Below are 60,948 nucleotides of genomic sequence, written 5' to 3' on the forward strand. Positions count from 1 at the left end.
TGAGGTTTTCTCTCAAATCTGAATTTGGATTTTCTCTCCTTGAGCAAACTAAAGTTTATTTTTTCTTTTGGTATGGAGTAAGGTTGCCAAGGCTAGGGTTTGCTAAACTGAGTCAACACATTGAATCTTAAGCAAGCTGAGATCTTTTCCTTCTTTCCAAAAATTCAAACTAAAAAATCAGGGATCAAGATCATAGTTATGCAACAAAGAAGAAAGATGAGCAGCAGCAACTTCATTGATTTGAGTTTCTCAATGAGTTTGCCAAATCCAAACCCTTAATCTTGTGCTTTAGCTCCAAGTTTCAATATCAACCATTGATTTAAAGCACAAGTAATATATACTTTCTTCTTATTGTCTGAAATGCATGTATTGAGGGAAGGTGAAATCAACAAGTAATTGACTTGCACGTTAATGGAAACTTTTTACCTTTTTCTTTTGATTATGCTTGACTTAAGCATATTAATTTTGACTCCTTTTTTATTTGACATAGCCTCTGAGATTTCGCTTTCCCCTTTTCTTCTTTGATGATCGATAAAAAAAGTGAAGCCCTCTTTTCTTCTCTATGTTTTACCCAAAACCACAAAGCTCCATTTGCATCACATTGGTTTTCTTTTTCTCTTCATGAAGCAAGTGAATTAGGTTGTAGACTTGGTCCCAATCAGTAGTCTTGGATGCACATAGTTCTTTTTATTGGGCTATTAGTTCTCTTTCTTTGGGCTGCACAAAAAAATTTAGGCCTGGAATACTAAATAATTCATTAAAACACTTTTGGACTATCAACCCAATTAAAATCATGTTTGTTATCACCAATAATATTATTATTATTATTTAATAAACTTAGCAATTTTTCCTCTGATGACAAATATCATTCAAAATAGAAATGAAAGGAATGAAATACAAGATTCAGATTAGAGACTTTTCTTTGATGATACCATTTTAAATGTTGATCTGCTCTCCCTTTCTCTCATAAGAGATACTCCCCCTTAATGCAAGCTGCTAACAATACACATGTCATACGGGTATGCAGAATTTTTTATCAATACATATAAGAGAACATCAGTAATCATAAGAAATTAATTGAAAAATCATATTTTGATAATGTATCAAATTTATCCTATTCATGACTATACTACTCCCTCTTTTATCATCAAGGGAGAAAAAGAGTAATTAGTTTAAACCTGCAAGAGATAGATTAAATGCCAAAGATAACCAGATAAGTAGCATAGGTTTAGTTAAGAGTTATAGTTATCCAAAAAAAAATAAAATAGTAGCTAAAACCAAATTGTCTTATAGCTCTAAGTTTAATAGAATTTATAGTTTTCAGCATGAGACATTTCTAGGCATCTGAACCTTCATCCTCAGTATCCAGTGGCTCCTCTTGATCAGTTGTCATGGTGACATCTTCATGAATGTTGTCCACATAGTTTAGAAGTACTACAACTATATTCCTTGACTTGCGCAAAGCATTTTTATTTCGAACAGCAAGTTTTCTTTTTTGTTGGCTTGAAGAGATAAGATGATTGGACAAGTTGACAAAGTTCTGTAGAACATCCTTTACAATCCCGTATAGTAGAGATTTGTATCCAGTGGAGGCTGATGTTCTAGTGGTGGATTAGGGAGGAATGTCATCAAGCTTTTCATCTTCTTCATCAATGACCATTTTTTCAGATCTGATAGGTCCTTTCTTTTGTTGTTTCACTATACCACCCCTTTTTAGGTAAGAGTTTCTATTTTTAAGTGAATCATTGGTCGGTCAACACCAAAAAATTCAAAGAAATAAGTTAAAAACATGCCACAAGGAAGTGACATATTCTTATCACTCTTTATGTAGTCATACATACGCCTCATTATCAAATAAGCAAATGAAATTTCAATTTTCATAAGAATAACATACAACACCAGTGTGTCACGAAATGAAACCCTTTGATAGGAACCACTTTGAGGGAGGATTATGTGATTTACGATGCGATGGAGTTGTGCACGAATAGGACCTAGAGCTTTATGGGTTGGAGCGAGACCATCAATGAGAGAGATGTTTTCACAAACAAAGGCTAGCGCTTCTTGGTATGAAAGACTTAAGTCTTGATCCTGTTTTCCTGAAGTATATGCGTCAACAGCAATATCGGAATAACCTAGAGCTTCACTGATAGGATCACTGAGCGAGAACTTTCAAGGATTCTGGAAAGTTTATGAGAGAACGTGCCTCTTCAGATAGTGGTTTTCTTCATTATCTTAATGACACAGGGGTGTTGCAGTTTTTTCAAAAAATTGAAATAATAAAAATGTGAAATGTAAAGATACATGCAAGATATATGAAGAAGTTTGCAACTGTAGCAAGTTAAAGAGTGACCTTGGAAAAAGAAAAGTTCAAAACCCAATAAAGAGTTGATTTAAAAAGGATTTGACCCAAAGTTAAAAAAGTTATATTTTAAAATAATAATTTAAAGTACAGAAAAGACAATAAATTAAAAAAGATTTTAATGTATGACAAAATCAATGAGACCCACTTATATACAAACAAGCTCATATTGGGCCCAAGAATGGTTGTGTTTAAGGAAACACATAGGACCACTTGAGAGCAGAAAAAAATATTTGGCCCACTTGAAATTATTTCAAAATTAAAATCCAGAATAATCGTTCGATATTGAGAGCTCTTCATTTGCCCAGAAATGTCTCTTTTTGATCTGTAAGACAAAAACTTCACACACTTCATCAGCAAGATTAAAAAACAAAGATTCATAATAGAGTATGCCTAAATTCGTTCTTAATTTGCAGAACCCGTCATCAACCAAAGGTTTTGTGAATATATCAGCCAATCATTCCCCCGATTTAACAAATTGAATATCAATATTCCCTCTTTGAATATGTTCCCTTATTGAGTAAAATCTCACTTTAATATGTTTTGTTCTTGAGTGCAAAATAAAATTTTTGAAAATATTAATGATACTCATGTTATCACACAGAAATATTTTCTACTTTCAATTTGTAATCGACTAACTGAGTTTTCAACCATAATAATTGGGGACAATAAGATGAGGCAACAATGCATTTGGCTTCGGCAGTGGACAAGGCTACGATGGATTATGATGCGTTAGCATCTTTTCCTTATTTTCTTATTATTTTAGATATGAAATTGTTGATTTTTATTGAGATTTTAGCGTTTGAAGCCTATTTAGGCGCTACTTTGAGTCGCTCTATTGTTTTGATTATTTCAGGTGAAGTTTGGATCAGTTTGACATAGTCTGTGCAGAAGAAAAGAGAAGAATTTTAATTTTGTTGAGTTGGCGCTAAACGCCGCATCTGATTGGTCCACACACAACATATCCTTCAGAGTCTGAATCGTTCTCTCTGATTGGCTATCGGTTTGAGGATGGTATGCCGTACTCAAGCACAATTGAGTTCTGAACGCTTTTTGGAAAGCTTTCCAAAATCTTGAAATGAATTGAGGATCTCTATCGAATATTATGATCATAGGCACACCATGCAATCTTACAATCTCCTTAATGTACAACATCGCTAATTCCTCCAAAGAATAAGTCATGCGAATAGGCAAGAAATGAGTGGACTTCGCCAATCGATCAACAATCACACCCACATTGCATCAAATTCTGCCATAGTCCTCGACAAACTTGACATAAAGTCTATGGCGATACCTTTCCACTTTCATTGTGGAATCTCAAGAGGTTGCAACGTCTCGAATGGCCTTTGGTGCTCAGTCTTCACCTTCTGACACGTCAAACACTTAGATACGTGCTTTGCCATGTCATTCTTCATTCCGAGCCACCAGAACATCGCCTTCAAATCGTGTTACATTTTTGTAGTTCTAAGATGAATCGAGAATTTTTTCATCTGTATTTTTGTTAGAATATTGCCTATGAACATATTTTTTTTGTGACATATTTGTATATTCTATTCAAATTCTATTCAAATTTTTTGGAATAAAGGATAAATTATTTTTTTGTGACATATTTAATAATTATTAAATAAAATGGATTGATTTATCACAATTATTATTAACTTTTAATTTAATTTAAGTTATGATAATTTAACTAGTCAATTAACTATGGTATAATTTTTTTCAATTTGTAGAAATTATTTAAAAAATTATATTTTTTAATTTTAACCACACAATAAAAAATTTTAAAAATAAAAAAAAAACAAATAATTTTTTTGTACCTAAAAGTCAAGTGAAAGTTATGGCTGTATCATTCTATTTTAAGACCAAAAAAATATATTACTGCACTTTCTGCAAAAAGTAATTTACTGCTTAATATTATTAACTAACTTTTCATATAGTCATATTTATCAATCAGCTTTTATACGCATTTTTTCATCAAATACCTACTATATATATATACAAAGAAAAAAAAGTTGATCACCATAGTCTCCATTTTCTTTTTTCTAACCCGTTTGATTTTCATATAGTATTAGATATCAAGAGAGAGTTTAAAAAAAATTCAATGTCTAGTGATTTTTATAATTTATAAAAAAGATTATATCATGATTAATTTATTAAGTAATCAAAATTTAGATTAAATTAAAAGTTAAAGTTAAACATGATAAACTAATTAATTTTATTCAATAATCATTAAATATGTTATAATAAGAGCTAATTTATTTTTTATTTTAAAAAAGATTAGATAGAATATATATATATAAGTCATTTTAAAGATATTCCTTTATGCTTAATAATGAAAACTAGAAAGGTTAAAAATAAACAGACCTTACTATAGAGATACATGAAACTTCGAAAGAGATTATTGTAGGTAGTAAATTTAGCTATAAAGAGTACAGACACAATTTATGAGCAAATCATAAGTTGTATATTTGTAGGTGTAAATTTATAGTTTGGATTTTATTATTTTCCTAGTAAAAAAAGTATGAAATATAAATAAACTTATGCAGTATTCCCGTTTTAAATCCATCAAACAATAACTCAAATCACCAATAAGTTACGGTGCAAATGGTATAATTTTTTTATATTTTTTATTTTTAGTAAAAAAGAACTCAAACCAATATGTAATGTTAATTAACTTAAACACAGTAAAAAATTTAAAAGAAAAAGAGAAACGACCGTCTTCATCCCTAGTTGGGTGTGGGAAAACTTCGAATGCGTGTCATGGCTTTTCTTAGCTTGCAACACGTAATAAATATAATATATAGATTCATTGGTTGATATATTATTCTATATCAAAAATACTATTTACAAATCAAAATTAAATATTATATATTTGTGTATATATATATAATTTTAATTTATTTTTAATATGTATTTTATATTTTTATATGTATTTTATGTATTAATAAATAGTTTTAATGACTGATGTTAATAATTTTAATAGCATTTATTTTAAAGTATTGAGACAGAAATTGAAAAATTAAAATTTAGTATCATATTTGTTAGTTTAAAAATTGATATTAAAATTTCAGTCTCTATCATCAAAATTTTAGTATTTTAATACTTTTAAAAAGTAAGAATACAGAAGATTAAATTTTTTAGAGACGAAGACTGAAATTTAATAATATTTTATACTTAAAATACTTTAATTTCAATTAATTAATTTCAACTTTATTTTTTGTGCAAATTAAATTAGAGTTTCATTCTTATTTTAGTTTCTGTTTTTCGGTCTCTATTTTTTAGTCTTATTTATAATAGTTAAAATCTCGATTTAAATCTTAAAATTTTTAGATATTACGATTTTAAATGAGTCTATCAATTATATAAAATTTGTACTAAATCTGACAATTTCACAATTTAAATCTTATTAAAATTTTACGTTTTACGTTCTTGATTTACTTTTTCAATTTCACATAAAAATCTTGATTTTTTCAACCTTAATCTTATCTCTTAATCTCAATCGCTTCGTTTCTCTGTCTTCCAAACACTAAGGTAGCGTTTGGTGGAGAGACAGAGATGGAAAGACTGATACTGAGAGACAGAGACTAAGAGACAGGGATTGAAATAAATCTCAGTATTTTGTTTGGTGTAAAATAAGAGACAGAAATTGAAACAAGAATGAAACTCTAATTTAATTTGCACAAAGGGTAAAATTAGAATTAATTAATTAAAATGAAAATATTTTAGGTATAAAATGTTATTAAAGTTTCAGTTTCCATCTCTAAAAATTTCAGTCCCCTGTGTCCCTACTTTTTGGAGGTACTGAAATACTGGAATTTTAGAGATAGAGACAGAAATTTTAGTACCAGTCTCTGAATTAACAAACACAATACTGAATCTCAGTCTCTCAGTCTCTGTCTCAGTACCTCAAAACAAACGCTACCTAAGCATAATTAATTCTACCTCCAATGGTATGAGAAAATGAAAATAAAAGCTTTAACTTCTAAACATTAAAGAACAAAATTGTTAACAAAAAAATGTAGATCTAACATAAAAGTTATATTCAATTACTTCCAGAAAAAGCTTAAACTTGATTGGATCTATGTAATAATAATAATATGCATCAATCACCTCATCAACACAAACTAGTAGTTCATAACATATACTTTCTTTCTCTCTCTTTCTTTAGACATACATATAACATACGCCACATAAACCCTAGATACATATATAGCTAGATTTATCATGAACTAACTTAATTAATGAAATATAGCCCATATATAAATAAAACTAAAGGTTTGCAAAAGGAAATAATAAAGTAGAGATCCAACGTAATTAACTAATTATTAACTTGCTTGATGTAGCATTAATTAATAATAATGGATCGGACCAAGACGCTTGATTCCCCAAAAAAGAAAAGGAAGAGAAATTGATAGTGAAACTAACACATACATAGTAGCATATCCTTCTTCAACCAGAAGCTAAGTTACACTTGTAGCAGATTTGAAAAAGATGAAAGGTTATTCTTCATTTTTTCATCAACCAACATTGACATCTGAAATTGATGAGAAAATAGTAAGGATCTTTTTTTTTTCTTTTTGGTGATGAATTTGAGAGGAGAAAAAGTTATGAGGGTAATGATAGCAGCGTTAGGGTTGTGGTGGGGGCAAAGAGAAGAGGATGATGATGATGAAGTGGGCACAATGATGGCGATAGAGAACATACATAAGCAGCAGCAGAGGCACATCATCATGATGGCGTTGAAAAAGAGGCTTTACATTACAATATACTTATGAGAGAAAGAAAGTGAGAGTGAGAGTGAGAGTGAGAGAGAGATTCAAAGGATTTTGTGCAAACCTATCATCTTTTTTTCTTTGTTTGTTTTCTCTCTCTTTTATGCTTTCTGACACGGTGGTGGTGGAGATGATGAGTGATGATCCATTTTGTGAAACCTAAGGTCTATCTAGTACACTCTAGGGTAATCACGGTACTACTAGTAGTAAATAATAAAGGCATGAATATTATATAAGTTTCTTTGGTTTCTAGTTTTTTTTCTGCCAACATGTTAAAGACTATATCAAAATTAACTAGGTAAAAAATAGTATTTTTATTTTTTTTAATATATATTTTGGAGAATAAGATTGATTTTAAAGGATCATATATTTTCAAAAATAAAATTATTATCTACACACTAAAAATCAACTATTAAATCATTTACTATATATATAAATACAAATAATATTTAACTTATTTTTAATGTATATTTTATATTTTAATATATAATTTATATAAATAGCTAAGTTTTTATATACACCTAACATAATTGTTTCAAAAATATTACATACTAGGTAAATCATTTTAATTTTTAACTTAAAAATTAAAATATTTCTAATGTTTTTTTATTGCTTAAAATTGTGTTTAACATTTTCAAATTAATTCCTAAATTTTTTATTTTGATTTTTATACAAGAATAAACCATCAATTCTGTACTCGAATTATCAAAGTGTTAACAAAAATGACCCGTATTTTTATTAATGAAAAATATTCTCAAAATATTTTAAAACACGACAAGATTACTCAACGTTAAATATATATATTCTTAAAAACATACTTTAGAAATTGAATTTTGATATAATTTTTTTGCAAGCATCATTAGAAAAATAAAAAAATTTTATCTTTAAAATTTAGTGATTTATTGCTAAATACATTTTTTTATTAATACCAAGAATACTTTAAAAAAATAAAAAAATTATAGAGATCAAATTTTTATCTAATTTTTTTGTATATATTTTTTAGTTATCTAAATATTCTTATAAAATTTTAAATCAAATATTTAAGCAATTTATCAAATAAAAAGATTATTTTCTATTTTTTTAAAAAATATTATTTTTTATTACTTTTATTATATTTTATAATATTTTAAACGTATTTCTATCATTATAAAAAATGATATTTATTTTGATCTCAAAAAATCGAGTACAATTTTAATAGTTTATCTCAAAAATGGCAGGTCAGTGACACGTGGCACGTCACGTGACAAGTCAGTAACATGTCACTTGACATATAAAAAAGTTTTCTATTAGTCAAAATAGTCCTTAAAAGTCTAGACGTAAGTCATTTTCACCCCTCAAATTTTAAAAATTAGTCAAACTAGTCCTTATATAATTTTTTTTATTTTTTCTTCATAAAATTATCTCTCTCCTTTAATTCTTTTCTATTCTAAAACCTTTTTTGTTACATTACTACATTTTGCTGAAATATGTATATACTCAAAATTGAAATGTATGTATTTATTAACCTAAACAAAGTTATATGCTCAAAATAAAAATTTATGTATGTTAGCCTAAACAAAGTTATACCACTAATTTTTTTCTACTACATCTTTTTTTTTTCATTACGGTATTACTTATATATAGGAGGTAATGGTAGTGATACTTAGAGTCAAAATTCAAGAAAATCCACAAATTTTGTTTCAATTCCAAACTTTACAAAATATTAAAAATTTGTTGGTTAATTATTATTATTATTATTATTATTATTATTATTATTATTATTATTATTATTATTATTATAAATGAATTACTTCTTAAGCGTAATACGTGCAAACATCATAATAAATTTTTGTGTGTTTCATATGTTTGAGATAGATTATATAATTTTTCTTTTAATTTCACAAATCAATGAGATAAAATAAAATAGGAAACATTATACCTATGCATAACACAGGCTACTCCGCACTAGTACATTATATAAATAGATATGCTTCGTATTAAAATAAAGTTCCTTTTGTTTTAAATGAAATATTGAAAAAATTATATTAGAATATTAAGATTCAAAAAGTGATTTCATAAACTAGTTTTTCAATTATTGAGTTTTATTATATAAATTAAATAATAATAAAAATTATAATTTTAAAAAAATTTAAAAGATTTAAAATTTAAAATAATTACTATATTATTTAGTAAAATTTAAAATATTAAATTTTTAAATATATAATCAATAATAATTTGATAAACTCATTTAAATAAAAAAATTCACATAAAAAATTACAATTTGAAAATGTAAAATTTTAAAATACAAATGACAAAATAACTTTATAAAAATTTAATTATTTTTATTATTTTATGTAAAAAAATTTTGTTTATTAAAGTTTAAAAAATAATATTAAAATTAGTAGCATAAAAAAATATTATAAATTTAATATTATAAAAAAATTATATAAAGATTAGTTTGACTAATTTTTAAAATTTGAAAGATGAAAATGACTTACGTCTGAATTATCAAGGACTATTTTGACTAATAGAAAACTTTTTTATATGTCAAGTGACACGTGGCACTGACCTGTCACGTGACGTGCCACGTATTACTGATCTGCCACGTGGCGTGTCACGTCATCATGCCACGTGGCACTTAACATGACACATCATTATCCGATTGACGGAATGACTAATTTGACTAACAGTTTATCTTTCAATGACTAATTTGATTAAAAAAAATCATTCGAAAACAAAAATAAAAATCGCGTAATCTTTTATGAATAAATTTAAACATTAACCCAATAATTTTTACTTCATCTTCTTTCATCCTTCCCTCTCCTTCTTTAATCTTAACCCAAACCACCGGACAACCCCACTATTGGCATCCTAATAATTCACCACCCTCTCATCTCTCACACTTTCTTATCCCTATCCTTTATTTATCACAGCCACCATTCTTCATCCGACAAAGCCCAACGAATTTGTCCCCAACTGCCACCCATCCACTGCACCACTACAACACCACCTCCCACTCAACTCCTTTCACCACCAACCTTATTTTCTTGTCTTCCTTTTCCCTCATTGTCACTACTACGGTACTACCTCTTGTTCTGTCTCATCCTTTTCTCTACCATCTCTAATATTGTTATCCAATTGATAAATTATAATTTTATAATTTATTTTATATTAAATTTGATAAATTTTATCAATTTTTTTACATATATTCATTAAAAAACATGATTTTATAAATTTTTCTTAAATTATATTTAAGAGTGCAAACATAATTTTTAGCTTCTTAATTTGCTAATTTTAATTCATTTTAATTCTATTTGATATCTTGATGTGTTTGATGAGGTGATTTCAGATTTACAAGACAAATATGAATTAAAGGAATGAAAAAAAAGCATGTAAAAGTGAAGAATTCATGAATAAATTGAGTTTGGAACATTTGACAACCATGCGTATACACAAGCTGTCATGCGTATGCACGGATGCAAGCATGTGACTTCATTTAATGCAACGCGTGGGTCGCGATTTCTGACATTCCAAAGTCAAATAGTCCATCTTATTTCTGAAGCTATTTCAAGCCAAATTCAAGAATGATAAAAGGGGAGAGCAATTAGGTTTAGTTTTAGTATCATATTTTAGGTTATATTTTAGAGAGATAAGCTCTCTCTTCTCTCTAGAATTAGGATAGAATTAGGTTAATTTTCTCTTAGATTTAGGTTTTGATATTGTTTTAATTTAGTTTTCTTTGCAATTTCTTGTTATTATTACTTCTTTGCTCTCTTAATTTTATATGTTATTTCTTTTATTTAGTCACTTTTATGTTCATGAATTATTGTTGGATTTGAATTTTCTTTGATGCAACTTTGATATTTTTATGTTATTGATGTTTATTTGAGTTACTATTATTGTTATCTTACATTTGGTAACTTTAGATTCTATTATTATTGCAATTTTATCATGCTATTCTTTTATGCCTTCCAAGTATTTGATAAAATGCTTGGTTGAACTTTAGAGTAGATTTTAGCACTCTTAGCTTTGGGGTTGAGTAATTGGAGACTCTTGAATTGTCAAAGTCTAATGTTGATTGATAAATGAAAGTTGTTTGTTGGCTTGAATTCCACTAAAACTAGTCATTCCCTAGAATTTGATTAAGACTTGTGGACTATAGCCAATTATCCTCACTTGACTTTTCTTCAATCTAGAGTTTAGCTAAGTGAGAGTAATAGACAATTACCATCACAATGGGTAATGATAATGAGGATGGGATTTCTAATTCTCACTCCTAACCAAAGCTTTCTATTTTGATTGATTGTCATTTTTCTTGTTTGATTTACTTTCTTGTCCATCATACCAAAATCTCAAAAGTATCTGATAACCAATAATATGTACATTTTTCTGCAATTCTTTGAGAAACGACGCGAGATTTAAATACTCTCGATTTTTTATTGGTTTACACTTGTGACAAACAAATTAAACTTTAATTGAGGGTTAATTGTTGGTTTAGATCTATATTTTGACGAGATTATTTTGTAAAAATTCTAAGCCGACGATTTTTCTCCGCCACCGATCACCTTTCTTCCTCTCTCCTTCTTTACCATCTTCTTCTTGATTTTGTTTTAAATATTGTAGATTTGAGTTGATGTGTTTTTTTTTTTTTTTTGGTTATATATGTTGGTGGTGATTTTGGACTCTGGATGGTGGTTTTGATAGGTGAAACTAATAATAAAATTTAGGAGAAAAGGATAATTTTAAATGAAAGATGATATTTAAAGCTAAGGTTTTAAAAACATTAGAAATAATTTTAAAAAATAAAAAAATTTAAAGATTGTTTTGATTTTTAGTTCAAATATTAGAAATTAAAATAATATTTTATCTTTAGATTGAGGTAATTGGTTGGTACATAATTATTGAAAATGCTAATTTTGAAAATCAACATTTTTTTATTTGATTGATCGATATATTTTCTATAATACTATGTTAATTTTCTCAAACGTATTCAGTAATTTTAGCGAAAAAAATCCTAAATAAAAAAATTAACATAAAAAAATTAACAATTCTAGTTCAACAGTTTATTAAAAATCAACATTTTAAATAAAAGAATAAACCCAAACTTAGTTGTAAGCATTTGTTCTTTTTCTTCTCATGAAAATCATTTGTCACACACGGTGCATGAGAAATAAAAAATGAGATGCTTGTTATATGGCCAAGCTTTAACACAAAATCCTACAATTGAAGCATAAACAAGTTTAACTATCACTATAAGATAGTACGGTAAATTGCGACAGCGCAAAATAAAAAATCGGCAGTTGAGTGGATCGCTCTGGTTATTGGCGTGGGGAGTTGATTTCGAGGCGGTTTTCAGTAATCGCTGGTATAACCGCCGCTGAATCAGTATTTTGCAGCATTGAATTTAGCAGCGATTCAAAAACGCGGCAGGATGCACGTGTTAGGATTTTACGTATGTTTACCGGCAGTTATAAACCGCCGCAATTTAGGGCCCTTTCTCAAATTTTGGATGATTTTTGGCAGTTTTAAAACTGCCGCAATATGCAAGTGTCAGGGTTTTCGACTCGTTTACCGGCAGGTTACAAATGCCGCAATTTAGGTATATTTTTTCTAATTTAGGACTGTTTTCCGCGGTTTAAAAGTCACCGCTAAATTCAATACAAAGTTAAAAAAATTGGATTTTCATTTAAAAATCGTAGATTTTTTAAAAATATTATAGATATATTTTTTAGCACTTTTTAGATTTTTTTAATATTTTAAATCTTAATATTTTCTGTCTATTGAATATAAACTTGTGGCAAAAAAAATTAACTGCGAAACAAAATAATATATTTATAAAAATATCGATAAAGTAAATCTCTTGCTAAAAAGTTGCATAGTCAAATTCAAAAAAATGTTTGCTTCAAACCAAAATTCCAATCCTAATATTCCAATTTTCACTCTATCCTTCCACAGAATTGATCTCCGCAGCGATGTCTAGAGGCAGTTCCTCACCCTGCCGTTGAAATAGATATCTCAGAGCACTCTCTATTGCCTGCCTCTTTTTCTTCTCTGTTGTTGTTTCATCCTCCATCGCATTCCTTTTCAATTTCTCGGCTTCCAACTCTGCCTATAGTTCAAGCAGCTTCCTTTGAGTCTCCTCTACTTGGACTCCGTTGCTCGGCGGATGCGAATTCGGACCGAAGAGTTGAATAAGAATTGGTCCAAAATCCACGCTACGTACTCTACCCGGTTTCTCTTTTTTGAAAGCTTGAGCAAGCGAATCATTTTGAGACAACACTCTAGAAGACTCATCATGTTGCTCAATCTCGTCAATCATTTCCTACAGACATAAATCAGCAAATAGAATTAATAATTGTTGATTGGTCTATCTCATGTCAAGAACATGCCAACACAGGATGATTAACTGCATGAATTTCAGCTCAGTAAAATAACATTCAAGCAATAAAACTCTATAAGTATATTATTAAGTCAACAACTTATATTCTCATACTAATAAAGGTACCTATTTCAAAAAATAAAAGGGTAAAACAAAATAAATTCAACAATTAACCTATCTGAGATCATAATTTTTATCTCTCAATACTATAATAAGTGTAACACCCTATTACCATAAACCTTACCTCTAGCTGTAAAGCAAAGGAGAATAACGCGTCACAACAATCCTAAAACTCAATACAATAGTATATAATCAAGAAATATTATAGTTTTAATATATATATATATATATATATATATATATATGTATATATATTATCAAGGCAAACTTTTTTACTTGGAGAAAAAGATAAAAAGAGAACAATTATAATAAGTGACTGCAAAACTGCATGTATATTTTCGAATAAAGTAGATTTATCTATCATCTATAAATTTAGAAATCTCTTTCTTCTTATGTGTGCTAAAATAATTTATTACTTTCAAGAAACATAAATCAGCAACCATATGAACAGACGAGCTAGAGCATACCAATACAATAATACACTTTCAACCTAAATTTATATTTGAAACTAATGGGATACAACACAGTATTTCAAAAAGTAGTACCTACACCAATTGCTCTTACTTTATCATTGATATAGGAGCCATTTTTTTTGTGCACTTTTGTCCATAACTCTACTCTATCGACTATCCTCCTTTGTTATTCTGACTATAACAACATAGTTTATGGTATTACCGTATTTCACACATTTAAGGAAAATGTAGATGTAGAGATAGTTCAAAGAGTGAATTCAAATGTAACTTACCTCTTCTTCCTCTTCTTTCCATAGCCCTGCCAAACTTTTCGAACCGCCAATGTGGGTATATTTTTGTTTCAATCAATTCATCGCATTTTCCTGCACTTTTTCTATTGGTCCATCAGAGATAAAAGACAATTAGAAACTGATTTAAAAAGACTCAATGCAAGATAAATAGAATTTTTTTTGTTACAAATGAGATACTACATTCTTAGGTTTACTGCGATATCCAAGGAACCATCTCCAATGCTCTCTATCAATTACTGGTGGGCGGTTCTCAATATTTTGTTCAGCCATTAATGTTGAGTCATAATAAGCATCATACAACCTCAGTGTTGTATCCTTCCAGGACTTCCCCATACTTTTCAAAATATTTTTTTTGATAGTTCCTTCACTATCCTCGTCAAAGTAAAAAATTTGCTGCAAAGATAAATTCAATTCGTTAATAATTCTCAAACGAAACAGATTTAATTCAACAACGCTATAAAATTTTACCTTTACACATTTATTATAAACCTTGTCTTTAGTGGTAATCTTGTGCCAACTTTTCTCACAGATAGAAAATTTTTCATAGTCAACTCCTACCAGACCAAGAATGCCACTCAACAGTCCAGCTTTGTCTCCAATTGGTTGTAGTTTGCTGTTGAACTTGAGTATGATCCTTCTACCATTAGGCCGTTCCATAGCTTCCCTTACACTTAATTTTGCCTGCTTGATTATGCCATCGCCCATCGGAATCTATAAAGAATAAAATAATCTTGTATATGCATCCGTTGTGGACAACATGCAAGAAATTTAGTATATAACATAGAGTCTTAATCATGTTGAACAAGAAATTTCAATGTATATGTTACCAATATCTTAACATTTCAAAATTTTGTAGTCTTACGTCCTTTGCGACTTTGAGCTCCAGAAATAACAAAGAGGTCGTCAACGTGTTGATCAAGAGAACCTACCTCTTTTGTATTAGTGTCCAAGTTTTTGTGGCCTACCTCCAAGTTCTGGGTACTATTTGTGCTCGTCTGTGGATCAGGCTTTGGTTTACTGCAGGGTGGACAGAACGGGCATGAAGTTGTGAGAACACCATCACCACTGACCCGAAAAATTTGAAAGTCATTGTGGTGGGAAGACAAAGCTGCAGGCGCTCCCATTTGAGGTTGCTAATACGCTGGTCCTAAATTTGATTTTTTTTTTTTTGTGTAAAGACCTTTTCTAACCATCTTAAATTCCTGATACCAACATGTAAACAAAAAAACATCACATTCTCTCTAACAATGTAGGTAAGTTATTTTTATACAAATTAACCAAAAACATACAATTATACAATGTAACAAGTTAACTAGAATAATACATAGAAATAGTTAGAAACAATTACTTTTTATTAGAACGTAAAGGTAACTTTGATTTGAACTAAGAAGATCGTCTAAAAATAGAGAATCTAGAGGTCAAATAAAGAACTTTCGGATCACATTTCACACATATAAATATTATACATAATTTACATACCACACAACATGAAAGTAAAGATAGAAGTAACAGAGTGTATACAATACGATTATACAAATTATATAATATAGTAAACAATGCATCATAGGGACGAATGTTTATCGGAAAAGAAAAGACGGACCAGCAGTAGCTCCAAACCGACAACAACGATGACAGATCCGGATTTTATGAGATCAGAGATGGTGAGGTGACAAGCAGCTCCTAAAGGACCGAGATGGTGACGCAAGGAAATGGCCCTTCGACGGCGAGAGCTACGAGAGATCAGACCTTCCTCAAGTAAGGGATTCAACGGTTGGAAGGCTATGGGAGTCACAACTGGGAGCTAGGATCAATGGGAGTTGGAGTGTACCACGTGGGAGAAAGGGGATTTAGGCGCCGCTTATATGTTTTCACTTTTCAAAATAGCAATGTGTTAGTGTTTATCATTGGTGTTAGTGTTTTAATAATAATAATAATAATAATAATAATAATAATAATAATGGCATCAGAATAATAATGGACACCGGCACAGGGCATCAATAATCAGTATGGGTTAGTAATAATATATATGCTAATAATAAGATAATAATAATAAGAATTTGAAGTATAAAAATATGACAAAAAATATGACAAGAGCTAAGATTATAAATAAATATTTTATTTTGACAAAAATAATTGTGATATCTTTGTTATTAAAATTATGATAAGGGATATTTTGTGTGGTAGAATTTTTACATTAAAATGATGTACATCTTTTTTTAAAAGATTTTTTTATTAAAAAAATGTTTTGCACATAGTAAATACACAGAAAAATGTTTTTATCTTATTGTATTAAAATATAATTGACATTTAAAAAAATATTTTTACATAAGATATCTAAATATAAAATTATTATGATTTTTTGAAAAATTTTTTAAAAAAAGATAATTAAAAAAAATACATTTTTAATAGCTCACCGTACCCAATCAAGCCTCAATAATAATAGGATAATAATCATAGAAATAAGTAAATTTTGAGAAGCAAACTGTTTAAATAAGTAAATCACCACACTAATAAAAAGTACAATATTGTAAATAATAATAGACACCTAAAATTAGATTAGCATAATAATAAAGATAGTAATAATAATAGCAATGATAACACAGAGAACAAGAATCCAATTCACTTAATGTGCTAATTAGAAATATATTACTCAGCAGTTTGCGATAATGTTCAACATGTCCTGTAATATGTAAAATAGTAAATTAAGGGCCTTCAATATGGCATAATACCCTAATAACAAATTGAACAGTTATAAAGTCATGACAAATTCAACAAACAAGTCTAACTATTCTATACAGCCCGAAACAAATTTTGTTAACTAAAGTATTGCACTATTCTCAAGATTTTAAGTAGCATTTTGCCTACATAGTTAAATACCACGCATTCTTCTTTTTATGAGACATTCCATTATAAGAAAATTCATTCTCTTTTGATATTTTATTAAGATTATATGACAGCATGAAAGCATTTTGTCCAGCAGAATCAGTCTGATTAGAACTATGGGAGGAGACAATAATATCTTTTTTCTGGAACCACCTCTTTTGATTCTTCATATGTCTTTTGAATTTTTTTTTTTAGATAACCCTGAGAGTGACATCATAACCAAACAAACCCAATATATAAAGAGTCACCAAAAAAAAATCCAATATATGAAGAATTAGTGTGTGAACATAATCTTATTACATTAACATCATAGAAGTCGTGTCTTTCTTACGTTCCCATAGTCGCTCAAGGACATGTTCTATGAGTTTAAATTCCTACGCAATATTCAGTTTAATAATGCAATATTCAGTTTAATAACAAGAGAGTTTTCATAGCGTGTGTGCAATATATACAAAATTAATATGCTATCGTCACATGTATGAAATTCTTCAACTTCAATAACTGAAACACTTACAATTACAACAACATAACCAGTCTACCTAATTCTTTATGTTAAAGTTGTCAAATAGTTGAAACTAGACACCGGATGCACACATATATCATAGAAAGGGAAGAAAAAAAATTAAGTTTCTAACTAAAAACCCTATTCCCAAAAGGAAACATACTTTGTAAATGTAGATTAGGAATTAACTCAATCAAATTCCAGAAAATTAGTAACCTGATTTTCTGTTAAATGTAGTCAAAACTTCTTTTACCCACAAAAGTTAGAGTTGTAGATTAGGGAATCCATATCGGCTTATGAAAAGAGCTACATATAAGTCGGATTAATTAAGATGTAGCAAGAAATATAATATAGAATATTGATAGATGACTGAATCCCTATATGACTTGAGTTACAACAATTTTTTTTTTATTTAAAAAATTTTGAAGTTTTATTCACATTTCGTCATGCTTCACAAAAAAATATGACAAATTTTGCCATATTGAAACTTCTAAATATGGAAATGAGGAATGTGGAAACCATTCAACAAATTTCAGGTTTTAAAATCTATTTTGAAATCAGATATCAGTTATATAACTTATATCTCACCACAACTTTGAGATCAAAACAAAATAAATAGCAGTTTCAAGTGATAATAGGCGGCACAAACCACTATACATATAAAATAAGGCATATAGATAACAAGGGATCTAAGTTAAACAGAACAAGAAATTAAACAAAAATATACATGCCTCTCAATTCATCGCAGTAAAAATTAAGGCCAAGGTAGTAAACTCTTTTAGTAGGATAAGTTCAATCAGATAAAAATAAAATAAAATAATAAAAAAATAATCTAATCAAAATCGATAATTCACCCATAAAATACAGAAAACAAGGTTCAACGACAAAAGAGTTTCTCAATATAATCACATGTTATTTACAAAAGATCAGCCACACAAATATTTTCAGATACAGTCTTATCTCAAGTAGACTATTTAATCGAGAATAAATACAACAAGTATAGTCATAGACAATGCGTAACAATAGTTTTAGAACAAAATGGTCTCATTAAAATTATATGACATACACATCAGAACCTTTTATATCTTTATTAGGTAATTATTAGGCAAATACCACATCCTAACATGTCTATTTTTCCTCAAATTGTCTTCCATATATTTTTCATAACTTTATAACTCTATAAATTAGCTTCATATATATTGAGACCAGAACACAATACATAGGTAAATTAAAGTTGCACTAATTAAGCTAATTGAATAAAAAAAATTCAATAAATGTCTTCCCATGCATTCAGGAATCCAACACCAAAACTGTTCCATCCGCTAATGTATTGGAAGAAAAAAAGGATTTCTGAGTGTTTAAATTGGTCCAAAGAGTCTTTAAATTTTTTGCTAGCTTTATGGCTATTGTCATAGGTAGTCATATCTTTGGAGACTTCTCAAAATCTTCTGAGTGTTTTTGAAGCTATTGTAAGATTTCTTAGTTGACATCATCTCACTAATGCTTTCTCCTTTCATTTTTTTAAGTCTTCATATCTATCTACCAATATGTTGATCTTCATTTCTTTGACTTCTTTATCCCCTTCATGAAGCATCTTTAATCAAGTTTAATAAAAGCCCAGATCATAATATATTTTGCTTTAGAATTCAGCTAAACTTTTTTTTATGATTGTCAGTCCATCTGTCTTTAGAAATAACACTCTTCGATTCTTTCATTCTTTCATTTTATTGAGACGTATCGAGACAAGAGAATTCAGACAAAGTATCTGTTTAATAAGAAAAGTTAGAAGCTTAGAGCTAGAGTAATCCATAGCATTATCACACTGAGAAACTTTAATGACTTCAAAAAAATTGTATTTTAATCACAGTAGCAAAATGAGAATAATCATCAATAAACACTACAAATAGTGAGCTCCTATCCATAGAAGCTGTGAAAGCAGAATGCTAAACATTAGAGTGTATAAGATCAAAAGAAGAATTAACAAAAAATGAACTATTATTGAAAGATAAAGCCAGTTGTTTGTAGTTTGACAAAAAATACAATTATTTTAAAGAACTATTAGCAGAACAATGATGCCACAAGTAAAGTGTAGAAAGAAAAGAAACAACATAATAATTAGAGGTAGAAGAAAAATGAAGATTTTGGAGCTCAAATTGTCTTCTGACTTTACATCTAGTCCCAATGATATGTCCCATCTGCGAGTCATACACACGATAACTAAAAGCAGAGATAAGATTAAAATTTAATTTGGGAATGAAATAAGTATCCGAAAAGGTGAGTGCATACCATAAAATGTATCCTTATGTTTCACATGCATAAGGGACCACCAACAATGTAAACAGAAAGGACTATGGTATTGGTAGACAAGAATAAAAAAATATGATGCAAAAGAGACATGTGATTAAAGTAACCAAAATCAAATATCATTTAAAGTTATCTGATGGGGTGGACAGAGTTGTAGAAGCATTATCAAAAAAGGAGAGAAATTGCTTAAAGAAGGACTCAATGTCAATTGGAGAGACAAGAGATAGACTATCAGAAGTAGAGGAGTCATTGGCAGCAATGATAGTTATAGGCTCAAGCCTGAGGGACTTAGAATGAGAATGATATTTGTTCCAATTAGTAATCAAGAATCATGAGAGCTTGCAATAGTAATAGAATAGGTTGAAATAGTTGGAAGCAATGTGACCTTTTTGCTTGCAAGTATAACAAATTTTTCCTTTTTCCGATAACCACAAAAATAGTCTCAAACTTAGATTTAGTCAACCCCAACCGTATTTCTTTAGACACAAGACAAAGAAGAGTATTTACAAGACTTGGCAAGGGACTGATGGAGTAAAGAAGTTCGAACTGGCTCATAATCATCAGAGTGAATACCCCATCCGGCCCCTGACAATTATCTCAAAAGGACAACAAGGCCCCTAAGAAAAAAAAAACACTCAATCCGGCCCCTGATAATTTTTTTTGGGACTGATTAGCTCCTGTGCTAAAAAAAATAACATTGATTTTTTTTTGGCACAGAGGCCTCGTTGTCCTTTCGAGGTAATTGTCAGGGGCCGGGTTGAGTTTTTTTTTTTTTTTTGTCAAGGGCCGGGTTGGGGTTTTTTTTTTTGTCAGGGACCTCGTTGTCTTTCGAGGTAATTGTCAGGGGCTGATTTGGGTTTTTCTCTAATCATTAGTAAGTACCATGAGAAACTGAATATGATGTGCACGATTGCGATAATCCTCTTATGTCTTGGCGTTAGTCGCATTGTTAAGAATAGATGCGCAAGATATCAATTGATCCCAAATAATTTTCCTCTAGCAAAAAAGTCATGTAGTGATGGAGTTCCTTTAGTAGTTGGTACATATGTGAGAGGTTAGAAATAGTGTAACTTTTTGGCAACATACTTCTTTAGGAATTTCAAAACGCACAAACTGGGGGTGGATGTGAGGAGTAAAGTATTATGAAACCAGATGATAATTTTGTGATTTTTACTATTCCATTCCTTTAATTTCTCAACAAAATCTTTGTCAACATCTTCCTTAGATTTGGAAGAATCCTATTTGAAATAATTTTATATAGATTAGATTTGGAAGAATCCTATTTGAAATAATTTTATATATCTATAATTATACTCTTATTACATCTAATATTATCTAATTATTACAATCATAATTAATAAATATAAAATAAGATAACTTTGAACTGTTTTAAGCTGATTTTTATTGTCTCCAAATATTTTTAGACAGAGAAAAAAAAACTGAACTCTTGATATAAAAATAATAAACAATCTAATATCAATCTAAATATACAAATATCCTAATTTATTCTGACAATCTAATATATAAATATTCTAATATATTCTGACAAAAGCAAACTTGGTCTTTTTCCTTTTACTGTGCATCCAATTCCATATAACACATTCCATTATAATTCTATCCTCACAATATTCTCTTCCTTTCTTCTGTCTTTTACAGCTTATAATGACTGAACTTTCAGTGTTAAGTCCTTGATGGAGCTTGCAAAGTAGGAAATGACTAAAGTCATTGCCTGGTAATGTTTATATACATGAGACATTTAAATTCAGTCCCAGGAAGAAAAATGTTTGCCGGGTTAACACAGACAACAGGCACTGGGGGATCGATCCTATTGTCCCTTATTTCTTCTGGTTCCTGCTTGGTTTTGCTACGTAAGTAAACTTATGAGTTCCTCAAATAATTTCCAATTTGCAGCACCAACTATTCCCAATTTCTTTATGATTTCATCACTCTCCTATAAATACAAAAGTATGACAACAAAAACATTCCAAGTGAAGAATAATAGCGACAGGTAATAGCTTGATCAAGGGTTGCATTCTATTTTACTTACAACAATCCACATTCAACTTTGATGGCTTCCAACAGTTCAGGAGAGACAGTAGGCTTAGAAGTTTCTCCCTCTTCAACTTCTATATCATTTATTTTGGTTCTAGGTTTCTCTCCTGCCCCCCAACCCCTATAAAGAATAACCTTGTTTGGCTCCCGAGAGACTAATACGGCACCAGTTGCTTGCTGAAAAAATAACCAGAAGCATTTCAGGATCTGTACAACGGCTCAGGTCACAGGAATAATGCAAAGACGAAGATATGGGAAAAAGGGAAGGTCCAAAGGAACTTCATCTTGGGTACCTCTAGCTTGAACACCACCTCCTGAACTGAGGTGCCTTTTGCCCTGCCTTTAATATTAACTATGGCAAGAGGGTGCTTCTGGAAATGAGTCTTGATTGCTTTTGCAACACCAGTAACAATATTGCTCTTTCCTGAAGACAAAGTACAGCAGAAAGATAAAGATATGATATTCCATCAAATTTGCTCAGTATTCGAGTAACTTAAACGGAAAAAACATAAGGCAAGGCGGGAAAGATAACTTCTAGGGCCCTTGGGTTCTTAATACATCATTTAGAATGAAATTTTTCAAAAAGGTTGATATTGAGAGAAGATTCACCGTTAACTAAACGTGAGGAAAAGGGATAACAGTTTTTACAACTTCTTCCGATTATATTATCTTTGACAAAACAAGCTATAGGTTTGCCACTATAGCAGAAAGCTAAGGGGAAAAAGGAGTAAAGCAATTATCACTGGTTGAAGTTACAATTTATAAAACCAAAGCCCTTGGCAGGATACATGGACTTGTAAAGATGGGAAATACCTATGGCAAGGACAGGTCGCTTTGTCATCTTTAAGGCTTGCCTTCTTAGAAGAAGTCTTTCTCTGTTGGAAAGATACACCGGTCTAATAGGCAACCCTTTTGAACTCCTATTTATCACTGGAACGGATGGTTCAGGGTCACATTTTGATGACGTGACATATGATTCTGGTGGATTGTTATTAGAGATACCATGCCTGGTATCAACTGCAGAGACAATCACTCCATCCAACTGAAATCCACAAAACATAAACTAAATCAATATTTTAGAAAGAAACCCAATAAAAACATGTGAAAGGAATCAGTGATATAACCAGATGATAATCAAGGGCAGAGTTGAAGAATTTTATTTTGACAACCATAAAATGCTTGCCTGTGTCTTTTCAATAATCAAATCAGACATAGATTCTTCTTCACCTTGACGAGTTCCATCATCATCAATCATCTGCTTCTGTCTTGATTCTTGATTTTCAATAGAAACTTCTTTTAGAGAATTCAAGTTTACAGAATTTGAGAAAGATCCCTGAAATCATGACAAAGTACGTTAGGTTCTGTTCTTTAGAGAAGTATACCATGAACATCACTGGAATAAGAATTCTCCCTAAATATGTACAAAGAAAATACACTCATGTAGGTTCTCTCCTATCGTCTTCATTACCAACACAAGAAATTCTTTTACATCATGTGTTGGGTAATTTCCATGAGGACAGAAACAGACCAAGTTCGTAACACTTGACTCACCTTTGCATGCCATAAAACACAGAAAACACTACACTGCTACTCCTTGTAGTGCAAGTTAACCTCTTTACTTGTAATGAGTATCTAATGTGATTACAACCAATAGCAATTTAACAGTTGAATTAAGAACCTTGAGAAAAATAAACAGATCCCAAAATAATGTTGAATGTGTAAGCCAACAGGAGATGGAAAGAAATTTTTTTATTATGTGGTGGTTCTTTTGAACTAAAGGGGAATTGGCATGATTATAATCATACACAGTAAAAAAAATAAAAAAATAAAAAACAAAAAAACCTTCAGCATGTACCTTGAGTTCAAATATAACTATATAAGTACATAACACATCAAGGCATTCACAAATGTAATAAACTGATGCAAATTGCTCATACTTTGACTGTAGTCTTACTGTTGAGACTACTTCAGAATATAGAGAATGAAAATTTGAGTTCAGTTGTTGATCCTAGACATTTATGATAGATTTTGCATCCACCTTTGCATAATGTAAGAAAAAATGATAATATCATAAAGTTGGTAACTATATTGTATGGTTAAAGTAAAATACAAACTCACCATGTCAACTCTCATCTCTTCAGCTTCATGCTTACTGTTAGCCTCCTTATCTTTATCCTATTCAAATCATTTCATAAAATTCCTTAATTGAAATTGGAAATTGGGGGGTGTGCATCTCAGCAACAATTACAATACATTATTGACTGAAAAAAAGAAAACCACTCACCATCTTAAGTTTCAAGTCCTTTATATTCTTATCTAGCTTCAAAACATGAAGCTTCAATGACTGCAAGAGGAAATAAGGATGAACGAATAAGGCAGCGACATATATTGAATGTTAATGTTAGCAGTCAATTCCTTTTCAAAGGTATAAATGCATAACTAGTATGAGTATCCATGTTACAACCTAGTGTTCAACTAGTATGAGTCTACCTATAATGAATATTGGATGTGATTTTTATATGATTTATGTTTTGTTATATTTTATCTTTGGCATGAGATTTTTCTTGAAGAAAAGGATGAGTAGCAAAAAAGGCACAAATTTTCCTCTCTCTTCATGATCTTTTTTCAGGCAAGAATTCTGCTTCACAATAAAGGCTGTATTATACAACATTGTAAGGTATTTTTTAAAAAATTTTACAAATAAAATAATCAAGTCTCTCCCTAATGGATTGAGCCTCTAAAATTTTACATTAAAACATAAAATAACCTTTTATTAATCTTCTTTTAAAAAAGATAAAATTAAGCCAGAAAAATAGAAAGCTTATACTCATCCTGTTAAAATTGTTATCATCATATAGAATAGATAAATCACAATAAAAATTAAAACGTGTCTTATCACAATATAGAAAGTTAACACTCCTATAGGAATCCAACTTAAAATAAAAATATTACCTCACGACGTTGTGCCTCTAAGAATCTCTTCAAGGCAGCTTTTTTATTCAAAAGCGTTTTAGGCCTCAAACTAGCAGGTCTGCTATAATTCTTTCCACGATATACAATGACTGCATATCCCTTGTTCACTCTCTCTACTGCAATTAATATTCCACCACTTTCTGCCTCTAAGGTCTGAGCTATCTGATGAATAGCTTCTGGACTTTGCTTATTACATATTATCTTTACAAGTTCTCTATACTTCCAATGAAGATGCATATTTTCCACCGTTCCATCAAAAACCCCTCGTCTACCTGATAATGAAAAACAGGAGTTATCAGTATTCAGTAATAGATTTTGTCTCTAGAAGTCTAATTTATTTAGTTCAAAGAATTTGTGAATCTATGCTTCAAAATTCAACCATCATACTCTAGAGTCACCTAATAACAAGAAGGGCTTCATCTTCAAGCCAATTTTCCGCAACATGTATCTCTCTTCTTCAGTAATACCCTCTTTATCAATTTCTTTTTCTTGTGGGCACTCTGCATTTTCCAGCTCCGCTAGAAGTTTTTCAGCCTTTGCTTTTCTTTCTAATGCCTATATGTAAGAAGAATATCATCTGTCACTAAAACACTCATGTAAAAGACAGCAAATTGAAGTTTGATGATGAAATCATACCATTGACAACTTGATGCTATTCCTTTTGATAGTTGCTTCAGCATCAGTGAACATTCCTTGTTCAACAATTGCTGTACCCTTCTGGGAGGTAGTACCACTTCCTTCTGAAACACACTCTATAGCTCCATGTTTCTGGCCTGGAGTGACTGTAACTGATGAACTGCTTTCAGCCTTTAGTTTGGATAACTCAATGTTTCTCCGTTCATCAATTGCTGAAGATACTGCAGAAGGCAAGAAGTCCTTTCCTCTATACAAGACAATGAATTCTCTATCCCGTGCCAGGAGAGTCCCACCAGTCAGGTGCTGTAGAAAAGTAGATGTTATTAAACTGAAATTGAGATAATCATTTCATATATAAGTTTTGCTATTGAAACTAGATTATGTCTTAGTTATCTGAAATGACAAGCTACCAAACGTAACAATTGTTCAAGATCAGTAGTAATGCAATTAAAACTGAGAGTTGATCTTTGGGAACAACACCCCCCCCCCCCCTTTTTCTCTTCCCCTCCCCCGCCCTTTCTCTCTCTCCACTCTTCTCCCTGGACCAATAAAGAGGAGAAAGAAGCATCATAAACATGAGTTGAGGTCTGCTTTGCCTTCCCGCTTGACAGAGGTTAAATCTAACAAGAACCTTATTATAACAACAAAAAAACTCTTATCCTACAAGGTGAAGTCCTACATGGACCAAATGATGTCATTGCACCTTGTTATGAATATTTTATATACTCAGCCCATTTATAATTAAGTCTCTAATGATAAAGCTCTGTTGGGGACTTGGGTATTAGGTGTCCAAAGTCCTACATTGAGTAGTATGGGATGCATGATGTTGCATTTAAGGATAGTGGTTCTTCCCCCTTAATAGCTAGTGGACTCCCACTTTCCTTAGGTAATTAACAAGCTCATTTAGAGTTTTCTTGGATCTCTATCTACCCTAGCCACTTTCATTAGATGCTCTCTTGGCCTTTTCCAAACATGCCCAAACCACATTCTATGCCAATTTATTTATTCTAAGCATATCAATTTAAATTAATCACAGGACAATTAAGAGAGTTTAAAAAAGGAAAGAACATATTTATGCTTCTTTTAAAAGAAGAAATTACTTACCACTGTTGAGTTGTGTCTTGGAGACTTGCAATAAAACAATGAAATTATGAACTTCTAATGATGCAAATGCAACTTCCATCACATGATGATTTGAAGCATCCAAGAAAATGGTTTATATGGTATGAAGGAGATCTGGGAAGCCTAATGTTTTCTTATCAACTTTTGATTTCATTTGGGATAGGGCTATCTTTTTGGTTTTCTTTTGGTACTTACCACATGGGCTGTTTAATGGGCTGTTTAATGGGGTTTCAAGGGATTGGCATGAATTGTTACATAGCTAAGCCTTTATGTCTTACATATTCCCTTTTCATATTCTCTTCTATTCTAAATTTATTCTTCTTTGTGAAAAAATGGAAGCATTCAAGAAAAATGCCACAATGTAAACATATCTAGGATCTACTTTGTGCGGTATGTTTAAACAGAAGAAAAGTAGAAAATTGATTTACCAAGGACAGCAAGTCCATCACTTCAGCAAACAGCAAGAACAGAAGAATGACAGCAAATATGTCAATTTAATTACCAAAATCACGGTGAAATATCATCTTGAGCCATGTTCTCAAATAACTGCAGTCACTCATACCATTAATATGCAACATATGGAACTAACCAGAGCAGCCATCAATGAAGACGGATTGGCAGCACCATTTTAACATCTAATTTGATATTTATAATGGAAGTGCTACACTTCATGAACTCTGAAAATTGTTAGCAAAATCAATAACAAACCTTTATCTCTTCAGCCATAATTTCACTGTTAGTATTTTGCACACCTCTCTTTATAGCAATCTTGACAATCTCACATCTTTCCCATAATTTAATAATTGCGGCAGCCAATCCTTGATGTTTCCTGTTTCTACCTGAAAACAAAAAGAACATAGAAAGGCAATTACACATTACTGGTCACATAAGAAAAAGTAGGCCAAACAGCCCAAACTTACCTAAGGCAAAATGGCATGGTAAGGGTTTGCCAAGTCTCCTTAACGTGGTCATTTCATCATCAGTTAGCTTAGACTTCACACCATATGGAAGTAGGCGAAAAGGCTTTCTATATCCAGGTATAACAGCAGGTAGCAGATCAGCATCAACAGGTAGAGGGTCATATCCCCACCAATCAGTAAAACGTGGCCCCAGCCCAATTAATAACTGGTCAGCATCTGCCGCAAGCTCAACCTCACCTGGCAACTCAAATCGTACTTTATTAAGATTACCAACACCTTTTATCAAAGCTGGCTTTGCTGCTTTGATGTCAGACCTTTGGTCAGCATTAGTAACTAAATTCATTTTAGATGCATGGCTCTGTCTTTCGTCAAAATCTTTATCGTCACTATGCTCTGAAAGTTGCAAAGCATCATCAATGTTCTTGTGTCCGAAAACTTCATCTGATAGGAAATAAGGATACTTATAATTAACCCCTCGATACAATAGTATCTTACTTCCAGATCTCCAAACAACAAGGCCTCCAGTTTTTCTCTAACAATGTGAAAAGGATATAATCAGATTATTGTATGTGAGACACCAACGTACAACAACAAAAAGTTAATTCTCTACTAGGTGGAGGATCGGTTATGCAGATAAAATAATGCTGATATGCCCAATTATACACCACATTATACCCAAACAATTTAAAGTTCTTAATTGTATAAGAGGCACAAAAACAAGATTGGATAATTTCTTAAGGCTAAATGCATCTAACTCCTAGCTATATTCCATGCTTCAGAGCTTGATAGCTTGAGTCCTTTATCCATATTGAACCATTGCAATAAAACCATACCCCACAACATACGCACATAAAATCCCTTTCTTTTCCTTTCTTTTCTTTCTCATATTATAGGATTAGCACCTCAGATTTGTAAGTTAAACACAACGAATAGCTGAGTTCTGAACATGAAACTTTTTGCAATTGAGGAGTTCCTTGCATTTTAGCTGAGCAATTTTCTTTCTTTTTTCTTTTTTTCAAAACATATTGTTAATATATCTGCCAAAGATATTTTGTAATAGAATTAAGGTTTAAGGAAGGAATTGGACCACTTTAACATTAAAGTATCAACAACCTAATGCAGGAGTACTTACAAATGACTCAGATCGGAAAACCTATAACCAAACCTAACAGCAATCAATCACATTTGCGATTCTCTCAATTCCAATTCTCATATTACCATCCGCAGTTTAAGTTTCAGCTTGCAACCACAGCATATCGCCACAACAATTATTGCGATGGTTTCCCCAACTGTGGTTTGCCACGGCAGTTGTGGCTGCATCAGCACCATTTTTCCAAATTCAGTAATCACAATGCATTAGCAAATTTGAACCAGTACCAACTCAATTTCTTAACATCCACTATCCTATTCTTATCCAAACCTAAAAATTTTCCACTACCATATCCAAAACAGTAAATTTCAAAGGAAAACTCTTTTACTCCAACAATGCATCACAATTATAAACTTTTCCTTTTACCTCCAGCAAATCATGAGTCCTCTTCATGTTCAACTTGCAAATATCCTCACAAACGATCCTCACCACCTCCGACCGCCTCCACCTCTCATGTATCCCCTGCACGATCCCTTCGGTAATCCCCGCCTTCCCTATCTTCAGCTTCTGCTTCATCCCCAGCCCCGCTGTCGTCAGCCGCCTTATCTCCGCGTCCGAAAGGCTCAGCTCCGCCAGCGTCGGCGCCCTCTCCCGCGCCTCCTCCCTCGCTCTCCTCCTCTTCTCCTCCGCGTTTTCCTTCTTCTTGGCGAGCTCGTTCTGCCTCAGGAGGGCAATGCCGGGGACAGGAACAGGATTCTCCGGCGTGCTCCAGCTCGGGTCGATGGTGTGGCCAACTCGTTGAATCGGGAGGCGGGTTGGAAGTGGAACGAAAATCTCTCCAGCTGTAACGGCGGCGGAAGATGACGACGGAGGAGAGGCCCCGGAAGACGCCGGAGCTTGGTCGACGAAGCCGAGGGATCGGAGCTTATCGGCAATTCGCTGGATGGCGGAGGTTGGGAGGGTTTGGGCGTCGGTTGCGGGTTCGAGTTTGGAGCACCGAATGAGGAATTTGGGTTTGCGGGTTCGTTTTGGGAGATGAAAGAAGAAAAAAGAGGAAGCAGAAGAAGAAAGAGGAAGGGGAGTGTGAAAATGAGAGGGAGTTGGTTGTGGAAGTAGCATTTGCATTTGCATTTGCATTTCAGTTGTTGTTCACCGGAATGGAGGGGACTGAAGAGTGAAGATAGCAGAGAAAGAGTGCATTGAACTTCAAAGGTCACGTGATGTGGACGCGGCCACGCGGGATATTTAGAGTGGCTAAGATGTACAAGATAAGAAAACAACCGTATTTTGGTAAATTTGAAAAGTTGATCTTAATTATATATTACTAGTGCAACGCACGGGCATAACAAGGAAATAATAAAAAGCATATTTTTTATTGAGAGAACGGAGAAACGAACTGAAGAGGAGGAGGAGGAAGTAAATATGATGATGAAGAAGAAGAAATTGAGAATGGAGGGACAACGTAAATGATGGGAATGAATCTCTTTTTCAATTTGGATTTCCACTATAGGAGACACCCTCTTTTCAAGGATGGTTATAGGATAGGATAGGATATATATTTTTTATAATTAAAATTAATTATTAAAAATTATTGAAATATATACACTAATACACGGGAAAGCTTTCCTATATAATATAAGATCTGTTGCCATATGGTTAACTTAATGATTATTATTATTTATTTATGCATGAAGTTTTACACAGGAACCGCTTCATTACATTCCCAACCCTCAAAAGCTTCACCTTTGTTAACGCAATTCCTCAACAGTTCTACAACCATTCTTCATCTTAAACAGACCCAGGCCTTCGCTCTTAAACTCCTCTCTCACCAACCGCATCAATACAATCACTTCTTGGGTCGTTTGTTTCTGAGGATTTTCTATCTTAATGCCGAAATATCTAATCTCTGCTATGCCCACAAACTGTTTGACGAAATGCCAAACTGCCCAAACAGCTTCGTTTGGACATCCCTTATTCGCGCGTTTATATCTGGTACCCAATTTCGCCATGGAATTTCCACCTATGCTAGGATGCACCAAAATGGGGTCTTGCCATCTGAGTTCACCTATTCCACAGTCCTCAATGCATGCGGACGTATCCCCGCCACGTTCGAAGGGACACAAGTTCATGCAAGGGTGGCGCAGTCAGGTTTCTTGGGGAACAAGTTTGTGCAAACCGCTTTACTTGACATGTATGCGAAGTTTGGTAGTGTTTTCGATGCAAGGGTAGTGTTTGACGGGATGTGTGATAGAGACCTAGTTGCATGGACGGCAATGATTTGTGGGTATGCCAAGGCGGGGATGATGATTCATGCGAGGTGGTTGTTTGATAACATGGGGGAGAAGAATTCTTTTACTTGGACTACTATGGTTGCAGGGTATGCAAATAGTGGCGACATGAAATCAGCCAAGAAATTGTATGATGCCATGGACGAGGAGAACAAGAGTGTGGTCACGTGGGTAGCAATGATAGCTGGTTATGGGAAGTTTGGTAAAGTAAGTGAAGCAAAAAGAGTGTTTGATAGGATATCAACGCCACGTGATCCGTCAGCATGTGCAGCAATGCTGGCTTGTTATGCCCAAAATGGGTATGCAAAGGAAGCTATTGACATGTATAAGGAAATGAGGCAATCAAAAATTAAAATCACTGAGGTGGCAATGGTGGGTGCTTTATCAGCATGTGCACAACTTAGGGATATTCAAATGTCAAGTACATTGACAGAACATGTTGAGGAGAGTATTTATGGTATATCCTTCTATTATTACTTTGTTTTCTGCACTTTAGTGTCAACTCAATCTCTTTAGCTTGAACCTCTTGATACTAACCTTCGCGCTCTTGTTTAATTGGGTTTCGACCAATTGTTCTTTCATTTCAGATAGGATATGTATTATATCCAATTCATTGATCCACATGCATTCCAAATGTGGAAACATAAACTTAGCTTGGATGGAATTCAGTAGAATGAAATACAGAGATGTGTATAGTTATAGTGCAATGATTGCAGCCTTTGCTGAGCATGGGAAATCACAAGATGCTATAGATCTTTTCCTAAAGATGCAGAAGGAAGGATTGCAGCCAAACCAGGTTACATTCGTGGGTCTCCTCAATGCATGTAGTTCTTCAGCTCTCATCGACGAAGGTTGTAGATATTTTCGGACTATGACTGAGGTATTTGGTATTCAGCCCTTACCCGAGCATTATGCTTGCATGGTAGATCTGCTTGGGAGGGCTGGGCAACTTGAAAGGGCATACTGTCTCATAAAGCAGAATGCAAGCGCCGATGCAATCACCTGGGGTTCTTTATTAGCAGCTTGCAGGGTTTATGGCAATGTGGAATTGGGTGAGACAGCTGCTAGACATCTCACCATGATTGACCCTGAGGATTCAGGAAATTATGTGCTTCTAGCAAACACTTATGCATCGAAGGACAAATGGGAACATGCAGAAGAAGTTAGGAAGTTCATGAGTGAAAAGGGAATGAAAAAACCTTCAGGGCATAGTTGGATACAAAGAGAGATAAGTGGACAGTTTAGAGATGAAATATTTTGATTGTTAATCTTCTGCTTGTTAGATATATTATTTCTGCCAATGTAATGGCATGAATTCCTCTTCTGCATTTCCAAAGGTCTTTCCAATGGTGGATGCTAGAGAAGAAGCACATTCGTTGTTAATCTCTGCTCATTGAATATCTGATTTCAATCAATAAAATGATCACATTTCTTCTCCATCTCCAAAGAGGATCCGATTGGAGCTAAGGTTCAATGCTTTTGAGAAAGGTATATCAGAGGGCTTGCTCAGGTTCAATCAACGGCAGCTAATATTTGAAATTGTTGTCAATATTACTCAATGGCAATGCTTATTGGAGACAAAATTAGCAGATATATCCTTACTTCCCGGTAATTTTCTTTGTGCTGTATCTCCAATTTATTTAGATTTCTTTTTTCTTTTGGTGTATAAACCGATAAAAGCCTTAAAAAATCCTTACTACAAACTATTACCTAATACAGCACTATGAAGGGAGGTGGAAAAAAAGAGTGAAGAATGAGACATAAATATGAACATAAGATTTTGAAGTTTTATTTAATCAGTCTCGAATTAGGTAAAAAGGCCTTATAAACTGGCTTTCTTAGGGGCTAATAAACATAACAGCATTAGATAGATGAGCACACATTCATCATGCAGTGATAAATTCTCCACGATGGCATGATTGTAATTGATTTAGAACCTTTGTAAGACAAAATCTGATTAAACTATCAAAATAATACATACTAGACTCACATCCATCCGATGCGTGGAGAGCTAAATTGATTATACTATATACTATAAATTTAAAAGTATTATATTGTTTATAAATTAATTAGATAATATGTAGATTAATATTAAACTTAAAAGACTCCTTTATAAAAAATATTTATAATTTGTATATAATTCAATATAATTATTTAAAATTAAAAAACAAAGAAAAATATACAACAACGAAAGTCTTGTGAAGTTAGTCTCTTTTTAAATATTAACTCATGTATGTTTTCTAATATTTTTATATATTAGAAAACTTTCTTATATACTTTATCATAAAATATAATCAATTCTAAGAAGTTATGTTTCTTTTCATTAACAAGCTTATTCTATAATAGGTTTATATCAACTTTTATATGATAAGAATAGATAGATAGATAGATGTTTGCTTATTTAATTGAGAGGTCTAAGTAACAGCTATGCTATCTCAATGTCCTTTCCACTTTAGGTACTCATCTACTGTTAAATGTTTTGGACCACCAAACCAATCAATTAAGAATATATTTTCAATCTCCAATTTGTAGACTTGAAAGTTATGATCCGTAGGCCAGCCTGTTCACATTTCAACAAAAAGAATGAATCAAATTTCAGAATGCATTAGGGAGAAGAGTAAGATGGAACGTGTAACTTAGCAACTAGTGGCTAGCATAAGAAAAGAATAAATGCTCTTATCTTATTTAGTCCAATTACCTTTCATCTCTGAATGCTTGGAAAACAATGCATTTCTGCCAAATTCAGCTTCTTTGGACTTTTCATCAACCAATATCAGCTAAAACATAAAAGAAGACTTGTCAAGTTCTCATACAAACCGATAGCAATTTCATCATGTTTTCTGCCTTTGTGAAAGAATATCTGTTCTGCAAAGCCGACATAAAATAGTTGGAACTAAAGATGAATAGTTAACTTCTCATTCAACAAAATAGGAACTTTATCACAACTTTTTATTATGTGAATATCATGAAGGTCCTTTCGGGCATAATAAAATTCATTGCTATATGCAGGAAATGTATGGTAAGATCTGTATCAAACAATAATTCATGTGAGACGAAGTTAGCAGAACAGTATGGAAGTGAAAAGGAAAGCATTTTGTTCAGTATGATCACATTCTTTAGCGCTCTCGTTTGAGGCAGTCCTCCATATGCAGGGGATACAGGATCAACTCAAGACAAAAGGGTAACAAGAATAAAAGAATTCACAATATTTTGTGGCTTATGGGGCCGTGAAAGAGTTTTTCTGAAAGGGTGATGATACATCATAAATTCATAAGTATTTGCACATTTAAAATGTTCAGAGACTAAAAGTTAACTAGCACAGAAGACAACTTAATAAAACGAGGACAAACTTGTCATCACCCAAAATGAACAATCAGATTCAACTATTTCTTTTTCTAATTTTTTCACATACCTTTCCTGTTAGAGTAATTTTTGAGCAGGTAGGATTCTCTGGGTCTATCTTGCCACAGGTCCCAAGAGGATATTCACTGACTGTAAAGGAAGCTCTTTGGTCTTTCAATGCATTTTTTACTGTTGGATCCAAATTTGTCAAGTAAAAGTATGGGATGCCAGTGCCTTGGTCAGGTATCCCATCACTAAATGATACCACATTCCTGCAGTTAGACAATATATTACTTGATTTCTGTGAGGAAACCTCTTTTACTTTTAATCAAGATTAAAACTATGGAAACCAAGACATTGAATGTAAAATATTTATATAAGAGTTTACATTTGGCAGATTAATTAACTCAAAAGGATGGTTGCACTAAAATTTATAGGAGTCAGCAAACGAGGAGGAGGAGATTAACATGATCTTGATGAAAGTTCTATGTAGTTGTTGGCCTGATACGGTTACTACCATGCATTTACATATTATTTTGATTATATATATATAGCCATGCGACTTTGAACATTTTTCAGTGCACTATGAATCTACTTGAAACCGTTATATGTATTCTAGGTATCAAAGTATAAATATACGATATGCTTACCCCCAGGGTGCTCCACCCAAATCAATTGAGATTGTGCTGCCAAAAAAAGGGGAAAAGTGGAGTTAATATACATGATTTGATCTTTACAACCAGATAAATTAAATAAAAATAATTAGCTAGTGACGAGAATTGGTTCATCATGAAAATTTTGATGAATTTTTATGTAGTCATGGAACTTCTTAATTTCTTGACTTGCCTTTCAGCAAATCTAAGGTTTGGGAATGGGGAGGGAAGGCATCCTCCGCCCCCACCCCATCCAGTTGACATCCCTAAAAAGGATAATAACATCAATGAAAATTTGAAATTAGCGAAAGTGTGCAATGAGAGAGAGAGAGAGAGAGAGAGAGTACTTTAATACAGCCCAGAAATTCTGAGAGACCAGCCAACGAGCGGTGGCAATAGCATCATTTGGGTCAGGTTTTTTAGAAATGGACAGCATTGATCTCCTGTGTGCCATAGAATTCTGGGAACAAACCAAGAAGAGTACGATAGGGACAACAAGTACATGCAAAACTCTAATACTTTTCATTTTCATCGTCTCTCAACTCCCACAACAGCACTATAGACTATAGTAGTGTAAGAGAAGAGACTAGTTAATTAGTTATAGTCCAGGCAGTTGCGCGAGAATGATCCAAAATTTTAACTCTTCTCTCTCATCATTGATTATATATAACATGCAAATTTGTGTTTCTTTTTCCTCCTTCTTTCTAATATCTTTTTTCTTAATGAACAAATAGCATTTTGCTATTCTTTCTATTTTAAAATATCTATTTAAAAGTCATAAATTAATATTTTAAAATAATTGTCCATTTTTAATATCACAATGGTTAATCATTATCATTATTATCGCTAGCGCCAAACATATTGAAGTGGTGCACTAGTGCGTTTTAGGCTTGTAGCATAACAGTCTTTGTGTTCCTTTTCTCAATGACATTTATAAAAGTATTATATATTAATAAGGAGATTTGATAACAATTAAAAATTAATTTTAGTAAAATTTGTCAATATTTACAAGATTTAATACTATATTTTTGTAATAATTATGTTGATTTTTTTTCCTTATATTACCATAGACTATATATAGTATTTTGTTTATAGTTCATAGGTATATGTACTAGAGCCAATACCCTTTGTCTTTTTTGTTTTTGTCTTAACCAGGAACGGAGCTAGATAAAATATTAGAGGGGAGCTAAAAATATTTATACAATAAACTAAGACCTTTAACTATTTACTACAATAATAATCTATTTTTTATTTTTTTTTATTTTTAAATCGAAGTTGATTCCTTTAACATAAAAATTATAATTTTATTATTTTTTATTAATTAATCGATATTTTTATTATTTTAATTATATAATAATTATTTTTAATCAAATTTGACTTTATCATAATTATTTACAATGCCTAATATCCATGAAGTTCCACTACGCATATAGGATATTGAAAGTACAATGGATATAACTAATATATTTTTACAATATCTTGATTGTGACAGCAAGGACTTGTTTGCCTCCTTTTTCACCTCCTAATCCTTTGAGATCTAGTGTCACGGTAAATTTTAGAAAGTTAAATTTAACAATATTTGTATAATTTTTTGAAGTATTTGAGAATGTTTTAAATAGTTCCGGAAAGTTCTAGAATATCCCAGAAGGTTCTGCAATACCCTAGAAGGTTCTAGAAGACTCTAGAAGGTCATAGAGTATTCTAGAAGAGTGTAGATGTATATAGAACTATGAAGAGTAGTATGGAATAATCTAGAAGTATTTAGAAAGTTGTAGTATGATGGATATTTGTAATGAAGATTCTAGATGATTAATCTAGAACGTTGATTAGATTTAATCCTAACCATCCATTGAGGAAGTGGATGGCTATAAATAGGAATAAGAGTTAGAGTGTGATGTTATGTGTGAGTCATTTGTAACCAGTATTTTTTCCACCAAAACTTATTTTCTCTTGTGTTTTCTTGTGTTCTTAGCTTTCTTGCTAAGTATTGAGAGTTAGGCTGACTTGGTCTTAATTCAAGAGATTGAGTAAGTTCGAGTGCCGACACGATAGCGTTGAAGTGTATCCAAGGCCATGATAATTTGGCATCAGAGCAATGTTCAAGAGGGAGTACAAGTGGTTTGTGGGTATGGCTTCTAGTGTAACCATGGAGCATGTTGAGTCTCAAAGAGGAAGGGATACTATTCCTTCTCAATGGGGAAGCAAGAAGGTGCGCTCTTCAAGTGAGCCTAGAGGTAAGGGCTCTAACTTCTTAGAATAGAGAGTTTCTATGTTGGAGAATATTCTATCCTCTATAGATGAGCGCTTCCAAAGGATAGAACATGACAAGGAGACCCTCGAGACTCACGTGTTAGGAGAACTAAATGCTTTCAAAGAAAGCATGTTCCAAATTGAAGAGAAACTTGAGAATTCCTTGAAGCTATTTAAGGAAGTTCGAGTTTGGTTCGAGGAGGCAAAATCTCGACCAACTATTATAAGGGAGACGACAAAGATTGATCTCCCAAAGTCAAAAGAGTTCAAGGGGGTGAGGGACGCTCGATAGGTGGAGAACTTCCTATGGAAAATGAAGAGGTACTTTGAAGGTCAAGGGGTGGTCGAAGAAGCAATAAAAGTATGCACTGCAGCTCTCTACCTTTCTGATAATGCTACTTTGTGGTGGAGGAGAAAGTGTGTAGATATGAAAAAGGGTACTTGCAACATAGCTACATGGGAAGATTTCAAAAGAGAGTTGAAAAGACAATTCTTTCCTAAGAATATGGTCTATGAAGCAAGAAAGAAATTGAGGGAGTTGAAGTACAAGAGTACAATTAGCGACTATATAAAGGAGTTCACTACTCTCACGCTTCAAATCCCCCAACTTAGCATCAGAGGATGCATTATTCTTCTTTATTGATGGACTCCAACCCTAGGCAAAGCAAGAACTACAAATAAGGAATGTTAAGGATGTCGATGAGGCCATCGTGGTGGCCGAATCACTCACTGAGTATCATAGGGGAGACTCTAAACCCAAGTCTTCTTCCAAACCTAGTTCTACTAAAGGTAGGGGAGACAAGGGGAAGAGTTTCTCAACCAAGAAAGAAGGGAAATACTCTTCAAAGAAAGAGTAAGAGAAAAAGAAGAATGCTTTTGTGCCCAAAGGATGATGCTTCATGTGCAAGGGACCCAAGTCTTCTTCCAAACCTAGTTCTACTAAAGGTGGAAAAGACAAGGGAAAGAGTTTCTCAACTAAGAAAGAGTAAGAGAAAAAGAAGAAGGCTTTTGTGCACAAAGGATGATGCTTCATGTGCAAAGGACCACACCAAATGAAGGACTGTCCCAAGCTAGGGACTCTGCCATCTATCGCCAAGGAACGAGAGTCCCAAACTCAAATAAATGAGTGTGTTAGATCTATCCAACTCATGAATGCTGTGAAGGGCAAAGAGACAAGCACTGCAGAAAAGAAAGGCTTGATGTATATCAAATCCTTTATCAATGAAAAATCCGTCATGGCTATGATCGACACTAGTACTATACACAACTTCATCACACCTAATGAAACAAGAAGGCTTGGGTTAAAGATAACCGAAAAGAATGGCTGGTTCAAACCCGTGAATACCAAGGATGAACCTCTTAAGGGAGTAGGAAAAGGGGTTGAGATGACTCTTGATTCTTGGAAGGGTCTTGTGGATTTCTCAATAGTACCCATGGACGATTTTAAAATAGTCATCAGGCTCAATTTGCAAAGGAAGATAAATATAATACCTATGTCATACTACGACATAGTATGCATCATGGAGAAAGGGTCTCCATGCATGGTCCTTACAGTCTCTAAAGTTGGAGACCACCGATGCTCTCTGCTATGCAACTCAAGAAAGAGTTCAAGAAGAGAGAGATTACATATTTGGCTCTATTACAAGAGGAATCAACATCTAAAAGAGAAGACATTCCTCTCGAAGGAAGTTCTTGAAGAAAATAAAGATGTGATGCCTCCCGAGTTGCCAAAACAACTACCACCTATAAGGAAGGTGGACCACAAGATTGAATTGAAGTCAGGAACAAAGCCGCCTGCCTCAGCACCTTATAGGATAGCACCGCCAGAACTTGAGGAGTTGAAGAAGCAACTCAAGGATTTGCTAGATGCTAGGTTTATTTGTCCATCGAAGGCATCTTATGGCTCACCAGTCTTGTTCCAAAAGAAGCATGATAGTTCGTTGAAACTATGCATCGACTATCGAGCACTTAACAAGGTAACCATTAAGAACAAATACCCTATTCCTTTGATAGCCGATTTGTTTGATCAACTTGGTAGAGCCAAGTGGTTCTCAAACCTGGATTTGAGGTCAGGATATCACCATGTAAGGATTGCTGATGGTGATGAGCCTAAGACCACGTGTGTCACGAGGTATGGATCATATGAGTGGTTGGTGATGCCTTTTTGGCTTGACCAATGCTCCTGCGACCTTATATACCTTGATGAATGAGATCTTTCGACCTTACCTTGATCAGTTTGTAGTGGTCTACTTGGATGATATTGTTGTCTATAGCAATACTTTAGAGAAACATGTAGAATACTTACGAACTGTGTTTAAGATCTTGCGAGAGAATAACCTATATGTGAAGAAGGAAAAGTGTTCCTTTGCAAGGGATGAAGTCCACTTCTTAGGACACATAATTAAAGATGAAGCTCTCTGCATGGATCAAAGAAAGGTGAAGGCTATTAAAGAATGGGAGTCGCCAAATAAGGTATCTGAATTGAGGTTATTCCTTAGGTTGGCTAATTACTATCGGAGGTTTATCAAGGGATACTCCGCCAAGGCTACACCATTAACTGATCTTCTCAAGAAGAATCATTATTGGAAATGGTCAAAGGAGTGTCAAAAGGCCTTTGATGAGTTGAAGGCTGCTATCACAGAAGGACCAGTACTAGCACTACCTGACTACTCAAATGTATTTGAAGTCCACTCTGATGCTTCTGACTACGTTATTGGAGGAGTTCTTATGCAAGAAGGACATCCGATTGCCTTTGAGAGTCGCAAATTGAATGATACAGAGAGGCGATACAACGTCCAAGAGAAGGAGATGGCCGCGGTAGTACATTGTCTGAAAACTTGGCGTCACTACTTGCTTGGTTCACACTTCATCGTCAAGACAGACAATGTAGCTACAAGCTACTTCCAAACTCAGAAGAAGTTAAACCCCAAACAAGCTAGGTGGCAAGATTTTGTTAGCTGAGTTTGATTTCGAATTTGAATACAAGTCAAGCAAGACTAATGTGGTAGCAGATGTGCTGAGCCGCAAGGCTGAGTTGACAGTCATTTCTATGGTCGAAGGAGATATTGTGCATACCATCAAAGAAGGGTTGCATCATGATCCAGTAGCCAAGAAGTTGGTCGAGTTGGCTAGAGAATGTAAGACCAAAAGATTTTGGCTAGAAGATGACCTTCTCTACACCAAAGGAAGAAGACTATACGTCCCTAAGTGAAAAATCTAAGAAGAAAATTAGTCAAAGAATGCCACGATACCAAATGGGCTGGTCATTAAGGTCAACGAAGGACCTTGGCACTTATTGAATCTTCCTATTATTGGCCTCAAATGAGGGATGAAGTGGAGAGTTATGTGAAGACTTATCTTATGTGCCAATAAGATAAGATTGAAAACAAGACACCAAGTGAATTGTTGGAACCTCTGCCTCCATCAGAGCAACCGTGGAAAAGTGACTCTCTAGATTTCATCTCTGCCTTACCGAAGTCCAAAGGGTTTGGATCTATTCTTGTGGTAGTGGATCGATTTTCAAAGTATGCTACCTTTATACTTGCCCCTACTGACTGCACTGCAGAGGAAGCAGCATGGCTATTCTTCAAGAATGTGGTGAAGTACTGGAGATTGCCTAAGAGCATCATTAGTGATCCAGATCCACGCTTCATAGGACGACTATGTACAGAACTGTTCAAACTCCTTGGGTCGGAGCTTCATTTTTCAACAAACTTCCATCCTCAAACCGATGGGCAGACTGAGAGAGTGAATGCCTTACTTGAGTGTTAATTGAGGCATTTTGTAAGCGCTAATCAGAAGGACTGGACAAAACTCCTCGACATTGCTCAATTCTCATACAATTTGCAAAGGAGCGAGTCCACAGGGAAAAGTCTATTCGAGATTGTGACCGGACAACAGCTGCTTACACGACACTCTCTTTCTTCCTCTTATCCAAGGAAGAGCCCAAGAGCTTATCATATGATTAAGTCATGGGAAGAATAAGCAGATGTCACCCGCTCTTACCTCAACAAAACTATAAAGAGGATGAAGAAATTGGCAGATAAAAAGAAGAGGCATGCAAAACTATCAACTGGGAGATAAGGTAATGATTAAACTTCTTCCACAACAATTCAAAGTCTTTCGCAAGGTTCATAAGGGCTTAATCCACAAATACGAAGGGCCATTTGAGATCATTGGACGTGTTGGGGAGGTTGCTTACAAAGTACAACTCCCTCCCTCTATAAAGATCCATCCGGTCTTTCATGTGAGTATGCTTAAACCATATCCTGAAGACTAAGATGAACTGAGTAGAGGTGACTCGAGTCGTGCTCCGCCTGTGGTGATTAGATCCTTTGATAAAGAAATCGAAGAGATTTTAGCTAATCGCATCGTTCGACGAAGAGGAGTACCACCAAGTATCCAATACTTGATCATGTGGAAAAGACTCCTAATAACCGAAGCTAGCTGGGAAGCTCGTGAAGATCTATGACAATTCCGAGAACACCTAGAGCACTATCATGAACAGAACGCGACAAGGACATCTGCACATTAGGTGAGAAAGAATGTCACGGTAAATTTTAGAAAGTTAAATTTAACAATGTTTGTATAGTTATTTGGAGTGTTTGAGAATGCTCTAAATGATTTTGGAATATTCTAGAATATTCTAGAAGGTCCCGCAATGTCCTAAAAGGTTGTAGAAGATTCTGGAAGGTTATAGAATATTCTAGAAGAGTGTAGATGTATATAGAACTATAAAGAGTAGTATGGAATAATTTAGAAGTATTTTGAAAGTTATGGTATGATGGATATTTGTAATGAAGGTTCTAGATGATTAATTTAGACCGTTGATTAGATTTAATCCTAACCATCCATTGAGGAGGTGGATGGTTATAAATAGGGATGAGAGTTAAAGTGTGATGTTATGTGTGACTCATTTGTAACCAACACTTGAGTAATAAAGTGTTCTTTCCACCAAAGCTTCTTTTCTCTTGTGTTTTCTTAGCTTTCTTGCTAAGTATTAAGGGTTAAGCTGACTTGTTTTACCTCAAGAGGTTGAGTAAGTTCGAGTACCGACACGATAGTGTTGGAGTGTGTCTAAGGCCGTGACAGTGGTCTTCACGTGCCTTAAATTCTTCGCAGTGAAGCATAGAGATATGCAGCAGAACACAAGTCTGGGGGAAGCCATTGTCCTGGAAGTGAAGGATTGTCTCCACATCGTCAAGTCCTGCCTCAAATCCGAGCTTATCTGCTGCACCAAGGAGCTCTCTGATAGCCACCTCTGCAACCTCAGCGAAATCATTATTAGGGTTCACAACTTGGAGTTCCTGAGGCACATCAAGACCATCTTCCAAGGCACCGATGAGGTTACTGCCATGAAGATCCAAACCGTGATCATCAACTCCACGAAAATGTACTACCTCTACTTCATGTTCTACGATCTAGAGTTGCAAGGTGCCATTATCGCCAGCAAGACCGTATGGCGGAACTCTAACAGTACTAGGCAACATGGTCCATTTGATGCTATTCCATGGATTAATATTGTGTTGAGATGATGGTTGATTTGTGAGATGATGTTGTTATTGTTGATAAGGGTGGGTTAGAGTGATAATGGAGATGACGGTGCGGTGAAAATAGAGGTGTTGATGATAATGGAATGAACTAATAAAATTATTGGAAATAGAAGAGAGAAAACAAAAACATATTCGTGATTTAAAAAAAAAAAGGAATAATTTAGTAATTTCATAAAAAATTAAATAATTGACTAATTAAATTAACTATTGACTTAATATTTGAATTGTTTTATCAAACTGACCATATATTTCAAGATTCATTTTATCAAAAAAAATATATATTAAGATCTATTTTGTTAATATCAAAATTTGTTGAACGTCAAAAATGACTATTTACTGTTTTTGAATTTATGGATATGTGTAACACGTGCAGTGTCTCCCCGTACCTGGTATACAACTCTCTTCCTCTCATCACTCACTCTAACACTCAACACTCAGTTTTAGTTCAGGTGAGAAAAAAAAATATTGGCTTTGAGATGGGAGAGATCAGCAACCAAGAAGAGAAATGCCACCCAAGCCACCGAGAGAAAGGACAGGGATCGTCTTTAAGATTGCATTATTAATGATCTCAATCATTTTAATTATATAATATTTTTAGTTTTTTTAATTTAATTTTTAATGATAATATTATAAATTAATGATATTTATGTTGATTAATTAGTTTGTTTGTTATTAGAGAAATTAGATGTAATTTTTTAGGTAATTTTATAATAATAATAATAGTAGTAGTAGTAGTAATAGTAGTAGTAATATTATTATGATAATGAAAATTAGAAATATATTTTGGGTATTTTTTGAAAATTATTAGTTAATCTTAGAAATTGGAATAATTTTTTGAAAAATATTAATAATTATATTAGAGAGTGAATGCTATTGTTAGTGGAAACTAGAGTTAATTGGTTTGGGAAATTATGAAGTGTGTGTTAGTTTTATAGGAAAATAAATTTGATTTTTTGTGTTCTAGTAATTAATTTAATAATATTAGGGATATTTTAATGGAATTAAAATTGTGTTTTGAGATATTTTTAGAGATTTATTAGTTATTGTTAGAAAGTAGAAATGTTTGGATGATTTTTAATAATATTAGTGAGTATTTTAATGTAAATGAAAAATATTAATTTTAATATTATTTACTAATAATAATAATATTATTATTATTCAAGTTAATAATAAGGGCGAATATGTAGCAATTTTCTTTTGAGATCTTGCTGATGCCAAAATGAAAATAATGAATTAACCTTATTTATGTGGGATGATTAATTTATAAAAATTGGATTAGACTGATTGATTCAATCGAAAAATCAACGAATCAGACACTGAATCAATTCGATTTAGTTCTTATGGTCATGTCTTTTATTGTTACTCATTATATTTAATGTTCATAATTATTTTAATTTGTTATTATTATAATTTATACAAAAGCAAATTAATAAAATTTATATATAATTTAATTAAATTTAAATTATGTGAAATAATATTTTATTATTCAATAATGTATTTCTTGTTTTTATAATATTTCATGCGTTTATTTTATTATTACCAGTTTAAACTTTAAAGAGTTTGACCAATAATTTAATTATTAGTTCGATTTTAATAACTATATTTATATTTATTAGATGATTTTTTGTCTTACTTTGAACTTGGTGGCAATGCCAAAGTTATTGAAATTTGTTCAACCTCTTGGTGTATACCTCAAATGTAGATTCTGATGGGTATATTGGTTGGCTGAATAATTGGGTGTGATGTAAAATTGCAAATGTGAAGAGCTAGTGTAAGTTTTTTATTTATTTCTAGTTTTTATTTTACTTTTTATGATATTCCTAATCTAGCATGTTAGGTAGTAATTCGTTATGAATTAAAAATTTATTTAAGAATCTGTCATAAACTAATGAATTATTATATATATAAGACAGAATTTAAACTCATTTAAGTGAATCAATAAATTGACTACTAAACCAATTTAAATTGGTCTACTTCTAATTTTGTTGTGGATATTAGAATGCTGAACAGGAAAATAACAAAAATACTAAGTGTCCAAGTTTTTTGAATAATCAAATTCTTAAAATTTAAAAACCACTCGCATCACTCGCTCTTCCTCCTCCTCTTCTTTTTGATATGATGTTATTATTAATATTGTTATTTAATTTCTTCTCTATTTTTTTCTTCTCATCCTTTTTTATTATCATTATCGTCGTACTCATATTTTCATGATATTCTTTTCTTATAAATATTGAAAAGACTATATTTGTGTGCTGCAAAAAGTACGAAAAATGCAATACACACTTTAATTGTGCGCTAGTGAACAAAAGACTATATTTATATGCTGCAAAAAGTGTGAAAAATGCAATACACACTTTAATTATGCGTTAGTGAAATGCGTGTGCATACGTATTTTTTAGAGTATCTTTTATTAATAATAGAACAATTTGATTATATTTAATTACCAAAAAGACTTCTACATGTAGCATTACTCCGAACATAATGCCACAGCCAAGCAACATGGTACAAAGGCTACAAGTACGCAATGCTACATAAGCATTCTAAAATTGTGGCTGAGGCTTGTCCTAATGGCAATCACATTTGCCTCCTAAAATTGCCACATGAGTTCGAATCTCTCTTGGTGAAAAAGAGACTATAAGATGTGTGTGTGAGTAGGGTGTGTGTTGTATTGACCAAAAAAGAAAAACAAAAGGCATTATAAAATTAAGAGATTTAGACCCTCTATAAAGTCAAAATTGTAGCAGTACAAACTAAATTATGCATACAACAATGTCACAGTTTATATTCTACATAAGAAAAGCATGCTAAGTCTAATTGTACTAAACAAGAAAATATGTCTTATTACAAAAGATTATCTCTAAAGAAGCGCCAAAAATTACTCGGATTAGATCCAAGAATGCATGTTTATAGGTTATCCTCTCTATTCATAGCACCGATCCATCATTTGTGTTTGCCAAGGCTGAAAATTTTCCACATAGGCTAATAAGTAAGCTTACTCTTTTTTTTTTTTTAACTTTAGTTCTCTTTCGATAATTATCTCAAAATAAAAACAAAAGGATGTTAAAATTTAAAAGACAAAAACATATTTGAAAAAAAGAACTTAGAGAAAAACAAGATAAATTTCTCTGACCTGAAACAAATTTTGTCCAATGTTGTCTACCTAAAATCGGAGGAAATGGAGACAAATTCATCTACAAAAATTTTCTATATATTGTTTTTGTCTCCTGTCTTTGTATCCCTGTCCTAAGACAGTTATCAAAACATCCTTAGATAAGCAACGATGACAATCTTCCATTGAGTAATGTAATATATCCGGTTAACAAAATTCTCAATTTACATACATCCAAAGCAAATCAGCTACATTCCAGGGCAAGATACCCAGAAATTGTGCTCTTACTTTTTGAGTAGAAGGCAAAAAACCTCAAGGAAACAGATCTTGGATATCCACAATATCGGCAAGAACACCGGCAGCAGTAGTGTCATTACCAGCTCCAGCACCCTGAATGACCAACGGTTGGCTGGTGTAACATCGAGTGTATATTTCCAACTGTCATTTTCAACAACATACATAAATGTCACATTTTTTAAGTAATTAATTGATCATAGTGGAAAACTTTTAAATATAAGGATTTTTTTAAGGCCGGTTTAAACGGACATCTGGGGAAGGATGGGAACGGATAGGAAGGATCCATGGGAGTCATGGTTTTGGAGTAGTGAACACATAAGGTAAAACCATCTTGGACTTCTCTTAAACTTTCGACTTTCTTATAGCAAACACTTGCTTTAAGAAACGAGACAAACATCTTAAATTTATAAGAGTGGGACAAGCTCTCAAATTGATTTCTTTAGCTAAGAAAATCTGATAAAAAAATTTGTACTAACTGCAAACTATCCCAGGAGAATGTTTGATTATCCAACATAAAGTGCTCTTTATAGATTTTTGTCTATAGTGAAAGGTGAGGAAAAGTTGTCAAGAAAGGAATCCAAGAACTAAGGCAAAGTATATGGAATGAAATTTTAACAGCATAAGGGGAAACACTAACAAAGAAGCTTGATTGTATTATTAAGGACAATGGAGAAATAGAAGATGATATAAACTATAGGATCCAAGCAAGTTGATTAAAATAGTGCTTTAAGTTTTATATACAACAAAAAAGTACCTTTAAAACTGAAGGATAAATTTTATAGCATTGCCATTAGACCAACTATATTGGATGGAACAAAATGTTGGGTGACTAATGCTGAAGATGAACATAAATTTAGCATAGTCAAAACATGGATGCTTCAATTTGATGGATGAGCAATCATACGTGTATGGACAAAAAAGAATAAGGATATGAGAGAAAAAGTTGGAGTAGTAACCATTGTTGATTAGATGGTAGAATCTCGTTTGAGGAGGTTTAGACATGTAGGAAGAAGATTTATAGAGCATCAAATGAGAAGGATAGATCAAATGGAAGATAGACCAGTAGTTAGAGATAGGAGGAAGATCTAAAAAGACTTTGCATGGAGTAGTCAAACAAGATCTCTATGTGAACAATGTCACTGCAAATATGATACATGATATGACGCAATGACATCGTTTAATTCATATAGCTGACTCTTACATAGTGGAATAAGGTTTTGCTGTTATTGTTGTATAGTAATTAAAAAAGAAATGCAGGCTCAAAGTATACAACTAAGAATTATGGAGAACAAGGTCAGGAAATAAATAAAGCTTACCACATTATCACTTCCTCGAAGCCTTCCTAAGGGAGAATTCTTTGGAAGCTCTTGAATTCCAACTTCACAACTGCAAATAGACAAGATACATAAGTACATATATATATAAACCAGTTAAGAAAAATTTAGTTTCTAATCAAATTTTGCACACCATAAACCAGATATGAGATATCAGCATGCAAACAACTAGTGATTCGTGTTATGTGGTTAGTTGCTATGTGATTTCTGTTACGTAGTTTATTGGTATGGTAATCGGTTAAACAAGAAGATACTCTCACAACAAACTTTGTACATTACAGTTACATCAATGGTGTGTAAATAACCAGTAATTGACTAATTGTGTGTTATATGATATGCTGATGATTAGGGAGTAATGATGGGAGTATTAAACCATGTGGTAAACTTTTTAAAAATGGTGGCAAAATATTACTAACTTAATATAAAAGGATTGAATCTAAAATGAAAAAGGAGAAAAATATGTGAAAAGGGCCTAAAAACAATGCACGATTGAACAAAAATATGAAGGACAGAGAAGATTGCCTTGAGCCCTCTATTACACAAACATAGCGAAGCACATTTCCATTTGAGGCTGCCTTCTCTACTCTCTCTTGAATGTCTTTATCTAACAATGGAAGTCCAGAGTTCATGAAATCTTCCACACTCATCACATCAGGCCCCATTTCTTTTGGATACAAACTCTCAATCTGTAAAAATCCATATGAACATACAACAGAAAGAACATAGAAGCATTACATAGGGAGGGACAATTCACCATAGAACAGAAAGGGAAAGCGGCATGGCAGTACAATATGACAAAGTTCATACAAACCTGAATAGTATCCATATTAATTCGTTGACCAAGTATTCGAGCAAGGATCAAAGCCTGTTTCAATATTGGCCAAAAACTAAAGGAAGTTAATATAGTAGTTTGAGTTATTATTCATACTAGTACACAAGCAACCAAATATTCTGGTATAATACTGCATGTCATATGATAAGAAATGATCATTTAAATATTATACCAAGATTGCAGATTCTTTAATGGAAAATTGACTTCCACTAGCCAATTAAGGTGAATATAGCACAAACTTCTTCCAATAGCAAATCGTGTTCTGGAATTTTCTTTGATAAATCATATTAAGATTCTTTGGAAAGGGGCATTTTATTATATGCTTACAATAAAAAATGGGTGTCATACTCTCGCATGTACAACATTGTACACTTGTTCAAAGTCCTATCAGAATAAGAAAAACATTTTCTATTTGTGACATTGTGACTTAACAGCTGCAAATCAAATAAGATATGCAAATATAAAATAAACATGATGAACCTTTCTAGCAACATCCATCCCACCAAGGTCTTCACGCGGATCTGCAACATTATGCATAAATTACACTTATGCTTTACAAGTTATCAAACAGATAAAAACCAACTATATATCAAATGAAGCCCCAGAAAACGAGCCCAAATAAGGATAACCATGCTAATAAAATCTCTAATAAATGAAATGCCAGAATTATTAAATATAACCAGCTAGAACCTAGAAACATTTATAAGATGTTTCATCACTGAGTATATGTCATGCTGTGGAGCAATAGCTGTAACATAAAGTGGTAATGGTCCTTAAAGGTGACAAAATTTATTTCCTTCTGAAATTCAGTACACCATTAGTAAACAAGCCAATTTTATTTAATTTTCATGCTCCATATTCATTTACTTTAACATTCAAAGCACATTGTAAAATATAAAAAAGAGTAAAAATGGTCGTGCTTGCCGTGTAATCAAGCTGGAAACAGAAATTCAATATCACTAATTTTTTGGGAAAAAAGAAACCCAAATAGCCGCCAACATTATCAGAGGATTTATGCACATCAAGAGAGAGTTTGCTGTGAGTAGCCAACAACTGATAGAGAGATGCTGTTGGCTGGTGGTAGATAGTTGATTAATATGAATGAGGTAATAATAGATCAACTAACTATGCTTCAATTATCATTTTCAACCAAGTAAATGATGCAATTATGTATACAATAGCTCCTAAAAATAAAGTGTGTCAAGGACTAAGGCTTAGTTTGGTAAAACTTTTCGGAAAAGTGCTTGTCACAAGTACTTTGTTTTGTGTTTGGTTAATAAAAAAGATAATATGTTGCTTGCAGCTTTTAAAAGTTAAGGGGTGCATCTAAAGGAGGTGCTTTTCAAAGATAACTTGTGTTTATCAAAATTAAAAATTCTAATATCACCTATTCACCTCGTATGTTCAGAAATATCCAAATTTAGTATTATATTTATGTCTATTAAAGTCTATTTATAATTTAAAAGTTGTTTTACCAAACACAATTGTTGTTACTTGTGCTTATTATTAAAAGCCTTTTTTAGGTGTTACAACTTTTAGAAAGCTATCTTTCAAAAGCCAACTTTGATAAGCTACTTTCGAAAAGTACAAGCTTTACCAAACCAACCCTTAAGTCTCTTAAACTTTAAGTGCTTAGGTAAAAACTTAATAGTGAATTTGTATCTCTTCTAGGCGAACTACCAAGTGCCAACACCTCTTTGTCCTTGAGATACGAATGATGTGCAAATTCACCCTGTGGCTTGTGCTGTATTCAATTTAATCATAAAGAATGGAGGGGCAAAGATCGAACTCTCAACCAATTGTTATAAAGGTTCAAATTTCATATTAAAAACCAACACTCCTAAATGCTTAAGCTGTCGGGTAAATGTTTTGTTGGAAGAACTGAAGGTCACATCTTATAGTAGTCAGTGGATTGGCAAATCAATTTTAACTAAAGAAATTAAACATACATAATAAGCTTCAAAATCACTATTGGAGTATAACCTCAAATATAGCACAATCACTAACCCGGTTCAGTGTAACCAAGACTTTTAGCAGCTCTCACAACTTGGCTCAATGGCTTTCCATCCTCAACCTCGCTCATTACATACCCCAATGTCCCTGGTAAGAACATCAGAAATGAATACAACAGAAAAAGCGATACCTTATTTATATGCTAAAGATATATCTGTGAACAATGTCATACCACTCAGACTCCCAATAATGCGATGAACAGGATCCCCTGAAGAGATTATGCGATTTAGGGATGCTATCACAGGAAGACCAGCACCTACCTAAAATAAAACCACTATGAGTGCTTTGATCCATGCTATATACATCACAATTTTATATATCCACATGACTCATTCAAAATACTTCTCATTATTAAGGTTCAAGATGACCTCATGAAATGCATCCATTAAAAAGAAGGCACATAACTGAATGATTCTGACAACATAGTTACCTAACATATACATAGTTCTTGAACAATAACAAAATAGTTTTTGTTAGAAAGTTATGGAAGAAAATAAGAAAGTGATCATATAATGAAGTAAAATGAAGAATAATAATAAACATTATGAACGATAATGAGTAAACAACTATATATGATCAATGCATAGAGAAAATACGAAATATTGATCTTTTGAAAGTAAAAATGAAAAAAAGAACAATCAAATTATTTCTAATAATCTGCATTCTAAGACATTAGAGCAAAACTGATACTTCTCCATCAAAAATAATAATTCATAGATAGCCATTCTTTTGGTTGGTTTTGGTTTTTATGGAGGATTTCTTATCCTTCATCTCCTGGAATTGTTCTTTTCTTCATATTAATGATATTCTTTTTGTCAAATGGTCTGTGTCTATGTCATTGTCCTAGAATCTAAGTTCCTTCTTGTAGCTGGAAAAACCATTGTTATTTTTTTAATCACATCGGTCTTCCAAGTTACTACCAATATCACCTCCAAAGTTGAATAACTTAGGCAATTTCAGATTTATTTTTTTTTTTTTTATTTTAAAGACAGGGATTCTCATTTAATCTTACAAAATCCATCACTAATATTCCCCAAGAAAAGTAAAAGTAAATGGGAAAATTTTGATCAAGTTTATATTCCATTTTGTTTAAATGCTATTTTGCAATTATCCATAATAATATAACAGTTGAGGCAAGAAAAAATATCACTTACAGTTGATTCATGCCGGATACGTCGCGGATATGCGTAAAGTTTTTCAAAATCCTCCTGTTCCATAAATAGTATTTGTTATTAGATGAACAAGTACAACAACTGAACAAAGAAATACAGAAAAGAAACTAGAAGTGTAATCTTCAGCTTACAAAATAATTGCAATTAAACCTTGTTAATGGTGAATAAATACCACAAGTCAGAAAGAGAATATAAACAGATTTCTTGACAAAACTTACTAATCATGTATCTCCAAGTTTCCGATTTCAAAAACTACTAAAGATGATCTTACCATTGTAGATGTAAGAGGCTTCTTATTTGCCATAACAATACAACAACCCAGATCAACAACTTGTTTTAGCACCGCAACCGTGTTTGAGCTTGCAGAACAATCTACAAAGACCAAACCTATTTCCAAAAAATGCAGGAAACGTGTTCTTAATTATTGAAAGCATGTAATTTACTTTACAATCAATCAAAGTAATTTGGTAATGCATGACATGTTAGAAATTAAACAAACCTGTTTTGCCACCAAGTTGAGAGGCAAGCTCTAGAATCCTTTCTTGCAATTCAGGATGAGAAAATAGCCGGCAGTCTCCTTCAAATCAAAACTTAGTAAGCATTAAAAAGCATGAAAATAACCGTTCATATCAGCAGCAACTACAAGACAATATAAACATAGATATCTACCAAGATCACCAAGTTTCGATAGAGAGCCGCCATCACGCTTGACACGGCAAAGTTCCATCAAGAATTTATCATCCAATCCTTTATTCGACGAATCCTCCGTAACCACCAAAGATTTACTATCACTTACTCCCAGAACATTCAAGCACAGTCCCTGTCACCAAAATCGTAATCATAACAGTTAACATTCAAAATTTAATGAACACGTTTTCTATCAGTTTAAGAACAGGATCGTAATACGCAGAGGTCAACAGCAAGATACATTTTTGGGAAGCATAGGAAACCAAATCCAAAGAATAATGCATAACATAAACAACAGGAGTGTAAATAATAATAATAATAATAATAATAATAATAATAATAATATCGTTAAAGCTAAAATGGTAGGGTACCTGTGAGGAGTGAAGAGAGCGGCAGGAAACAATGTGTTGGAGAAGGTGACAACCAACTCCTCCGCAGCCCATTAGAATCAGAGGGATAGTCTTCATTTTCTGAGCAATTTTACGTTTTTTTTGGTAAAAGATGAAAAGGTTAGCTATCGATGTTGTGGGAATCAGTGTAATGGAAATGGAAGAAGTTGGAAGTTAAAAAGTGGCAGCAGTGATGAGCAGTGTTTAGATATTAGGCTTGTTTTGGTTGAGGAATTGAGTATTTGTGTTGCTGGACCAGCCAATGAGGAAGCTGAAGTAGCACAACTTCGCAACTATGAACCAAAATAAGTCCCTGGACCAGCTTAGCTCATTCTTAATATTTTTAATTTTAAATATATTAATTTTTTACACGTATTGTTTAAATATAAAATTTTTATAAATATTTTTACTTTCAAAAATTTAATCATACAATTTTTTATAATAATTTCATATTAATAAATTTGACAATATACAAAATATATTATTTCAATAAAAAATTATATAATTTACTAAAATACAAATGTATGATGCATTTTATGGATTTTTTAAAATAAATAATTTAAATATTTTATTTATGGATATAGATGATTTATAACATATTTATTAATTTCTATCTTTTTACTAATGCTCTCTAAACGAATTAAGATAATTATATTTCGTTTAAATCTTAAATGAAATAAGACATGATTTTATTTAGTTTTAGCTCGTTTGCAAACGAGATATATGGAATTTAAAGAATAAGTGTAAACGAGACATGTATATTTATAAATATAAAAATATAATTTTAAAAAATAATAAAAAATATTAATAATTTAACTTAGACTAATTTAAAAAATAAAAATTAATATACTCTGTTACTATTTAGATTGACTTTAATTAATTTATATCTCATTTATATTTTAAATTTTAAATTAATAACTTTATGTTGTTTGTACTCTATATTAAACTTTTACAAATAGAACATCTTAAATAATATAAAAAATAAACGGTTTTAAAATAATAGGAGAGATGAGTAGTTTTAACTCGGTGATGGAACGTATTATGTAATTTGAAATTATTCATTTAAAATTAACACATTATTTTCTTTAAAACCAATACATTTAAATTAGTACTAAAAAATATAAAAGCTTTAAAAATTTTGTTATATTAAAAATTTTATTTAGTACCAATGTGCATACAGATTAAAAATTAAATTGTTGTAGAAATTAACACACTTGAATTAGTCCTCAAAAAAATTTATACTAAAGAAGAGCGTCAATAACACTCTTTTTGTGTGTGTTTTTTTGGAAATAGAACCTACAATATAACATTTTCTTACAATGAAAGGTAATTGATTTACACACCATAAAGACAGAGAGAGAAAAATAAAAATGTAATAGAATTCAATAAAAGAATAAATACATAAATTTTAGTATAGTAAAAATTTGTGTGTTGTGTTTTAAAAATTTGTGTTGTATTACGTACAAATTTTTGTGTGTTATACTTTAAAATTTTGGTAGAAACTCAAATGTAATTAACTTCATGTAAAGTTGATAACTGAAAGCTGTTACATAAAAATTTAGTCAAATAAATCAAATAATTTAACAATTTTTAACTATTAAGCAGTTGGCTGCACGTTGGTTTTTACTTAAATTCAAAATTTGTATGCTCTCTAACAAAAATTTATATTTTGCAGAAAATATAGAAATGCTTGTATATATTTCCTGTCTCATTTTCAGAGTGATTTTTATTATAGTTGGGCCAATTTAATTGAATTTGGTTGTCAAAAAGAATTTTACATGTGATATTAAATAAAGACAAATAAAATAGTCACCAAAAAAAATAAAGACAAATAATATAGTATCGTATTTTATTTATAATGTAAACGAAATATAAACAATCTTAATTTATTTACAAAACAAAATATATAAAAGAAATAAAATTTGATAAATAAGTTATAAATTATTTATATCTATAAATAAAATATTTAAATTATTTATTTAAAAAAATCCCACTTTTTATATGATGCATACTATGTTAAACTAAAAAATGTAGAAAAAAATAATAAAATAACCCTAATTTCTGTCAGAACCTCTGAGCTCTCTCACTCGCTCCTCAGTCGTCTCCAACCTCCGTCTCCAGCCACTAGCCGGCACACTCGCAAACTCACCCTCGTCTTTGATTTTACTACTCCCATTCGCTCCTCAGTAATCTCCCTCTCTCTCTCTGTGTGGCCTGCCTGAGTGCCTGCCTCCGCCTTGCTCTTCCGCCGTGCCACTGACCCGCTGCCTGCCAGTGCAGGCCTCTGCGTCGCTCTTCTGCGGCGCCACTGCCTCTGCTTCCCTGCGAGCGAGTCTGCGACCACTGCCTCTGCGTTGCTCCCTCGCTGCTCTGCCTCGTTGCTCCACTGCAATCTGCGACGCTGCTTCTGCCTGAAGCCAGATTTCTCAGACTTTAAGGTTGGCAATTTGTTGCAGATGTTTTTATACCATTCTTTTTAATTTTGTGCTTGCTCCTGCAATATGTTCAGCTTGTTGAATGTCGTGTAGCATAGACGAGGATGAGTCATGATAGCCAAAATGAAATTGGGCAGAGAACAAAGTATATAATTTGATCATTGAAACTTAAGAGTTTGGAAATTAGATGAATTGTAGGTTCAAGGGTTCAAGTGATTTTCTGGGAATGAGATGATGATTAAAATTGTTTTGGTAATTGTTTTAGAAATGGAGGCTTGAAGGGATTAATCGCAGACTCGGGAAAGAGAAGTATAGGTATTAAAGAAAACTATATGAGCGATGTATAGGCAAGTAAGCAATTATTCGTGATAAATTTTAAAATAAACGGATTGAAAAAGATGACAGGTTACCTTGTTCTACACCTTAGAAATTGCATGGTATGGTGCATGTAAGATGACATTTAGAAGATTCTCCATTATTCAGTTCAATTCATTTAAAGAAGGTATTACGATTTACTGATTTTTAATTGTTAAAAGGAAAATATAAGGCTGAATGTTTGATTGTTTATGTGATTCATTTGCAATTACAATAAACTCAAATTTCACATAATCACATCAACAATCTACTTGTTTTTCATTTCCGATGAAATTTTTGTTTATCCTAATCTCTTCTGGTGAGGATCAATTGCGCCCCTCCCCCATACCTTTAAGTAAAAGTAAACATGTTTATAGAAATATGGTCAACAGATTTATTGCAATGGCAAGAAAAATTACTAACGAGTGTACGACTGGCAAACGGTAGACAGTAAACAGGGGACAACGAGAGACAACCACTACAGCAAGTCTGTAGACAGCCATGAGCTCTGAAACACCAGAGAGCATTTGAGAAAGAAAAGAAGGTTTCTTTAGTTTCAGATTACTAATAAGATCACACTACAGTACCCAAGCTAGTAGAATCCAATACAATTTAACAATCACAATATGGCATGCTTTTTCTTATCTACATTGCTTGCAACCATTAGTTTCCAATGCAGTTATCAAATGAGTATCTTTGCTAGTAAGTTCAGAATAAATGCAGTTCTAGTTCACAAACATTCAAATTGTTTATAAGAGGGATTATATAACATTTCATAGATAAACTAAAATTTGAAAATGAATGCCATTAAGAAACACAAAAAAACGCGTGCACACAACAATGTCAGTAACAACAGCAATTATAAATCAAGCAGAAGGCAGAACCAGAAGGCACAAGGGAGAACGTGGGGTGTGGAAATTTAGTGCACTGCCGCCTCCCATCAAATGAGAGGACTCCGGCGATGAGCTGTTTCTGGCTACAGACTGGCAGTAATGTTCGTCTCTTATGGGGAGGGGGACAATTGATCCTCAATAGTCAATACAAAAGATTATGGAAAACAAGTAGATTGTTGATGAGATTGTGTGAATTTCGAATTTATTGTATTTGCTATACTTGTAGCTCAAGTTCCATGCAAGTGACCATTTTAGAATTTACCTTTTCATTTATTTACTCATATAAACTTATTAATGATTTTGGTGATTACTATAGGTAAATTGAGAACTTCAGAACACCTGGACGGGACTATAGGTAAATTAATGATGTATTCTTTCTTCAGAACTATAGATGTTCTTTTGTACATTTATGTTAATGGAACCATAATTGGGCACTGGCACTTTTTGCTTCATGTATGCTTAATGGAACCATAATTGGGCTGTTGTATATGTTCTTCCATACATTTTAGTTTTTTAAAATGGTTGTTGAATTTCATTATCATTTATGTTACATTTTATCTGCGGTCAATCTCAGTATATTACTAAATTCCTAATCTTGTTTTGATGATCTTAATGGTTATAATTATGCTAATTATTGTTACATAAACAGCAATGGTTGAAGCATACACCTCCAGGAACATGAGGACATTGTATTAGGTAGGCAGGAAAAACTATAGGAATGCTGTCATCTACTGCTTCTGCTCAGCTTCCAAGTTGCTGGTACCTCTTTCCCAGTCATCTTAATGCCCATCATCATGCCCAGCAAAAGAGAAAACTCACCAGTCTAACACTTGCAAATGCAGATAGACAAGTCTACAATTTGTGTCTTTCTCAGGCCCAGAAAAACAATAAAGGGCTAGAAAGCAATTACAGGACTAGATACAATTTCAACTTAATTCAGAATCACAAATACCCATTCTTTCAGCAGCTCTTTCCCTTTGATGACACAAAAGACACCAATAATCAAAATTCACAAACCCGAAAGGAGAGTCAATTTGAAGTAGACAAACATAAAGGATTCAAGGAAAACAACATAGCCAGGTCACTTTTCACAGAAATGTGGTGGGTAGATATAAAAGCAGCAATTGGCCAAAGAATCAACTTGGAGGGCATTTTATGCTCAGCAATGGTGATCGTAAAAAGCCCGAAATTGGCACTGCCTCATATTGCTGTTCCAGATATAAGGTACATTGATTGGGCTGAGCTTCGTAGAAAGGGATTTAAGGGTGTTGTCTTTGACAAAGATAATACTATTACAGCGCCGTACTCTTTGATGCCTTGGCCTCCTCTTGAGTCTTCATTGGAGCGTTGTAAACTGGAGTTTGGTCCTGATATTGCTGTATTTAGTAACTCTGCTGGTAATTGTAATAGGATGCACTTTGAAATTCATGAATCTAATGTTGTACTTGCAGTCACAGCATGTCTTATTTTCTTGTTGTGAATCAGGACTTCATGAGTATGACCCTGATGGTTCTAAAGCTAGAATGCTTGAGGCTGCAGTTGGAATTAAAGTCATTAGACATAGTGAGTACTACTTTTTCTGTTATAGATTTAAGCTTTTGTTGCTTCTATTATCTTGAAAACAAGTTAATTTTTGCCCAGTGGCAAATGCTTGGACTAACATATTCTGTAGGGAGAAATGGAAATGAAAATGATATTGACATTGATACATTATTTATGTTGCAGAAGTAAAGAAGCCATCCGGTACAGCCGAAGAAGTTGAAAAGCATTTTGGTTGTGAATCTTCAAAGCTAATCATGGTTGATGAGAAATTTATTCTGTTTGTTTTCTGGTAGGTAATACTTTCAGTTTAATTTGATATTAAGTTATCCTATTTTGTGACAGGTGGGTGATCGGCCTTTCACTGACATTGTTTATGGCAATCGTAATGGGTTCCTAACGATTCTCACAGAGCCTTTGAGTCTTGTTGATGAGCCATTTATTGTTAAGCAGGTTTAATTTTTTTTTGTTTTATTTTTTCCTTTGGTTTCTAGAAATGTTTGGTGTGATTTTTTTTCCTTTCAAATAATAATAGATTGCATATCTAGTCGAAGTAAATGATTATTTTATTCTATCTTTCTTTTTGGTACATTTACGAAAGTGTTCAGTGTTAGACTCTTTTCCAGCACCTCTTTTCCTAGCAAAGAATTGGTTAAACTCTCTATGTTTAGTCTGTAGTACTTGAGAGAATGTTTGTGCACTTGCGTGTGTGCGTGACAGGAGAAAGAGAATGGCAATATAATATGAATAAGAACAAAACTACAACAATAATGCATATCTCTACCCTATATTATACTCTCATAATAGAGAGGCAGTGACTCTCAATCTAACTCCATATTAATTGATGAACTTCAATTATATGATACCATTACATATGATGCCTATTTATAGACTTGAACTTGCTAATTTCCTTAATCACCAAGTATGAAGTTAGGTGGTGGCTTTGGTAGACTATAGTTTCTTCAAGAGCTTCCAGTTCAATGTAATCAACTTGACAACTTTGACAAGTTGATTTAATTACCAACATTGCCTCCCCTAAATTGTGCTTGGAAAAATTGACCTTCAAAGTGACAATACTTATGAACTCTTTTTTTTGTGGTGTTGATTTGCAAACTTACATAAAGACAAAATCTTTTGAATATTGGGACCAACGTTCTCTAGTTCTTCTCTGAAAATATTCTTGTAATCTCTTTATCTTAAATCTTTTCCACATCTGGTTCAATAATTGGAACCTCAATAATTGGAACCTCGATCTATTCCTACTCGTTCATAGGATAATAACCCTATATTGCATTCAACTCTTGAAGATATTAATCGTACTGTCTGCATACCACAAGTTTTGCTTCTGCTATAATTGTTGTAGCCAACATCTTCCTTCAAATACTTTTTTTGGTTCTCCTCTCAACCACCACCACTGCCACAAACACACAAATATTATGATACTACAGTGTAAGAGATCCGTATGGCTCTATTGGTATTCTTATGTATCTAGGGAGGTTTAGTATATTTTTAAACATTGATGAGTATGTAAATTTTTTATATATTTTTATTCAAGTGTGCCTTGTCATTCGCTTCATTTCTGATGTTTGAGAAAAGTTTAGTTGTATAAGATACCTTCTCTTTGTTAAATTTCGAACTTCCATGTAACGAAAAACATAAAATAGCTTCATGTACTAAGGTCTGGTGCTGTTTAAGTTCCTTGATTGTATTCCAGGTTAACTAATTTCTTGTTTCAAGTACTGTTGTGGGCTGATTTTAACTTCCAATTCAATAAAGATATCACATCCATACTTAATCGCTAACTCCTAGAATATTACATTATATTGAATTATTGATTATGGTTAGTACAGTGGTAGGGAAAAAATGTTGTAGTAGTGGTGTTTGTGGTGCTGGTTTGGTTTTGATGGTGGTGGTGATGATGGTAGAGGAATTGGAGTAGAGAGAAAGAAAGGGAAGATGATGAGGGTAAAATTAGAATATAAAAATGGATTTGGACAATAGGGATAAAATAGAAACTTGTTTCAATTAAGACTGAATTTGAATCAAATTAAATATTACGAATATTTTTGAAACTTTTCAAAAACTTTAGAGATAAAAAACATACTTTATCCATTTTTTAACAAACATGCATGAAAATTCCTGTACATACATTAGTTTAATCTTTTCACCCACTGTAAGCACTACGACTGAAGTTTAAATTTAAGCATCTTAGGATTCTGCTGTGATGGCTAATTTATCTATGATCATTGTTCAATTCTTAACAAGTTTCTTGGTTTTTTTAACCTGTGCTTTTAATGATTGGTGATAGGTGAGGAAGCTGGAGACTACTTTTGTATCTTATTGGTGTAGAAGAGGGTTGGAGCCGCCTGTCCAGAAGTTATTGCCAAATCCCATGTCGTGTGTCAAAGAGCCACGCCCTTGATCGTTTCCTAGGGCATAGAACACTACCCTGTCCCTTTTGTTTTGTTCTGAAATATATACTGCCCTCCCTACCTTCCAGTAATGAGTTGTGCATAATGCATGCTCATCAATATTTTGTTTGGTTATTTAATTTTTTTATCCCACCAGACTTGATTATGTTATTCCTTCTCGTTTGCCTTTTATTTGGTAGGTTCCTTGCGTAGTTTGGTATATATCCTCAATGGGTAGTAGAATAATTAGAAAATGGGTTTTCAATATAATTAATATTTTATGATCATTATATTTGAAGGTCCATCCAGACTTGCTTAAACAAACTAGTAAACTAATTATTAGATCAACCCAAGTTGGTTGTATTCTGATAAGGTTAGGGAGCGTATAATTGCAATTGCACCTATGCAGTTGGTTTAGAATACAAGACCGCAAGGTACTCAACCAGCTCAAGCTTCAAAGCAGCACCTACAAGGTCCGCTTCCAGCTCAAGGTGTTCCTTTTTTTTTTTTTTTTCCATACAGCTCAAGGTTAAAGGCTGCATGT

At 32.6% G+C, this 60,948-nt stretch overlaps 6 protein-coding genes across 9 annotated transcripts; 2 read left to right on the plus strand and 4 right to left on the minus strand.

Moving 5' to 3' along the window:
• Positions 1-13,051: 13,051 nt before the first annotated feature.
• LOC130981395 (uncharacterized) lies at positions 13,052-16,179 on the minus strand. The gene is made up of 6 exons (XM_057904996.1): positions 15,973-16,179; positions 15,338-15,574; positions 14,841-15,083; positions 14,553-14,765; positions 13,334-13,432; positions 13,052-13,219 (listed from the first exon to the last, which is right to left on the minus strand). Exons 2-6 carry the CDS (start codon positions 15,494-15,496, stop codon positions 13,052-13,054), a joined length of 882 nt encoding a protein of 293 aa, XP_057760979.1. The 5' UTR covers positions 15,497-15,574; positions 15,973-16,179.
• A 5,310-nt stretch (positions 16,180-21,489) lies between these two features.
• LOC130981654 (CRM-domain containing factor CFM2, chloroplastic) lies at positions 21,490-30,342 on the minus strand. Its single transcript, XM_057905276.1, has 13 exons — positions 29,281-30,342; positions 27,765-28,296; positions 27,553-27,683; positions 25,723-26,025; positions 25,485-25,641; positions 25,066-25,358; positions 24,398-24,457; positions 24,232-24,288; positions 23,297-23,446; positions 22,927-23,155; positions 22,407-22,537; positions 22,109-22,290; positions 21,490-22,012 (listed from the first exon to the last, which is right to left on the minus strand). The coding sequence occupies exons 1-13, from the start codon at positions 29,989-29,991 to the stop codon at positions 21,994-21,996; spliced, it is 2,955 nt and encodes a 984-aa protein (XP_057761259.1). The 5' UTR covers positions 29,992-30,342; the 3' UTR covers positions 21,490-21,993.
• Positions 30,028-34,625, plus strand: LOC130981655 (putative pentatricopeptide repeat-containing protein At5g37570). Of its 2 annotated transcripts, XM_057905278.1 has the most exons (4): positions 30,028-31,599; positions 31,730-32,750; positions 34,152-34,323; positions 34,613-34,625. In XM_057905278.1, the coding sequence occupies exons 1-2, from the start codon at positions 30,507-30,509 to the stop codon at positions 32,401-32,403; spliced, it is 1,767 nt and encodes a 588-aa protein (XP_057761261.1). In that variant the 5' UTR covers positions 30,028-30,506; the 3' UTR covers positions 32,404-32,750; positions 34,152-34,323; positions 34,613-34,625. The 2 variants fall into 2 exon arrangements, with proteins under 2 accessions (XP_057761261.1, XP_057761260.1); XM_057905277.1 differs by lacking the exon at positions 34,613-34,625 and having other exon boundaries at positions 34,152-34,590.
• LOC130981656 (uncharacterized) lies at positions 33,488-35,680 on the minus strand. Its single transcript, XM_057905279.1, has 5 exons — positions 35,485-35,680; positions 35,135-35,170; positions 34,555-34,756; positions 33,841-33,919; positions 33,488-33,702 (listed from the first exon to the last, which is right to left on the minus strand). The coding sequence occupies exons 1-5, from the start codon at positions 35,667-35,669 to the stop codon at positions 33,578-33,580; spliced, it is 627 nt and encodes a 208-aa protein (XP_057761262.1). The 5' UTR covers positions 35,670-35,680; the 3' UTR covers positions 33,488-33,577.
• Positions 35,681-45,734: 10,054 nt separating this feature from the next.
• On the minus strand, positions 45,735-53,047 carry LOC130979034 (homoserine dehydrogenase). 2 transcript variants are annotated; one of them, XM_057902386.1, is made up of 13 exons: positions 52,755-53,047; positions 52,366-52,516; positions 52,196-52,270; positions 51,968-52,083; positions 51,679-51,732; positions 50,697-50,784; positions 50,519-50,611; positions 48,992-49,032; positions 48,491-48,544; positions 48,202-48,365; positions 47,662-47,731; positions 46,070-46,486; positions 45,735-45,898 (listed from the first exon to the last, which is right to left on the minus strand). In XM_057902386.1, exons 1-12 carry the CDS (start codon positions 52,848-52,850, stop codon positions 46,361-46,363), a joined length of 1,128 nt encoding a protein of 375 aa, XP_057758369.1. In that variant the 5' UTR covers positions 52,851-53,047; the 3' UTR covers positions 45,735-45,898; positions 46,070-46,360. The 2 variants fall into 2 exon arrangements, with proteins under 2 accessions (XP_057758369.1, XP_057758368.1); XM_057902385.1 differs by having other exon boundaries at positions 45,739-45,898; positions 52,196-52,273; positions 52,755-53,045.
• A 1,767-nt stretch (positions 53,048-54,814) lies between these two features.
• Positions 54,815-60,691, plus strand: LOC130979225 (phosphatidylglycerophosphate phosphatase 1, chloroplastic/mitochondrial). 2 transcript variants are annotated; one of them, XM_057902606.1, is made up of 7 exons: positions 54,815-55,210; positions 56,771-56,809; positions 57,104-57,851; positions 57,940-58,017; positions 58,180-58,253; positions 58,339-58,446; positions 60,302-60,691. In XM_057902606.1, the coding sequence occupies exons 3-7, from the start codon at positions 57,173-57,175 to the stop codon at positions 60,413-60,415; spliced, it is 1,053 nt and encodes a 350-aa protein (XP_057758589.1). In that variant the 5' UTR covers positions 54,815-55,210; positions 56,771-56,809; positions 57,104-57,172; the 3' UTR covers positions 60,416-60,691. The 2 variants fall into 2 exon arrangements, with proteins under 2 accessions (XP_057758589.1, XP_057758590.1); XM_057902607.1 differs by lacking the exon at positions 54,815-55,210 and adding an exon at positions 55,691-55,709.
• The last annotated feature ends 257 nt before the right edge of the window (positions 60,692-60,948 follow it).

The sequence above is a fragment of the Arachis stenosperma genome, chromosome 5, assembly GCF_014773155.1.
Source record: "Arachis stenosperma cultivar V10309 chromosome 5, arast.V10309.gnm1.PFL2, whole genome shotgun sequence".
NCBI classification, from domain to species: Eukaryota; Viridiplantae; Streptophyta; class Magnoliopsida; order Fabales; family Fabaceae; genus Arachis; species Arachis stenosperma.

Excerpts from the sequence above, each read along its gene's own strand:
- LOC130979034 (XM_057902385.1), bottom strand. The coding sequence starts at position 52,850 with ATGAAGACTATCCCTCTGATTCTAATGGGCTGCGGAGGAGTTGGTTGT. Across the intron at positions 47,732-48,201 it reads TGTGTAATAGAGGGCTCAAG|TTGTGAAGTTGGAATTCAAG; the intron begins GCAATCTTCTCT and ends GTCTATTTGCAG. Across the intron at positions 46,487-47,661 it reads TTCGAGGAAGTGATAATGTG|TTGGAAATATACACTCGATG; the intron begins GTAAGCTTTATT and ends TGAAAATGACAG.
- LOC130981655 (XM_057905278.1), top strand. The coding sequence starts at position 30,507 with ATGGTTAACTTAATGATTATTATTATTTATTTATGCATGAAGTTTTAC. Across the intron at positions 31,600-31,729 it reads TGTTGAGGAGAGTATTTATG|ATAGGATATGTATTATATCC; the intron begins GTATATCCTTCT and ends CTTTCATTTCAG.
- LOC130981656 (XM_057905279.1), bottom strand. The coding sequence starts at position 35,669 with ATGAAAATGAAAAGTATTAGAGTTTTGCATGTACTTGTTGTCCCTATC. Across the intron at positions 34,757-35,134 it reads TTGGGTGGAGCACCCTGGGG|GAATGTGGTATCATTTAGTG; the intron begins GTAAGCATATCG and ends GTCTAACTGCAG. Across the intron at positions 33,703-33,840 it reads CAAGCATTCAGAGATGAAAG|GCTGGCCTACGGATCATAAC; the intron begins GTAATTGGACTA and ends AAATGTGAACAG.
- LOC130981395 (XM_057904996.1), bottom strand. The coding sequence starts at position 15,496 with ATGGGAGCGCCTGCAGCTTTGTCTTCCCACCACAATGACTTTCAAATT. Across the intron at positions 14,766-14,840 it reads TTTATAATAAATGTGTAAAG|CAAATTTTTTACTTTGACGA; the intron begins GTAAAATTTTAT and ends TTATCTTTGCAG. Across the intron at positions 13,220-13,333 it reads AAAAAGAGAAACCGGGTAGA|GCAGAGTTGGAAGCCGAGAA; the intron begins GTACGTAGCGTG and ends CTTGAACTATAG.
- LOC130979225 (XM_057902606.1), top strand. The coding sequence starts at position 57,173 with ATGCTGTCATCTACTGCTTCTGCTCAGCTTCCAAGTTGCTGGTACCTC. Across the intron at positions 57,852-57,939 it reads TGTATTTAGTAACTCTGCTG|GACTTCATGAGTATGACCCT; the intron begins GTAATTGTAATA and ends GTTGTGAATCAG. Across the intron at positions 58,447-60,301 it reads AGCCATTTATTGTTAAGCAG|GTGAGGAAGCTGGAGACTAC; the intron begins GTTTAATTTTTT and ends GATTGGTGATAG.
- LOC130981654 (XM_057905276.1), bottom strand. The coding sequence starts at position 29,991 with ATGCAAATGCAAATGCAAATGCTACTTCCACAACCAACTCCCTCTCAT. Across the intron at positions 24,458-25,065 it reads TAGAGGCACAACGTCGTGAG|TCATTGAAGCTTCATGTTTT; the intron begins GTAATATTTTTA and ends TTCCTCTTGCAG. Across the intron at positions 23,156-23,296 it reads TGATTATTGAAAAGACACAG|TTGGATGGAGTGATTGTCTC; the intron begins GCAAGCATTTTA and ends TGTGGATTTCAG.